Genomic DNA, 72,089 nt, shown 5'->3' on the forward strand with positions numbered 1-72,089 from the left:
AATTACATTAGTTCATGCAGTTGATACTAGGGGTCGTTGTTATGAGGTTAAAAACGGTTGTCTAATTGAAAAAGAAAAGATGGTTCCTAAAAATGTGGAACAAGTAATATATTAAGAAGTTCAAGGGAGACGTACACAAGCTCCAGTGTATAGGTGGGTAGTATTTATAGTATACGACAGGAATCTATTTATTTATTGCAAAATTCTGTACGAGATTATGGTTAAAAAAAGTGTTAAACAAAAGAATTTGCAAGGACTACATCCTTGTGAAGTGAGAAAATATAAAATAATAACTTGCAGAGTCATTCTTTGGCTTGTCTTTCTAGAGAAGTGTGTAGAAGTGCTTTTCATCATTTGAGAATGTTATCAGTAAATCACTCAGAAATGCGTAAGTGAGTTAGAAGATTGTACTATGTAAAAAGTCCTTCATTATCTTTAAGTGAAATAAACACTGCTCTTTAGCATTGTTCAGTATTAAATGTAAAAAAAGGTTTCAGATGATATTGAGTTTTGTTTCTTTGGTCCTCAAGAGGAGTGTAGAGAAAGTGAGAGTTTGATAAGTGTAGGTGTTGAAGAAGAGGTGGAAGATAGTACTACTGAGAAGTTTGCAGAAGAAATAACAAAGTTGTGAGAAACCAAACTATGTTTGTATTTGTTGTTGACGTACTCACTATAGAAGTCAAACTAGGATTGTTGATGTGTATTTTAAAAGTGAAAACAAAAACAATGATAAGTGGGAGCAATTTGGTGCTTATTTGTTGGTGGAAGGTTGTTTTGATTTGGATTGTGATCAAAGTATTTGTAAATATTGTTACAACAAATTAGAAGAGAATACAATGCCAGCTAGAGCTGTACATAACAACCTAATGTTGGTAGCTTTAATACTTTGGAGTTCATTTTTGTTCAATCTGTGCATCCGTTTCAGGCTATAGTTCGTATGGAGCCTAAAACAGGCAAGCTGCCTCAAACAGATTTACAAAGAGCTTAAAAAGGGATAGTTGTCTATTTACCTATAGATTTTAAGAAAAATATTGAAACTGTTGGTACAGAGAGAGAGGAAACTGAACCTGCAGTTATTTTAGTTAATGGTGTACCAACAAAGAGTCGGAAAATATGGCAAGAGTTAGTAGATGTCACAAAACATCAAAGGGCTACTTTATAACTTGTACAAAGTAATATTTAATATAAAAATGTATATGTGGAAGAAGAAGAATTATTTATAGAAAATGAAAGAGAAATTTCTACTGGCCAAATAGAAAAAGTGGACAACTCAAGGATGGAAGAAATTTATGAACATTACAGTTTACATCCTATACATTCAAAAGAAGTGATAGGAAACACTATTGAACTATTCCAAATGAAGAAAGCAAAGGGTACTCCCATGAGTGTATGTGAAAAAAGTTTAGAAGCTTGTTGTTTTTCACAGCTCTTCCCCATAGGAAAAGGTGGACGATATGATGAACAACCAGTACAGATTCCAGCTTCAGAATATCGTACAACAAGATTGTATTCAGAAGATCCCAGATTTCTGTTTGAGGGTGACTTGTCTAGACTTTCGTATGCAGTGAACCACATAATAAAAACAGGAGTTCAGCTTACACATTTTTCTGCAAAGGAATTTTTGGAAAAAGTTCAACAAAGAGACCGTCATTTAGAATCTCAGTTAATTAATTTGATGGCGTGTCAACCTGGTACTAATGAGTATTGGTATCATCGTCACGGAGAACTTAAATGACTGTTAAGGAACTTAGGAATCCCTACGTGGTTTGTTACGCTTAGCTGTGCTGAATACACATGGCACAATTTACTTGAATTTATACGAGAAGCAAATTCAAATGTCCAAAACATTGAATTGAAGACAGCTGGAGAACACTGTTCTTTGGATCCTGTAAGTGTGTGCAGGTATTTTAATCATAGGTTTCCAGCTATGATGTCTTTTATCTGCAATAAAAATAATCCACCTCTTGGAGAAATTATGGATTTATTTTGGAGAAAGGAGTACCAAGCCAGAGATGCTCCTCATATACACATGCTTTTATGGATAAAAAATGCACCTAAATTTGGAACCGATTCTGATGAAACTGTTTTGTCTTTCATTGAAGACTATGTTACCTGTGCCATTCCAAAAAAAGGAGTAGAAAACAGCTTAAGACAACAAGTTTAACGGTTTGAAAGTAATCGATGTGGAAAATATTGTTGATGAAAATACACATCAAAGGGAACATTTTATACAAAATGTCGTTTTAGATTCCCACGTCCAGTAATTTCAAAAGGAAGAGTCAACATTTTCATGTCAGCAGTAAGACATGCTATAATGCAAAAATCTCAAAAGAATACTTACAACATAAAAAGAATGTAAAGATTCAAAGTATATTAATGACTACAATCCAGTGATTTTGTCAATGTGGAATGCACACATGGATATCCAATATGTTGCAGATAATTTGATTGCTGTTGCTCGGTATGTTACATCATATGTAACCAAATCTGAAAAGACAGAGTTGAAAGAAAAACTGTGGGAAGAAATTTCACAAGAGAAGACTCTTGGTAACAAATTGTACAGCTTCAGTTTGAAGATGCGTTCCCATCAAGAGATTGGATTCTCCGAATGTTCGGATCGGTTGACCTCTGCAAGTTTATATTCAAAGTCAAGACGAATCATTTGGGTAGGTCTAGGTCTTGCTGCAACACGAAACGAGTTTTGAAATCTGAACAAGAAATTGAATACTTAACATTGAGTGAACTAGAGAGTACAGATATTGTTAAAACAAATAAGTTGGATATGTACCATCCCAAAAGAAGTGCACATCTGGAAAACGTATATCTCTATGAAGAACTACAAAATTATAGTTGTAAGAGAAAATATTAATGACGAAAAATATGCAGCAATTGGATGTGATGGATGTTTGGTAAAACATGCCAAAGGAAATCTTATTAATCACAGAAAATTCAGTTGCGAAACTCCAGATAAAATAGAATTTTTCTATTTAGCACTTCTGCAACTCTTCAAGCGTTGGCGTACTGAAATTGAATTACTTGGAGATTTTGACTGCTATGAAGATTCTTTTAATGCATGTAATGACAGTATTCATTGCACAATTTTTCCAAATTATCTACAAATGTTAAATGAAGAGATTGAATAAGAAACTATTATTGCAGCTGAAATAGCTAAAGACTGTTCTCAAGATAGTCAAAGTTCTGCTCCACTAAGTCAAGATCCATTAGGACAACCAATTCTTGAAAATGAAGCATCAATAGCCATGAATGAAGTAGAAACGGCAATGCAGGAAGCACAACAGGATATAATTGAGCTGGGAAACTTGGAAGACCAACTAAATTTTGAACAAAAAGAAATTTATCAGCAAGTGACACGACAGATACAGCATGGTTTACTGCATGAAAAAGAAGAGTGCAACTGCATATCATTTAAACCTATACAAATGTATATCAGTGGTCAAGCTGTAACAGGTAAACGTTTCTTAACCTCTTCGACGCCGATGACGGAACGGTTCCGTCATGCACGTCGGTTGGGCTGTGCTTATGACGGAACCGTTCCGTCATGGCCCCGCCCGCGCTCAGAACTTTCAGCACCGCGCGGGAATCCGCGCAGCGCTGAAGAGGTTAATTCAAGTTTTTACCAGTTATCTACAGAAAACTACTGAATCTCATGTATCTTGTGTTGTTACAGCTCCAACTGGGTTAGCAGCACACATCATTAAAGGGATTACATTATATAGTTTACTCATGCTACCAGTAGAACATTAAAATAGGTTGGAATATCATAAACTATATGGAGAAGCTTGTTATGAAGTCTCAAGAGTACTTAAGAAAATGAAACTTCTAATCATTGATGAGGTGATCATGGTCTCAAACTTAATGCATAAGAATGCAACATATTTTAAAAACAGATTATGATGTTTTATTTGGAGGAAAACATGCAATTGTATTTGGTCATCTGCTACAACAGACTCCTGTGAAAGGAGAACCAGTTTGTAAAACCCTTGTCCATGAATATACTAGGAAATTCTTGGAAGTATTGGAAATGGCAACATTTGGTCTCATTTTGCACATAAAGAACCCATTAAGAATATGTGACAAGCAAGTGATGAACACTATGGAAACATTCTTCAAGATATAAGAATTGGAGTTTTGACACAACATAGGAAATAAGTTTTACAAAGTCGGCTACTAACGAATTTGTTTTCAAATGAAAACATTTCACCTGAAATAATGTACAAAAAATTGGAGAAAAAAAGTCTATAGTTTGTCTAATGCCAATACTACAAGAGTGTTCTATATTCAATCTTGAACTGGAACAACAACCAATAGTGAAAATGGAAGCCATTGATAAAATGGAACACAAAGAAGATACTATTCTTCTCTGGGAGAAATTACAGACAAAATTGGATTCTTTGGAAAAGTCACTGTCTAAGACTGCTGGTTTAGAAAATAATTTATAGTTATGTAAAAATAATTGTCGGGTAAATTTATAACATCATTTGGATGTAGAAAAAGGTTTAGTAAATAGAGCAATGGAAAAGTTATTGATTTTGGTAATTATCAGAACAGAGATGGAATTGAATTTTTGAAGATTAAATGTGATCAGATTGAAGAGGTACAACAGATTGGACGTGCTGTTTTTTTTTACTTTTAAAAGACCTGTATGTTCATAGAAAAACAGTTTCCTCTTTCTTTAGCAAATGCAGTAACCATTCATACATCTCAAGGTTTAAGTGTAGACAGTGCTTTGGTAAATATTGTAAGTACTGTGTTCAAAGAAGGCATGGCATACGTTGCATTGTCTCCAGTAAGAACATTATCTGGTTTTGATTTAATTGATTTTGATGAAAAAAGGGTTAGTGCAGATGCAAATTGTGTAAGTGAGTATAATCGGTTAAGAAGACTGCATGCTCCTAACTTAGGTGAATATCCTGTATATGAAAAGCGCGTAGTGTATGCAGAATGATAATATGACAAACATTCTAGTGAGGTTGAAAAAAAGTAAACAATTCAAATGAACGATGATGCTACAAAGAAAGTGAAAATGGACACTGTTGACGATATTGTAGGATACCAGTTAGGAAATAGTTCAAGTATCAACTGCTATGCTAATGTAATTGTGAATGTTGTGTTTTATCTGGAAGATCTTCATCTTCAAATTATGGAAAATCAAGAAACAAGATTCTGTTCTTTACTACATAATGTTTTTCAAAAGTTGGTAACTGATAAAGTATAATCTGTACTGCTTTTGGCATTCTGCATCTTTTGGATATATGTATTGGTTCTTCACAATTTACACTCAATATACAACAAGATGCACAAGAATTCCTTATGTTTATGTTTGGTGTATTGGAAGATGAAGGAATAGAAATTGAACATTTATCTGGACTAAGGTACAGATGGGATCATAAATGTGAAGAGTGTTAATTTTCTCCCACCACTGGAATAGACACTGAACGATTCATATACTTAACAATACCAGATTGCAAATCAGTATCTTTAAAACAATTTGTAAAAACAGCAAATCAAACTATGAAATGCACTCATTGTAAATCAGAAATGTTGTCAACGTTATAAATAGGAAGATTTGGAAAATATGTCATCTTAATGCTTCAGCGTTGTAGAGAAAATGGAAGAAAATTGGAGACAAAAATTTGAAATTTTGTGGCAAGTCAAGTGTCAATTTCAGGAAGAACTTTTAAAGCTGTGGCTAATATATTCCATGATGGACCTTCTACAACATCTGGACACTAAACTCTCTATTTAAAGTGCCAAAAAAGATGGACACATTGCAATGATGCCCATTTGCAATTTAAATGTAGGTTGCCTTTTGAATTACCAGATTCATATCGGATATTTTTAATGCCAAAGTTTTGAAAACCTCATTCAGCCTACTGGGAAGATGTAAACACAAACAAATGAGTTTATTTTGATTATTTTCAATGGAAATTGATTTGGAAACATTATTCGGCCTATTGGGACAATGTGAAAGTTACTGTTTGGATTATTGGTTTTTGCTAATTGTTATTGCATTTGCAAAATTGTGTTTGAAAGAAATAGTTTATATATTTGATCTTTATATTATATGTGATATAAATGAAAATGTATATTTCAGAAATGTACTTCAGAGAATACATGATTTATTGTAGTGGAAAAATATAATTTAAAAATTGTAGATAGGTGAACAGATAGTTGAACGTGTTGTAAATTTTTTCAATGCAGATTTGTTTTGTTTTTACAATTTCATTGATGGTATTTTTTCCCCGCTGTTATATAATGATCTCCATTGAATTCACCGTGAATGGTGAAATTCAATAGAATTTGAGAACAGCAAAAAAGGGAAACTGTATTTGTTATGTAATTCTAGAAATTATGTTGTGTTCTTCAAACTATATTATTTTAATAACAGTTCTTTACAGAAAGTAATGCTAAATCTTGAAAAGATTTTTCATTCATTTTACAAAAAAACTACTGTAAAAGAGTTTCAATGAGTTTGGCATCTATTTTAATAAAGAACTTAAGATGAAATAATGTAATAAACATAATAATATAAGGTAATATTTAAAGTCACTTTTATTGCAGTCATCCATTTTTTCAAACCCTACCCATGCACTGATTTATACCATTAGGCACTATTCCCACACTCCTGCCATCACTCATGCACTATCCATGTATTTCTCCAATCACCCAGCCTGTATTCATACAGTTATAAGATCACCCTGACACTACCTATGTACTTTTCAAATCCCTCAAGTACGTTCTGTATACTCATGCAATCAGCAACACATTATCTGTACACTCTTCCATTCACCCAGGGAGTACCTATACACTACAATCACCTAGACACTACCCTTTTACTCTTTCAATCATCCAGGCAGTATCTATACAATGCTCTATTCATTCAGGCAGTACAGATACACGTTTTAAATCACACAAGCTCTATTTATATAGTCCTCCAATCACCCAGGTACTACTCCTGTACTCTTCCATTCACCCAACCAGAACGCTTCAAGTTTTAAAATCACTCAGGTACTACCTATGTACTCCTCCAATCACCCAGGATCTACCTCTATACTCTTGCAATCAGCAAGACATGACCACTAAACTCGTGCAATTAATAAGGTATTAACTATGCATTCCTCTAATCCCCCAGACATTATACTTGCACTCATGCAATCACTTAGGTATAAACCATGCACTCCTGCAATGCCACAGAAACTCATGCAATCACTTAGGCATTACATATGCACTTTTCCAATAACCCTGATATTACCCCTGCACTCATACAATCACCCAAGGCAGTACCTGTGCAGTTTTAAAATCATCCACCTATGCACTCAAACAATCATACAGGCATTGCCATGCTCTGCTCCAATCAACCAGACATTACCTCTACACTCATACAATCACTCAGGCATTACCAATGCACTCCTCCAATCACTGAGGCAGTACCCATGCAGTTACAAAAAAAACAATCCAGGCATTACCAACCCACATGTTTAATCACTCAGGCAGTACCCATGCACTCCAGCAAACACCCAGACATTGCTCTTACACTCTTGCAATCACCCAGGTATTACCCATGCACTCGATCAATCATCCAGACATTATTCCTACACTTATTGAATCACCCAGGTATTAGCCATACAGTTCTGCAATCTGTCATCACTACCTATGCATACTTGCAATCACCCAGATATTACTTATGCACTCCTTCAATCACTTAGACAGTACCCATGCACTCCTGCAGTCACCCAGATATTGCCCTTGCCCTCATGCAATCATCCAGGCACTACTGATGCACTCATGCAATCACTCAGGCATAACCCATGCATTTCTGCAATCACTCAGGCAGTACTCATATGCTCTTCCAATCACCCAGACATTACCTCTGCACTCACACAGTCAGTCTGGCATTACCCATACACTTAACAAATCACCACACACTACCCTTGCACTACTACAAACACCCAGGCACTACTCTTGTACTCATGCAATCGCATAGGCAGTACCCATTTATTCATCCAGTCACCCAGACATTAGCCTCACCATCATGCAATCACCCACACACTACCCATGTTCTCATGCAATCACTCAGGCATCACCCTTGCATTTCTCCAATTACTCAGGCAGTACCCATGCACTATCCCAATCACCCAGGCACTACCCATGCATTCATGCAATCACCCATGCTTTACCCATACACTCATGCAATCACTCACATATTACCTCCACACTCATACAGTCAGCCTGGCATTACCCACGCAATCACCAAGGCAGTACCCATGTACTATATAATCATCCAGGCATTACCTATGGACTCCTTCTATCACCCAGACATTACCCCTGCATTCATACAATCACCCAGGCATTACCCATGCACTCTTTCAATCACTCAGGCAGTGCCCATGCACTCTTCCAATCACTTAAATATTACCCCTGCACTCATACAATCACACAGGCATTACCCATGCACTCCTTCAATCACTCAAGCACTACCCCTGCTGTCATGCAATCATCCAGGCACTACTTATTCACCCATGCAATAACCCAGGCCCTACCCTTGCACTCCTTCACTCATCCAGGCACTATCCATATACTCCTCCAATTACCCAGACACTACCCATGCATTCATAAAATCATCATGACATTACCCATACACTCTTCTATTCACTCAGGCACTGCCCATTCAATCCTCCATTCACCTAGGCATTACCCTTGCATTCATGCAATCACACAGGCATTACCCATGCACAACTGTAATCATTCAGGCAATGCCCATGCACTCCTCCAATCATCCAGACATTACCCCTGCACTATGTTATTGCCCAGACATTCCGTATGCACTCCTTCAATCACCTAGGCAGTTCCCATGCACTCCTCCATTCACCAAGACATTAGTGTTGCATTCATGCAATCACCTAGGCATTACCCATGCACTTCTTCAATCACTTAGGTACTGCACATGCACTCCTCCAATCACCCAGACATTACACGTGCACTTATGCAATCACCCAGGTACTACCCATGAACTCATGCATGCACTCAGGCACTTCTGCAGCTCTTATGCAATCACCCAAGCACTACTCATGCACTCCTCCAATCACCTGAGAACTACAGCCCATTTAGTCCTACATGCACCCAGGCACCACTCATGCACTCTTCCATGCACCCAAGCATTACCCATGCACTCCTTCAATCACCCAGTCATTACCCCTGTTGTCATGCAATCACCCAGGCACTGCTTATTATACACTCATGCAAAAACCCAGGCCCTACCTTTGCACTCCTTCACTCATCCAGGACTATCCATATACTCCTCCAATTACCCAGCCACTACCCATGCACTCATAAAATCATCAATACATTACCTATACACTCTTCTATTCACTCAGGCACTACCCATTCAATCCTCCATTCACCCAGGCATTACCCTTGCATTCATGCAATCACCCAGGCATTACGCATGCACTCCTTCAATCATTCAGGCAGTGCCCATACACTCCTCCAATCATCCAGACATTAACCCTGCGTTTATGCAATTACCCATACATTACGTATGCACTCCTTCAATCACCTGGGCAGTTCCCATGCACTCCTTCATTCACCAAGACATTAGTGTTGCATTCATGCAATCACCTAGGTGTTAGAAATGGCGATTTCTGGTTGGCTAGGGCTTGCGCCAAAGCCAGGCAGAAACCACCACCCTAGTCAGGGCAAGGAAGTTACACGCCAAAGATAACCCCTGCTCACCCCCTTGGTAGCTTGGCACGAGCAGTCAGGCTTATCCCGAAGGCAATGTGTAAAGCGTTTGCGCGCGCACCCAGCAACAACACCCAAGGCCCACCACAAAAGAAACTCCGCACAAGGTATAATATAAAAATAACCTTTGTATTATACCAAAACACATTAGATAAAAACACACACTTTACAATGTGCCAACAGGCACGGGCAGAATTTACAAGGGATTATGTACAAGACAGGGCCACCTGGACCACTGTCAGGAATAAGCACTTTTAGAACTTAGGGTATAAAATTACTGTAGCACAAAATAGAACATGTAGCGCACAACCAGTACCTCACTAGCACCACCTGTACTAGGAGAAAAACAACCACCTAAGTATCACAATACCTGTAGGGGTATAAGCACATTACACATGATGCATCACAACACATTCAGAGGTGTAGGGAAGGAAAACACATGATGCATAACATACATTCAGCGGTGTAAAAACAAGGCACATGACGCATAAAAACACATTCAGAGGTGCAGGTTAGGAACAATAGCGCAAAACTCACATTAGCCACCACCTGTGGCAGTCCCTAGGCCAACTGGCCTTGTCGGGGCTAGGACGCCCTGTGTCCCAATGTCAGGGAGGCCTAAACGTGGCAGCTGCCCACTAAGTGCTGGGCAGCTGGAGAAATACTGGGGGACCACTGTGCCTTTAAATCCAATATGCAGGCCGGGAGCCACCTAGGCTCTAAATATCAGGATTGGCCGGCATTGGAGTCCCCTCTGGGACTCAGAACAACAATAATTGCCCCTTCGTTGGAGCGTACTCGTGCTCTGCGCAAACCAGGCTGGCCCCGTCGTTGGAGCCGGTCAGGGCTCTATTAGGATATTGCCCCCGACGTTGGAGCGACCTCGCGCTCTGCAATGGCGAATACTGGCCCTACGGAGCCTTGGGGGCTCAAGACACCAGGAATAATGCCCCCGTTAATGTTGGAGTCCCGCTCGGGGGACTCAGCAAGCTAGGGAGGCCCCCTTCGTTGGAGCCTCACTCGGGCTCAGGAAGTGGGCCGCAAGGAACTCTGTGCGCTGCAGGGGAGAAACCCACGGGGACGCCCGCACTCACCTTTGCCTGAGAGGTGGCGTCTCCTCGCTCGGGTATCTCCTCCTGCTCCTGGGACCCGGGACTTGGGAGCGGAGCCTGCCGGGCTCCGAACTTCCTGATTCCCCTTTTTCTTTCGGCCAGTGCAGGAGCGCGGGGTAGGCTCCCGTCGCTTCCTGCTTCGAAGTCCAGTCAACGTCCCAGTCAGCGTTGCCTGACGTCCTGGGCTTCCCCCGGACCGGGCTGCAGCAGTGATCTCAAACTTCGGCAATACGAGGGGTAGGCTCCCTCGTGATCCACACGAATAAGCGGGGTGGGCACCCACCAACCAAATAGTTAAACAAGTGGGGTAGGCACCCGCGTAGTACACGGCATAAACAGCCGGGTGGGCTCCCGCTCGATCTCGGCCAAAAACGGGGGAATCCCTACATCTGGGTACCCCCCCCCCCTGAATTATCGTAGCGCTGCTGGGGCCTCAAATAGAGCGCTCCTAGCGCTATAAGTAAAAAGCGCTTCCAGGCTCTTAGGGGAGAAAGCAAGTCCAGCAAAAGTCTTCAGAAGCAGGGGGGCAAAGACTGGGCCCAGGGGCCAGATCACAGGGCCCTCCAGCAGGGAGGCAGTCCCCAGTGGTGGTCTCTCCTGGTGCCCAGCAGCAGCAGGCCCCCCTCAAGTTGGATCAGCAAGAGAACAAATTGTAAGGGGATACAGCCCCTTTTTATACAGTGAAACCCTTTGTCTCAAGGTGCAGGGAAGGGGCGAACCAGTTACAACTGGTTCCTGAGCACTTTGTTTTGCTCAGCCCCTCTCCCTATTCAGAGAACAGGCCAGGGTCATCAGTCGCACCACAGGGGGCGGAGCCAGCATTGTGTGGGGAAAACCCAGCCCTATTCAGGACCCAGGTGTACTCCTCGCACCCATCTAGCTGCTGATCTCCCCATTCACCACTGGGTGACTCATCCTGACTCGGGGGATTCCCTAGCCCGTCACATGACCTCAACCAGCCAATCGCCAGACAAGGCACACATTTCATACTACGCACAGAAGTGCCCACTTCTAGAAGTGGCACTTCCACACTAGGTACATGCACGCCGCACACATCATCGCGCAGCATTTCATCACACGAGTCCGTACATACCAAACTCGCACCTGCACTCCCCACGCATCAGGAACTACCAGGGACACATACATTCCCCCATGCATTCCTATGGGAGGGCAGGCCTATCTCACTACACGCATGCACTTTACCCTGGGACACAGCGGTAAAGTGCGCAGAAACCAAAAATCACTACCACCAGGTCACCAATAAAAGCGAAAAGTTCAGGGGTGAACCTGCCAGAAGGGCCAGGTCCAACACTAGGCATTACCCATGCACTTCTTCAATCACTCAGGTACTGCACATGCACTCCTCCAATCACCCAGACATTACACGTGCAGTTATGCAATCACCCAGGCACTACTCATGCACTCATACATGCACTCTTGCACATCTGCAGCTCTTATGCAATCACCCAAGCACTACTCATGCACTCCTCCAATCACCCAAAGAACTGCCCATTTAGTCCTACATGCACCCAGGCACCAGCCATGCACTCTTCCATGCACCCATGCACCCATTGCCCTTGAATTCATGCAATCACCCAGGCATTACCCATGCACTCCTTCAATCACTCATGCAGTTCCCATGCACTCCTCCATTCATTCACACATTACTGCTGCATTCATGCAATCACCTAGGCATTACCCATGCACTTCTTCACTCAGGTAGTGCACATGCACTCCTCCAATCAGCCAGACATTACGCCTGCACTTATGCAGATACACAAGTATTACCCATGCACTTATACATGCACTCAGCCACTTCTGCAACTCTTATACAATCACCTAAGCACTTCTCATGCACTCCTACATGCACCCAGGCACCATCCATGAACTCTTCCAAGCACCCAGTAATTGCCCATGCAGTCCTCCAATCACCCAGATATTACCCCTGCACTCTTACAATCATCCTAACATTAAATATGCTCTCCTCCATGCACCCAGGCATTACCCATGTAGTCCTTCAATCAGCCAGACATTAGCATTGCACACATGCAATCACACAGGCACTACCCTTGCACTCCTTCAGTCATCCAGGCAGTACCCATGCACTCCTCCAATCACTCTGCCACTACCCATGCACTTATAAAAATTATCCAGGCACTACTTATCCACTCCTCTAATCACTCAGGCACTATCTCCGCACTCCTTCAATCACCCAGGCATGACCCTTACATTCATGAATCACCCAAGCATTACTCATGCATTCCTTCAATCATTTAGGCAGTACCCATGCACCCCTCCAATCACCTAGACATTACCCCTGCACTTATGCAATTACCCAGACATTACCTATGCAGTCCTACAATCACTCAGGCAGTTCCCATGCACTGCTCCATTCACCCAGGCATTACTGCTGCATTCATGCAATCACTTAGGCATTACCCATGCACTCATGCAATAAGCCAGGCACTACCCATGCAGTTATGCAATTACTAATACACTACTGCTGCACTCCTTCATTCCCTCAAACACTATTTATTCACTGATACAATTAATTAGACATTACCCTTGCACTGAGTCATACAACACATACAAGATTGTCAATTTTTAACCAATTAGGCGGTTCTAAAAAGAACCATTTTTTTGTTTTAATTTTTTTTGTGTTTTTTTGAACTCTTTTAATAATTTTGTGGGTGTTTTTTTAAACAAAAGATTGAAAAAAAAACAAGGCAATAAACTACAAAAACTTTTCAAAATGTTTTGCAATTAGAAACTCGTTGGAATTTTTTTTAACAATGATGACTCCTCGCAGCAACAACAACAGCTGCAACAGATAGTTCACATGCACAAAGCATTTCTTACACTTTATGCAGGGCTGTTCCAGTACTGCAAACTCTGGAATAATTTCTCAGGATGCAGTGGATCCCGCAGAAGTACTAGGTCCTGTGACCTCATCATCTTGTTGGGACTCTTGTATTTGGCGCTGATGTTGTTCCCTGTTTGGGTGCATGGTTTGAAGTTGTTTCGCCTTCAGGAAACAACTCAAGACCTGGCTGTTCGAGCAGTAGCGACCCCCCCCTCCCCCAGCGCCTTGAGACCCTTACGGGTGAGTAGCGCGCTATACAAATTCCTTGATTGATTGATTGATTGACTATGTCCCACACAAATACTTATTTTCAGATCCCCAAGATAATATTTTGTGGCACACAATGCAGGTCACTTTATGAGCATTTACTTTCTTCTCACCTCCTGGGATAGAGAAGAAAGCCCATACAATACTCTCCTTCCTTTACTTAATGGGATCTTCCAGCTCCTCTTCATCTGCAGGAATATCCATTGGTGCATTTTGAGATGCCAGTGATGTGATGTCATCAGTGATGTCACTGACCATGTCATGAATGATGTAATATGTGATGTCATAAGCAGTGCATTGCGGGGGCGCAAGTTATAGTTGTCTCAACTAACTATAACGGCCAAATTTCTCTGGTTTTGTACAAGTGAAATGTCCAACTAACTATAACGTCCCTGAAACCGGTGGTTTTTTCAGTGAATTCTAAGGTTTTTTAAATGCTAATTTCTAACAATAACGTCCCTGAAACCTGTGGTTTTTTCAGTGATTTTGTAAGGTTTTTAAATGCTAAATTCTAACCATAACGTCCCTGAAACCTATGTTTTTTCAGTGAATTTCTATGTTTTTTTAAATGCTAATTTCGAAGTATAACATACCCGAAACCTATGGTTTTTCTGTGAATATATATATATGTATATGTATATATACATATATATAGATATACATATATATATATATATATATATATATATATATATATATATATATATATTCACTTAAAAAAACATAGGTTTCACACACGTTATAGTTAAAATTAGCATTTAAAAAACATTGCAAATTCACTTAAAAAACCATAGGTATCACACATGTTATAGTTAGGTGGACATTTCACTCGTAAAAAAACAATGAAATTCCACCGTTATAGTTAGTTCAGATAACTATAACTCGCGCGCCCGCAATCCAGTGCTCATGACGTCACATATTTCATCACTCATGACATGGTCAGTGGCATCACTCATGACATCACTGATGACATCATCCTTTTGATAGAGTGGCGGTCGCGCGAGTTATAGTTATCTGAACTAACTATAACGGTGGAATTTCATTGGTTTTTTACGAGTGAAATGTCCACCTAATTATAACATGTGTGAAACGCTATTGCCCTATGGCGCGTTTTAAGTTGGGGAAATAATTCCCCTTCAATCCTGAGGGACCCTGGGGGCCAACTAGCCCACCAGGTACTTCCAGTAAGCGCCACTGCGCTGCGTTGCAGAGAGGTGGTCTAGGCCGTGCCCATTTTTACATCTCTCTGCAACGCAGCTCTGTGGCGCTTACTGGAGGTACCTAGTGGTCTAGTTGGACAATAGGGACCCTCAGGATTCAAGGGGACTTAATCTCCCAACTTAAAAAACGGCCACAGGGCGTGTTTATACAGTGGGGAAGGGAGGGGACGGGGCTTGAGGTGACGTGTGCAAACACGCCCTATGGCACGTTTTAAGTTGAGGAAATAATTCCCCTTCAATCCTGAGGGCCCCTGGGGGCTAACTAGCCCACCAGGTGCTTCCAGTAAGCGCCACTGAGCTGCGTTGCAGAGAGGTGGTCCAGGTCGTGCCACTTTTTACACCTTTCTGCAACGCAGCTCTGTGGCCCTTACTGGAGGTAGCTAGTGGACTAGTTGGACCCTGGGGACCCTCAGGATTCAAATGAACTTAATCTCCCAACTAAAAACGGCCACAGGGCGTGTTTACAGAGTGGTGAAGGGAGGGGACGGGGCCTGAGTTAATGTGCGCAATCACGCCCTGTGGCATGTTTTAAGTTGGGGCAATAATTCCCCTTCAATCCTGAGGGACCCTGGGGGCCAACTTGGCCACCAGGTGCTTCCAGTAAGTGCCACTGCTCTGCGTTGCAGGCCTTGCCCCTTTTTACACCTCTCTGCAATGGCGCTTACTGGACGTACCTAGTGGGCTATTTTGCCCTTAGGGACCCTCAGGGTTCAAGGGGACTTATTCTCCCAACTTAAAAAATGGCCACAGGGCGTGTTTATACAGTGGGGAAGGCAGGAGACGGGGCCTGAGGTGACGTGTGCAAACACTCCCTATGGCGCGTTTTAAGTTGGGGAAATAATTCCCCTTCAATCCTGAGGGACCCTGGGGGCCAACTAGCCCACCAGGTGCTTCCAGTAAGCGCCACTGCGCTGCGTTGCAGAGAGGTGGTCTAGGCCGTGCCCCTTTTTACATCTCTCTGCAACGCAGCTCTGTGGCGCTTACTGGAGGTACCTAGTGATCTAGTTGGTCCCTAGAGACCCTCAGGATTCAAGGGGACTTAATCTCCCAACTTAAAAAATGGCCACAGGGCGTGTTTATACAGTGGGGAAGGGAGGGGACGGGGCTTGAGGTGACGCATGCAAACATGCCCTATGGCGCATTTTAAGTTGGGGAAATAATTCCCCTTCAATCCTGAGGGCCCCTGGGGGCTAACTAGCCCACCAGGTGCTCCCAGTAAGTGCCACTGAGCTGCGTTGCAGAGAGGTGTAAAAAGTGGCACGGCCTGGACCACCTCTCTGCAACGCAGCTCAGTGGCCCTTGGACCCTCAGGATTCAAATGAACTTAATCTCCCAACTAAAAACGGCCACAGGGCGTGTTTACACAGTGGTGAAGGGAGGGGACAGGGCCTGAATTAACGTGTGCAATCACACCCTGTGGCATGTTTTAAGTTGGGAAAATAATTCCCATTCAATCCTGAGGGACCCTGGGGGCCAACTAGTCCACCAGGTGCTTCCAGTAAGCGCCACTGAGCTGCGTTGCAGAGAGGTGGTCCAGGCCGTGCCACTTTTTGCACCTCTCTGCAACACAGCTCTGTGGCGCTTACTGGAGGTACCTAGTGGGCTAGTTGGACCCTAGGGACCCTCAGGATTCAAATGAACCTAATCTCCCAACTAAAAATGGCCACAGGGCGTGTTTACAGAGTGGTGAAGGGAGGGGACGGGGCCTGAGTTAATGTGCGCAATCACGCCCTGTGGCGCGTTTTAAGTTGGGGAAATAATTCCCCTTCAATCCTGAGGGACCCTGGGGGCCAACTTGGCCACCAGGTGCTTTCAGTAAGTGCCACTGCTCTGCGTTGCAGAGAGGTGGTGCAGGCCTTGCCCCTTTTTACACCTCTATGCAATGGCGATTACTGGACATACCTAGTGGGCTATTTTGCCCCTAGGGACCCTCAGGGTTCAAATGAACTTAATCTCCCAACTAAAAACGGCCACAGGGCGTGTTTACACAGTGGTGAAGGGAGGGGACGGGGCCTGAGTTAACGTGTGCAATCACGCCCTGTGGCGCGTTTTAAGTTGGGAAAATAATTCCCATTCAATCCTGAGGGACCCTGGGGGCCAAGTAGTCCACCAGGTGCTTCTAGTAAGCGCCACTGAGCTGTGTTGCAGAGAGGTGGTCCAGGCCATGCCACTTTTTGCACCTCTCTGCAACGCAGCTCTGTGGCGCTTACTGGAGGTACCTAGTGGGCTAATTGGACCCTAGGGACCCTCAGGATTCAAATGAACTTAATCTCCCAACTAAAAACGGCCACAGGGCGTGTTTACAGAGTGGTGAAGGGAGGGGACGGGCCTGAGTTAACGTGTGCATTCACGCACTGTGGCGCGTTTTAAGTTGGGGAAATAATTCCTCTTCAATCCTGAGGGACCCTGGGGGCCAACTAGCCCACCAGGTGCTTCCAGTAAGCGCCACTGCGCTGCGTTGCAGGGAGGTGGTCGAGGCCGTGCCACTTTTTACACCTCTCTGCAACGCAGCTCTGTGGCGCTTACTGGAGGTACTTAGTGGACTAGTTGGACCCTAGGGACCCTAGGGACCCTCACGATTCAAATGAACTTAATCTCCCAACTAAAAACGGCCACAGGGCGTGTTTACACAGTGGTGAAGGGAGGGGACGGGGCCTGAGGTGACGTGTGCAAAAACGCCCTGTGGAGCGTTTTAAGTAGGGGAAATAATTCCCTTTCAATCCTGAGGGACCCTGGGGGCCAACTTGACCACCAGGTGCTTCCAGTAAGCGCCACTGCTCTGCGTTGCAGAGAGGTGGTGCAGGCCGTGCCCCTTTTTACACCTCTCTGCAATGGCGCTTACTGGACGTGCCTAGTGGGCTATTTTGCCCCTAGGGACCCTCAGGATTCAAGGGGACTTAATCTCCCTACTTAAAAACGGCCACAGGGCGTGTTTATACAGTGGGGAAGGAAGGGGACGGGGCCTGAGGTGACGTGTGCAATCACGCCCCATGGCGCGTTTTAAGTTGGGGAAATAATTCCCCTTCAATCCTGAGGGACCCTGGGGGCCAACTAGCCCACCAGGTGCTTCCAGTAAGCGCCACTGCGCTGCGTTGCAGAGAGGTGGTCTAGGCCGTGCCCCTTTTTACATCTCTCTGCAATGCAGCTCTGTGGCGCTTACTGGAGGTACCTAGTGGTCTAGTTGTACCCTAGGGACCCTCAGGATTCAAGGGGTCTTAATCTCCCAACTTAAAATGGCCACAGGGCGTGTTTACACATTGGGGATAGGGAGGGGATGGGGCATGAGGTGATGTGTGCAAAAACGCCCTGTGGCGCATTTTAAGAGGTAGTTTTAACCCCCTGCCCTATTATAAACCAGGGGCTTACAGAGGAGGTCATGCTAATCACAGGGGGACCCCAACGCATAGTGTTACCTAGTGTATGTAGGTGTTTTCACTGTATTCTGAGTGTCTTTTAACATAGCACTGGCTCTAGGACTGGTTAGTCACACTCACTTACCACAAGTATCCATCTGAAAAAGTTGAGGGTACAGGATGATTTTGCAACAAGGCTTCTTTCTGCTCTTCTGTTTGTTCTTTCTGCACGTTATCCTTCTTCCTGCACTTTTCTTCGTCTTTGAGGACTTCTGTTGCTTCTTTCTGCATTTCTTTTTTTTCTATTTGTACATTTTTTCTTCTTTCTTCATATGTCCTATCTCTGTAGGCATAGTTAGAAATTAGCATTTAAAAAACCTTTGAAATTCACTGAAAAAACTATAGGTTTCAGGCACGTTATAGTTAGGAATTAGCATTTAAAAAACCTTAGAAATTAACTGAAAAACCATAGGTTTCAGGGGTGTAATAGTTAGCTGGACTTTTCACTCGTAGAAAACCATTGAAATTGCCCCGTTATAATTAGTTCAGCTAACTATAACTCGCGCGCCCGTTATGCACTGCTGATGACGTCACATATTACATCACTCATGACATGGTCAGTGACATCACTCAGGACATCACTCATGACATCTCAAATGACATCACTCATGACATCACTGATGACATCATCCTTGTGATAGAGTGGCAGACCTCCTCTCACCCTAATATAACCTTTGATACACACATTCAAAAATAGAAACTAACATTTTCAAAACAATGGACATACCAATACCAGTTACAACAACCTATTCAGTAATTCTAAGTTCCACATACACATCCACTCATTCACCAACAGTCCTATACACTCACTCATCATATTTACTCATACACCTATACATCCTGTTACACAACGCCACTCATCCATAGAGTTACTCACACACATAGTCCCTCATGCTAATAAAGAATCAAACATCCATTTACTTGCATATACAGTTATATACACACCACCACACTTACTTCTACAGAAACTTACACATACTTAGTCTTTTAAACAATCACTTATAGAAACACATACTTATTCATACAGGAACTCTTTCAATCTCTCACTCTCACATATACTCATTTATATACACCAATAGTCACATATACTAGTTTAAAACCTATGTAGTTACTCATAAAGATACTATTGAGACAGTCATTCACTCACTAACACACCCATGCACACACTCATCTACCCATACAGTCCTGCACACATGCTGTCTTCAACACATACAAACAGCGAGTCACTCATTCATGCACCTATGCACTACGTAATACCCCCCACCGAACCATACAGACACTCAGACACGCATACTGATACTCAAAAAACCAACTAATAACCTATATAGACACTCATGTAGCTACTCACCAACCCATACAGCCACTTATAAACAAAGTGAGAGACTGATACAGATATTTACATATTTAAACGTTACTCACTGGGGCGTGGCCAAGATGGCGGCGAGATAAGAAGCGAGTCTCTATCCCTTCGGCCCCATCGTTATTTTGCTTTGATCTTATCTCCCCATTTGGTGCCCATCCGCGCTTACCGGTGGGTCCCTTGCAGTCCGGTGGCGGTTCCGGTCCTGGTGGCGGTGATTTACCTGTGCAGCGGTGCTGGAAGCGGCTCCTGTGTGGCAACTCTCTCCCGGCCCCGGCATTGCTGCGGCACATGTGGGAAGCCAGCGGTGGGCTGCACAATCACCGGAGGTGACATTGGAACACGCCGCTAACTGTTGAAGTGGTACGCGGAGTGGAGGCAGTGCCGGGCAGCGTTTGATGAGCTGCCGCCTGGAGTGAGGGGCGGATGGAGCTTCCCTGGATGCCGTTTGCTGAGCGGCGGTCCGGGAGCTCCCGAGGCGGCAAGATGGCGGTTTAAGGCTGAGTGGCAAGACGGGCCTTGCAGCTTTTCACGGCGCTGCGACCTGTCTCGCGGGATCTGCGTACTGTGAGGAGGTGCGGGCCTTGGCAGACATCGGTCTGCGCGTCAGCAGATGGGGCTGCGCTGCATGAGAGGGCCAGCGGTGGTGCAGCGCCGAGTGGGGCCTAGTGGTGAGGCCTGCTGTGTGTGCCTGACGATTTTGGCACGAAGCCCCGTGGCTGCAGAGCTACGAGCAGAGGCCCGGCCTGTTAGCAGTCTGTAGGGCGTCCTGGCCAGGAAATTGGCGGCCTGTTCTGTAGAGGCCTGCTGATACCGCCCTGCTCGTTGCGGTTATAGTAACGGTGAGCCCCCCTGGTGCTGGTGCTGACAGGGGGTAGAGTGTTGGACCCCTGTGGTGGACGGCGGCCCTGCAGAGCAGACACGGTGAGGAGGGCCTGGTGCTGGCGCTTGAGGGCATCGGTCTGCGCACCGGCGGACGGTGTCAGGCTTGATCTGAGGGCCCGTGGCAGTGAGGGACGGCGCGAGATCTAACGGCGGAGTCTGGCGGGTGACGGTGGAGGAGTGGCTGTTGTGTTGCTGGGCCCTGTGACAGTGTGGAGGCAAGCATCGGACTATTTTGTGGACTGAACTCTGGACCTCCCAGACAAGGCCGGTAGGATTTGCTTGGTGGGCGCTGGGTTCTGGGCCCTGTATGCTGCAGTGGGAGGGTCGTCCCCCCGCAGACGTCGCCACTCCTCTGGGTGGCAGCGTATAGGAGCGTCAAAAGCGAACCCTGCTCCTGACATGGTGGCTCGCAGGCTGGAGCGGGAGGCTGTCCTCTCCTCGGTGTCACAGGCTACAGACAAACCGGTGACTCCTTGAGATGTGTGCTGTGGCGACCACGGGGGTGTCTTGGCAGGGGCCGGAGGGCAGAGATGCTTACCAATGAGTGCTTCTCTCCGCGACTGAGTGGTCGAGTTGGTAACTGTGGATGACCAGTGGCGGTGGGGGCTTGTGCCATGTTTCCCTGTGCATTGAACTTTCTGACGGACTTTTGTCATGTTTTCTGATTTGCTGCATGTTGGGTATTTTGCAGGGGTTTTGTTTGCTGGTTTTGTAGGGGGGTTTGGGTTTTATTTTGGGGCTCCGCATCAGTTCACGGGTTGCTATGGCAGATCGCTTGGTTGCAGCAGTTGGTCCGTGTGATCTCTGAGAGGGTGGATCTGGAGTGGGTACTTAGCCTGATGTCTCCCGTTTGTTATGTTGGGTAAGGATCTGAAAGTTGTCAGTCTAAATGTCAGGGGGCTGAATAATCTTGTCAAGCGTGCCGCTATCCTCTCCCTATTAGAGAGCGCTGAGGGGGATGTATGTTTGCTTCAGGAGATCCACCTGCTGGGCCTGGATACTAAGCGCATGCGAGATAGACGGTTTCCACAGCAGTTTTGGTCCTCAGGGCCGTCTAAGAAAAACGAGGTGGCGATTCTTCGTGCCTGGTCGCATTTTAGGGTGGTGTCCACGGTGGCAGACATACGGGGACGGCTGTTGGCGATCAGGCTGCAATGGGGGGACGCCGGTCTGACAGTTGGGTCGATTTACACCCCCGAATGAGCATCAGGAACCATTTTTGCATCGTGCACTGTCAGAGGTGCTGGTCTCCCCTAATTCGGCAATCTTGATTGGAGGGGATCTCACTGTGGTAATGGACCCTGTCATCGATCGGTCAAAGCAGCGATCGACTCAGGCGGGTGTGCTGTCGCAGGCTGGGAAGCAGTGGCTGCTTGATTGCGGGCTGTATGATGTGTGGCGAGCTCAGCACCCGAAGGCGCAGGACTACACTTACTTTTCAGTGGCGCATAAAACATATGTGTGTCTTGACCACTTTTTAGCTTCTTCGTCCCTTCTGCCTTTGTTTCACGCGGCAGATATCACGGCCCGCTCCCTTTCGGATCATGCTCTTATCTCGGTGCTCCTCCGTGCGGTCTACCCCGCCAGGTTGGTGGCTTCGCGACTCCCTTCTTCACACGGAGGCTGCCACGAAGTGTGTTCGAGATGTGATTGTGCACTACATCGCGGAGAATGAGCGGGATGGTGCGGCATTGGCGTCAGTGTGGGAAGCGTTGAAGCTAGTGGTGCGAGGGGAGTTTATAGGGCTTGCTGTGTCTTACGCATAGATCCGCAGGGAGAAGCGTGCGGAGCTCGAGAGGGAGGTGGGAGAATTGGAGTCTGTCCATAAGCGGACTGGTGCGCCGCAGGTATGGAGAGAGCTGGAGAAGCGTTGGCGTATGCTAAAACATTTAGATTTAGATAGGGCAGAGCACGCTCTTCTGCGTCTAAGGCATAAATTCTACCTCAGTGGGGATCGGTGTGGGAGGATGCTCACTCATCGGCTACGAGCGCAAACGCAGGCGTCTGCCATCCACTCTATTCGAGATCAGCATGCGGTTGAACACACTTCATATGCCCTCATTGTCGAGACCTTTCGCCAGTTCTATCAGCGCCTCTACGCGAAGGAGGACGCTCCCCTGCAGGCTGCGCAGGACTATTTGCGGACTTGTGTTCTTACTCCCTTAGTTGCATCTTCGGTGGAGATGCTTGACTCTGCCATATGGGTTGAGGAGGTGGTCGCGGCGATCTCGCGCCTCAAACTGGCGAAGTCCCCCGGCCCGGATGGCTTTACGGTCTTGTTCTATAAGACGTTCTGTAGGGAGCTGGCTCCTCTGTTGGCGAGGCTTTTTAACTCTTTTCTCACTTCGGGTGCGGCGACGCCTTTCATGCCTGAGGCGGCTGGCTCAGTGGTTCTCAAGCCTGGCAAGGACCCCACGGAATGTGGATCGTACAGGCCGATCTCCCTCCTTAATATCGACGCGAAACTCTTTGCGGGGATTTTGGCTGCTCAGCTTAGCCCTCTTATGGACGATATTATAGACCCAGACCAATCTGGTTTCATTCCGACGCGTCGGGGGGGATAATTCGAAGCGCATTATGCATCTTATGGATCTTGTCCACCGGTCACGCATGCAGGCCTTCCTATTATCGGTTGATGCGGAGAAGGCCTTTGACCGTGTGGACTGGGAGTACCTTTTCGCTGTTCTGGGCAGCTTCGGGTTCGGTGATAACTTTGTTCGGTGGGTCCGTTGCCTCTATGCCTCCCCCACAGTGGCGGTGAGAGTGAATGGGTGTAAGTCAGCGCTGTTTCCCATTTCCCGGGGCACGAGGCAAGGCTGTCCCTTATCCCCACTCTTGTTAGCGTTCTGCATGGAGCCTTTTGCCCAGCGCATTCGATCCAACCCTGACATTGTAGGTCTTAAATTTGGAGCTGACTCGCACAAAATCACCATGTACGCCGATGATGTCATTCTTTCACTTACACAGCCCCGGACCACGCTTCAGTACTTGACCGCGGAGTTAACTGCCTTTGGGGCGGTAGCGGGGTTCAAAGTCAACTTTACGAAGTCGCATATTCTGAAGCTTTCTGTACCAGAGGCTGAGGTTTTGGACCTGCAGCAGGATTTTCCTTTTCGGTGGTCACACTCGGATATTCTGTACCTGGGTGTTCGACTGGCAGCGTCTACAACTAAAACGGCCGCTCTCAACTATTCCTTGCTAATGGAGCAGACAGACAAGGCGTTGAGGGCGTGGACGCGGCTCAAGTTGTCGTGGTATGGACGGCTGGCGGTGGTTAAGATGACGGTGCTTCCTCGCATTTTATATATCTTTCAGCTGCTCCCCTTGAGTCCCCCGCCGGGTGTGCTCCGTAGGCTGCAGGGTCTTCTGAATAGGTTTGTGTGGGACAATAAGAAGCCGCGGCTTGGCTTAGCGCTCGTATCTTCACCTAAGGCGCAGGGCGGGCTGGGCTTCCCATTAGTGAGTGCGTACTACCAGGCGGCGCGCCCCCGCTACATTGTTGAGTGGAACCGTCCTCTTTCCAGTAAGCACTGGAATTTTATGGACCAAGCAGTAGCCGGATGCAATATATGGCATGAGTTGTGGCTCCCACGCAGGCATAGGGCGTGGGGGCTGTACTGCTCGCGGATTACCTCCCCAACCCTCCGAGTTTGAGATCGCCTTGCGGACCCGAGGGGCTGGACCACCTTTCCCTACCCGATGTCCCCCATCGTGGATAATCCTGATTTTCGGCCGGGGTGTGCATCCCCGATTTTTCAGCGTTGGAGAGAGGAGGGCTGTAAACGCGTGGTTTCCCTTTTTGACTTGGAGGGCATGATTCCCTTTCCTCAGCTGCGTGAATGTTTTGGTCTGCCAGCGTCCGACGCCTTCCATTACACGCAGGTTGCGCATTGGGTTACGCGTGCGGAGAACGTGGCTCTTATGTCTCGGCCCCTTACGGCCTTTGAGAAGTGGTTGGTGTGTAAGAAAGAGGACCGTAAGCTTATATCTGAACTCTATTCCATGATTATCTTGCAATCGCCGGCGCGTCACATGAGGGCACACATCAGGTGGGAATTGGAGCTGGGGAGGCCCTTAAAACAGAAGGAGTGGGAGCACATTTTTGATCGAGCGCACCATACAACTGCTAAAGTGGCAGGAGCGGAATATGCGTACAAAGTGGTTACCTATTGGTATCATACCCCGGCGCGCATTCAGGCTTGGGATAGCTCCAGGTCGGACCACTGGTGGCGAGGGTGCGGCTTGCCTGGCACACTGGTTCATTTACTTTGGCACTGCCCGAAGCTTGTGCGTTATTGGACAGCCATCCTCGATGATATAGATACGGCCTTTCGGATTAACTTACCGCACGCTCCGGAATACACGCTGTTAGGTCTTCCCCATCCTAGGTTTTTCCCGCTGAGGTCACTGAGAGGTAAACAGATTGCCATGGCATTATTGGCAGCGCCAAGACGAAGATGTCCTGAAGCACACCCTGTTGCTTCTTAAGTTATTCGTGTCTCTTATCATTTGATTCCCAATTAGCGTGCAAAACCTGAAATGGTGCGCCGTTCCTACGCACCAGAGCATAATACATTTGAAAGTAGTGGGCAACGTTTTAGTGGGTCACAATCCGGTTGCACAGCTGTATACGCATTAGTACCTCAAAGTAGTACACATCCATCAAAGTAATCAGTTGTTTATCCATTTTATTTTCTCCTTCTTTTTCATCATATTATCCTTGTTTTTCATCACGTCAAAGGATGTAAAAATTTGTTAATATTACTTTTTAGCGTATTAATGTTCTTAGTATTGCCCAAAGGAAGCTCACCTCGCTTGGATTACGGAAAAGTCACCAACAATGGATTTTCAATCCCTAATTATATTTATTTGACACATATATACATGTCTATGTTGATTATATTTTCATTTACATAACAAAGGGTGTTTGATTTTAAGGATGTGTACTACTTTGAGGTACTAATGCATATACAGCTGTGCAACCGGATTGTGACCCACTAAAACGGTGGCCACTACTTTCAAATGTATTATTGGCAGCGCGACAGGAGCTTCTTGCTCATTGGGGTCTTTGGTAGTTCCTGACCTCCATGATTGGATTCTGCGCCTATGGCAGCAGCTGGCTATGGAGCGCTTGTCACTGGGAACCGAGGGGAAAGGTGGGGAATTTGCCAAACTGTGGGCTCCGTTTTTGCAGATTATCACCAGAGACATGCGGGAGGTTACTTGCCCGAAATATCTGCAGATCCTGCAGCTTATTCCTTTAGAGACACCTGGAATAGCTACTGTGGGTATGGTTCGTTGAGGGTCCATTGCCTGGGAGCTGTAGAGGGTCAGAGGTGGTCGTGCTTGAACTGATGCGGATAGGGGATGGGTAGGGGGGAAGGGGATTGGAGTTCTTTTTCCCTTTTCGTTTTTCCCTTTTATTGTTACTGAGTTTTCTCTTTTACAACCAAAAGTGGTTCTTTGCTAGAGGCCGCTGTGACTCACATTAGCTTACATGAAACGCGGGGTCGTCCTCCGGGATGTAGAACTTTACGCTGTGTCACCTCCATGACTTTGTGCTCTGCCGGCGGTCTGATGTAGGTAGATAAGCTGTGTTCATGTGACTTTGCAACCACACAATAAAAACTTGTATTCTAAACGTTACTCACTAAGCAATGTATTCATTAAGATACACTTAATCAGTCAGTTATAAAATCAATTTTTCAAAAACAAATCATCCATTTAGACATTTATATACCCATTTATTCTTCCATCGACCTTGAGATATACATATATAAAACATATGTAATTTTCTGAAAACACACACATTCACTGGATGATGTCATCAGTGATGTCATCAGTGATGTCATTTGAGATGTCATCAGTGATGTCATGAGTGATGTCACTGACCATGTCATGAGTGATGTAATATGTGACGTCATCAGCAGTGCATTGCGGGTGCGCGAATTATAGTTAGCTGAACTAACTATAACGGGGGAATTTCAATGGTTTTGTACGAGTGAAAAGTCCAGCTAACTATAACGCCCCTGAAACCTATGGTTTTTTCAGTGAATATATATATATTTATATATATATATATATTAAAGCTCCGTTTAACCCCCTGGCAGAGATGCACTCGAGAGAGGATTTGTGGCATGTGGCATTTATTCAGGTAAAGAAAGCTCAGCTCCCCCATCGTGAACACAGCCGATTGCAGCCTGACGCGTTTCAGAGCTTAAAGCTCCTTCCTCAAAGGCTCTGCATGACCAAGTGCTTGCTGACACACCCACTTTTATAATCCATCCAATGGGCTGCTCCAATGAGCCAAACGCATAGTCTTATGGACTTTGTGGTTTGTGCCTTTGCTAAAATCCTGAATGGATGCACATTAAATTTTGCTGTGTCCCAGTTGGAAGTCCAGAATGGACCCCGGTTCGCTGAACAGTCATTAATCCTTAAGTCCTCTTCCAACATAGTGCGCTTGCCTATATGCCAAGCGTGTGGCCCCCAGTGATATCGAGGTGATGCAACTCCTGCGGCGGGACTGCCGCATAAAATTAAAGCTCCGTTTTGCTCCCACACAGATATGCACTCGAGGGAAGACTTGTGGCGTGTGGCATTTATTCAGGTAAAGAAAGCTCAGCTCCCCCATCGTGAACACAGCCAGGAAGCCGATTGTAGCCTGACGCGTTTCAGAGCTTAGAGCTCCTTCCTCAAAGGCTCAGAATGACCAAGTGCTTGCTGACACACCCACTTTTATACGCCCTCCAATGGGCTGCTCCAATGAGCCAAAAGCATAGTCTTATGGACTTTGTGGTTTGTGCCTTCGCTAAAATCCTGAATGGATGCACATTAAATTGTGTTGTGTCCCAGTTGTAAGTCCAGAATGCAACCCGGTTCACTAAACACTTATTAATCATTAACTCCTCTTCTCATGTAGTGCTCTTGTCTGTATGCCAAGCGCGTGGCCCCCAGGGATATCGAGGTGGTGCAACTCCCGCAGCGGGACTGCCGCATAAAATTATAGCTCCGTTTTTCCCCAAGGCAGAGATGCACTCGAGAGAAGACTTGTGGTGTGTGGCATTTATTCAGGTAAAGAAAGCTCACCTCCCCCATCGTGAACACAGTCCGGAAGCCGATTGTAGCCTGATGCGTTTCAGAGCTTAAAGCTCCTTCCTCAAAGGCTCAGCAGGACCAAGTGCTTGCTGACACACCCACTTTTATACGCCTTCCAATGGGCTGCTCCAATGAGCCAAATGCATAGTCTTATGGACTTTGTGGTTTGTGCCTTCACCAAAATCCGGAATGGATGCACATTAAATGTTGCTGTGTCCCAGTTGGAAGTCCAGAATGGACCACGGTTCGCTGAACAGTCATTAATCCTTACATGGGCACAGCCTGGACCACCTCTCTGCAACGCAGCACTGTGGCGCTTACTGGAAGCACCTGGTGGACTTGTTGGCCCCCATGGGCCCTCAGGATTGAAGGGGGATTATTTCCCCAACTTAAAAAGCACCCTAGGATGTGTTTGCACACGTCGCCTCAGGCCCCGTTCCCTCCCTTCCCCACTGTGTAAACACGTCCTGTGGCCGTTTTAAGTTAGCAGATTAACTCCCCTTGAATACTGAGGGTCCCTATGGGGCAAATTAGCCCACTAGGTATGTCCAGTAAGCACCATTGCAGAGAGGTGTAATAAGGGGCACAGCCTACACCACCTCGCTGCAATGCAGCGCAGTGACGCTTACTGGAAGCACCTGGTGGGCTAGTTGGCCCCCAGGGTCCCTTAGGGTTGAAGGGGAATTATTTTCATAACTTAAAATGCGCCACAGGGAGTGTTTGCACATGTCACATCAGGCCCCGTCCCCTCCCTTTACCACTGTGTAAACGCGTCCTGTGGCACGGTTTAAGTTGGGGGATTAACTGCCCTTGAATACTGAGGGTCCCTGGGGTGCAACTAGCCCACCAGCTACCTCCATTAAGCGCCACAGAGCTGCGTTGCAGAGAGGTGTAAAAAGGGGCGTGGCCTCAGAACACCTCTCTGCAACGTAGTCCCCTGGTGCATACTGGAGGTTCCCGGTGAGCTAGTTGGCCCCCAGGGACCCCAGTATTCAAGGGGAATTTGTTCCCCACCTGCCAACGCGCCAAGGGGCACGTTTGCAGAGTGCTCAAAGGAGGGGGCGTGGCCTCCAGCGCGATGCCATTTTTTTTTAAGAAGGGGGGGGCTGTGTGGACCCCCTTTTTTTCCCAATATTCTTGGCTCTGGGGACCCCATCCCCCAGGACCTGCCGTCCAATTTAAAAAAAAAATAATTTTGGGAAGGGGGCTGCGTGGCGCCGCTCCCGTGGCCAAAATCTGCCCCAGGGACCCCATCCCCTGGGGCATGGCCATATTGTTTTTGATTCTTTTTTGGGAGGGGGGCTGCCTTGCCCCCCTCCTTAGGCCCCCATCCCCCAGGGCCGGCCTTTGTTCTTTTTTTACATTTGGTTAGAATTTTGAAAGACAAAGCAGGTTTTCCTGCTCTCTCTCTTTCAAAATTCAAACCAAGTTTGCTATGGCAGGGCGGGAGCTGCGAGGCTCCCGCCCTACCATAGCAAACTACAGTGTCACGGGGGTGGGCACCCCGGGACACTGCAGGAGCCGGCCCTGGGCGGTGGCAGTCCCCAGGGCCATGACAAGGCTCCAGGAGGGGGGCCACGTGGCCCCCATCCCACAATCTACAAAGCCCCGTGGGGTGGTTGTCCCCGGGGCTGGGGGGTCTGTCACAGACCCCCCAATTTAAATCTTGAGCCCGGGGAGGTGGCGGTCCCCTGGGCTGCGGGGGGGCATTGTGCCCCCCACAATCAAAATTAAGTAGAGCCCCAGGAGTGGCAGTCCCCGGGGCATGGGGGGCCTTAGAGGCCCCCCAACATTAAAGTAAGAAGCCCCAGGGGTGGTGGTCCCCGGGGCTGCGGGGGCAGTGTGCCCCCGCAATAAAAATTAGGTTATGCCCCGGGGGGTGATGGTCCCCCATTACATAAAACATATTGCCCCCGGGATTTGGCACCCCCGGGGGCTAATTAGCAATGAAGCGCGGGAGCCCGCGCTTCGTTTTTTTTCCATTGGCAGGATCCACGCACCCAGCGCGGATTTTGCCGATTTAAAAAATATATATATATATATTTTGGCCCTGAGGGTCCTTGTGGGACCCCCTAAGCAGGCCTAGGGGGTCAGGGTGTTTCTACCCTACCCCCTTTTTGCATTTTGTTAGTTTTTTTCTGTGCTTTCTTGTGCCTCGGTTCTACAGAGGCACAAGATGGCTGCCAACACTTCCTGATTTGGAGTGTTGACAGCCAATTAGCATACAGCTCATGATCGGGAGGGTGCATGGATCCAGCGCGGCCATAGATATATATATGATTTTACTTTTGATTTTCTCAGCAACTACTGAACAGATTTACACTATTTAAGTAAAAGGCACGACCAAGGGCTACCTCTTTGCCAAATTTCAAGTAATTCCGTTCAGCAGTTCGGGCTGTAGCTCCGACTAAAGATACCTTTGGAAAATTGCATTGGGAAAACGCATTTTGGGACCCCCCTTTTTTCTCGGCCCCCACTTGACGAGTCACCCCGAGACTTTCAGGATAAGAGCGGACAGTTTTAAAAGTTTTGCGAAGATTCTTCCACCGGCTCCAAAGTTATTGGGAATAGAATGTTGCAGATTTCCTATGGAAAATAGGTCCTAACTATAACTAGCGACTGCCAGTAGATAATATATATATATATATGTATATGTATGTATATATACACACATATACATACATATATTTACCTATACACACATATATGCTTAAATAGCGTTAAATTACAACATACGTCTTTAGTGTTGAGTGCTGTCTATATCTCACTAACAACCTGACATAATTGACTGCACCCAATGGAATAATGTGACCCTTCAAAAGGTAATATCTGCACTGTCTAACATTAAACTACCAATACAAAACCATTTTTGTTCTGCTAAAGTTGACTAGGTAAATAAATGTGTGATACCTCTAAACGTACGAAAGGCTGCACAAGTGGACTAACCAGCTACCTCCATTAAGCGCCACAGAGCTGCGTTGCAGAGAGGTGTAAAAAGGGGCGTGGCCTCAGAACACCTCTCTGCAACGTAGTCCCCTGGTGCATACTGGAGGTTCCCGGTGAGCTAGTTGGCCCCCAGGGACCCCAGTATTCAAGGGGAATTTGTTCCCCACCTGCCAACGCGCCAAGGGGCACGTTTGCAGAGTGCTCAAAGGAGGGGGCGTGGCCTCCAGCGCGATGCCATTTTTTTTTAAGAAGGGGGGGGCTGTGTGGACCCCCTTTTTTTCCCAATATTCTTGGCTCTGGGGACCCCATCCCCCAGGACCTGCCGTCCAATTTAAAAAAAAAATAATTTTGGGAAGGGGGCTGCGTGGCGCCGCTCCCGTGGCCAAAATCTGCCCCAGGGACCCCATCCCCTGGGGCATGGCCATATTGTTTTTGATTCTTTTTTGGGAGGGGGGCTGCCTTGCCCCCCTCCTTAGGCCCCCATCCCCCAGGGCCGGCCTTTGTTCTTTTTTTACATTTGGTTAGAATTTTGAAAGACAAAGCAGGTTTTCCTGCTCTCTCTCTTTCAAAATTCAAACCAAGTTTGCTATGGCAGGGCGGGAGCTGCGAGGCTCCCGCCCTACCATAGCAAACTACAGTGTCACGGGGGTGGGCACCCCGGGACACTGCAGGAGCCGGCCCTGGGCGGTGGCAGTCCCCAGGGCCATGACAAGGCTCCAGGAGGGGGGCCACGTGGCCCCCATCCCACAATCTACAAAGCCCCGTGGGGTGGTTGTCCCCGGGGCTGGGGGGTCTGTCACAGACCCCCCAATTTAAATCTTGAGCCCGGGGAGGTGGCGGTCCCCTGGGCTGCGGGGGGGCATTGTGCCCCCCACAATCAAAATTAAGTAGAGCCCCAGGAGTGGCAGTCCCCGGGGCATGGGGGGCCTTAGAGGCCCCCCAACATTAAAGTAAGAAGCCCCAGGGGTGGTGGTCCCCGGGGCTGCGGGGGCAGTGTGCCCCCGCAATAAAAATTAGGTTATGCCCCGGGGGGTGATGGTCCCCCATTACATAAAACATATTGCCCCCGGGATTTGGCACCCCCGGGGGCTAATTAGCAATGAAGCGCGGGAGCCCGCGCTTCGTTTTTTTTCCATTGGCAGGATCCACGCACCCAGCGCGGATTTTGCCGATTTAAAAAATATATATATATATATTTTGGCCCTGAGGGTCCTTGTGGGACCCCCTAAGCAGGCCTAGGGGGTCAGGGTGTTTCTACCCTACCCCCTTTTTGCATTTTGTTAGTTTTTTTCTGTGCTTTCTTGTGCCTCGGTTCTACAGAGGCACAAGATGGCTGCCAACACTTCCTGATTTGGAGTGTTGACAGCCAATTAGCATACAGCTCATGATCGGGAGGGTGCATGGATCCAGCGCGGCCATAGATATATATATGATTTTACTTTTGATTTTCTCAGCAACTACTGAACAGATTTACACTATTTAAGTAAAAGGCACGATCAAGGGCTTCCTCTTTGCCAAATTTCAAGTAATTCCGTTCAGCAGTTCGGGCTGTAGCTCCGACTAAAGATACCTTTGGAAAATTGCATTGGGAAAACGCATTTTGGGACCCCCCTTTTTTCTCGGCCCCCACTTGACGAGTCACCCCGAGACTTTCAGGATAAGAGCGGACAGTTTTAAAAGTTTTGCGAAGATTCTTCCACCGGCTCCAAAGTTATTGGGAATAGAATGTTGCAGATTTCCTATGGAAAATAGGTCCTAACTATAACTAGCGACTGCCAGTAGATAATATATATATATATATGTATATGTATGTATATATACACACATATACATACATATATTTACCTATACACACATATATGCTTAAATAGCGTTAAATTACAACATACGTCTTTAGTGTTGAGTGCTGTCTATATCTCACTAACAACCTGACATAATTGACTGCACCCAATGGAATAATGTGACCCTTCAAAAGGTAATATCTGCACTGTCTAACATTAAACTACCAATACAAAACCATTTTTGTTCTGCTAAAGTTGACTAGGTAAATAAATGTGTGATACCTCTAAACGTACGAAAGGCTGCACAAGTGGACTAAATAGTTCTGTAAGATTACACTTCTAGTGACTTGAAGTGTCTTGAAGTGGACATGTACAAATTATTTCTGCTTTCACTGATTTAGGTATCTAATCCATTTTGATTATATGTCTCACAGGATTTAGCCTCGTAATGATTTATCCAATAGGTGAAAAATAAGTGACATTTTTAACTAATTATGGCATCTCTAATGGAAGTTTCATATTTCAGGGATGCCACTGTAATCCCCTACATGATTTACCTAAATGCTTGCCGTGACGCGGTGATGGCAGGAGGAATCAAGTTGCTAAAGTGATCTTTAAAAGAAGGATAATGTGGGAAGCAATATGCCAGTTCACAAGATTCTGCTGTCAGGAGAATATAGGGGCATATTATCAAGACAAGCAATAAAATTATCACCACTTTAGCGGCAGATAACTGCTGCTAAAACGGTGATAATGGGCTTGATAATATGCTCTATGGAATTCCAATTGAAGCCCAAGTTAGACGTCCTTCACATCTAACATGGGCTTCAATTGGAATTCCATAGAGCATATTATCAAGCCCATTATCGCCGTTTTAGCAGCAGTTTTCTGCCGCTAAAGCGACGATAATTTTATCGCCTGTCTTGATAATATGCCCCATAGTAATTACCCAATGACTGATGTTTCTCAAGTGAAGGATTTACTGCAAGGGACTTTTTACAAAAAAATACACACTCAGAAGAAGCTTTAAGAAATGCAGGGCATAATTTACAGAGAATATTTTCATGCTTACAAAGAACTTACATGTGTTTATGAAAGCAACACACACAGAAAACTGTCATTAATCAGCCAAATCAAAGTGTCTAACATGCTCATCTCTTAAATGCTATTTGGGATATAAAAAAGTGGTTAGGAAAATGCCATTAAATTTGATGAATTAGTTGCAATGTTTTGGGTTATTTACAAGACTGTTAAAGTGAATGTGGCACTCTCATAGGCACTCTTCACTCTTATGTTGTAATTTAAAGGTGCAAACGTAACTGCTACAAAAAGAGAGGACAGATACTACAATGAGGGTTTGCAGACAGAATATTGAGTTGGAAATGTCAAACTACAGAAATATCGAGTTCTGAATATCGTGAGCTAGAAATATCAACAGCAAGAATAGCGTCGTCAAGAATATCGATTTAAAGGTAAGAAATATCGTTTTTAAAAATATAGAAGTCATTCTTTAATTATTGTTATGTATTTTAGTATATATTTTAAATGTATGTGATGTATTATTTATGTTTTTAAGATATGTGTTAAAAAATTAGTAGTTATAAATTTCATTTTAATTACGTTTTGGGTTTTTTAGTTCTGTAGTGGGCTGTGGTTTCATAGAGGAGTAGGGTGGGAAAAAATTGTATTATAAGAAATTAACACATTTTTAATTTAAATAATAGTTACATAATTGACATTTTATAATGTTAATTGTGGGACGGAATTTATTATCAATTAAATATTAATTGGTTGTTCATTAATAATAATATTTATTTGCTAATTGATTATGGTAATTGTGTAATTGTTTAGGAACGGCTTGTGGTGTTTATAGGGGTAAAGTGTGGAAACTAATTTATGTTTTAATAATTTATAATTAGTTGATCATTCAAATTAATTAGTTAATTGATATTTAATTATTCTAATTGTTTATATTTTTGTGTGAGGGTTTTACTTTTTTACTTTTTTAGGGGTAAAGGGTGGGGAGTAAATTCATTTTACTTACTTTATGATTAGTTGGTAACTACTGATAGTTTTTTTATTTGAAATAGGTTATAGTTCTGTAAGTAATTTATTTACAATTTAATTATGTTAATTATGTAAGTACATTCTTAACTTGTTTATCTAGATGTGGGTTTTGAATTGTGTGGTGTTTTAGGGTAGGAAATTAAACAAGTAATCTATGTGATAATGAATGGGGTTTTTTTCTAAATAATTTCTTAGTAAAAATATTTTTATGAAAATTATTTTTTAATTTATTTGATATAATATTTGTAGGTATTTGTCATATGCATTTAACATTATAATATGTTTTTTTAAATTTGCAATATTAAATATATTTGTATTTTAATTTTAAACATATTTATATTTTTTGTACTTGTTTTGTTTTTGGAATATTTTAGTTGTTAATATTTTGTTTGTTTTTAAATTTGGACTCTCTGGAGTGAAAATATTAATTGTTACCCCTCCGCAATCCAACAATTTCCCTACTGTTGCACTGATTAGTGTGGGAATAGCAAATTTTACTCCACCACTATCCAACACTGTGCCTACTATTGCACTCATTGGAAGGGGATTAGTACATTTTATCCCTCAGCTATTCAACACTTTCCCTACTGTTGCACTCCCTGGAGTTTGAATAGTAATTTTTACCCCTCTGTTATCCAAAACTTTCCCTATTGTTGCACTCACTGAAGTGGGAATAGTAAATTGTATTCCTCCACTATCCAACACTTTCCCTACTGTTGCAATCACTGGAGTGGGAATGACAGGTTTTACCCCTCTGCTATCCAACACTTTCCTTACTGTTAAACTCACTGGAGAAGGAATAATAATGTTTACCCCTCTGCTATCCAGCACTTTCCCTACTGTTGCAGTGACTGGAGTGGTAAATTTAAGTTTAATGATTTGTAAATAGTTAATATTTTAAATCTATAATAGAATGTTTTTTTAAATATATTATATGTCATTAGTATATGCATTCTCCACTGAAAACTGTACAAAAGTTACTTCTATTCACTAATCTTTTTTCTGGTTTTCTCTCCTCAAGCACAACACCATTTTATCAAGAGTCTATTTATAATCAAAATTATATCAAGACTGCTTTATGAAAGCTAAGAAATGTGAGCTTTAATGAATAAACTACAACGTACAAAACACTTCTCAACTCGAACCTTGGGGAGGAAGAACAAAAATGGAGTGCTGATTCGTCGCAATAAAAGGCTACCAAGCAGGTAAAATTGTGTAGTCTATACACAGGTGCTGAGATCTCAAATACTTGGCATTTCAGAGCGTTCAGTGTTTGATTTAAAGGTAAGTGTTAACCATTTATTTTTTCCCTTTATATGTTAAACGTATCCAAGACATGAATGGCCATTCTATCTCCCATAGACACACCCAACCCACGTTCACCTACAAACTCGTACAGATTTTTCCCACCATTTCAGTCTTTCTTGAGTTTAGTACTTCTTTTGCAGCTTAGCTACTTCTTTTACTCCCTGCAGGAGCATTGGCCGACATCAAGTGTTGCTGTTTTTAATATTTGCCAATGTCTAAGCATTCCAGTAAAAATCTATATGAATGTATAGCCACATGTTACCTCTAGTTGTGGACGCCCAGCAGCTTTTTGGCAAATGTTTTTTTTCTGAAAAGTCCCAAAGTCATACACCACATGAATGGAGATGCTTTGCCATCTGTGGAAAGGTCTTTATCTTTATCACCAGCAGCATCTCTTGCAGAGTAAATAGAAAACTTCTCTGGCCAGTAGCCTTCTTTCTTGAGGTATCGCACTTGGGGGGATATTCTCAAGAACGTGTGATAACCATCACAAAAGTTACTTAACGCAACCTACAACATTGCAGTCGATCGCGGGAATTTTACGCGGTGTTAACCAGGTATTCACAACACGGAGGTACCATGCGATAGTCACCAGATAACGCGTCAACTGACCACGATAAAATCAACGCCACGCCACAAAAATGTGAAACGCAAATAGAAAAAAGCTGCAATGAGGCCAATCGCGATACAAAAATCAGCGAAAACCAGCTACATGCCTGCAATTCACATGCATCAGGCGGGAACAATCACCATAAAAGTAGGAAAAAAACTGACAAACAAATGCCAAACAACAGCCAAGCACAATAGATGTTGCCGGAGCAAGTACAGAGGAGAACCAGAACCCCAGAAGCTCCCCGGAGGACCTGCCTGGGATCTCGGGCTCAGGGAAGGTCAAGGAGAAGAAGAGTAGGAAGAAGCGCTTCAGTTCGCAGGAAAACAGGATCCTGATAACAGAGGTGGTCGAACACCATCAACTACTGTTCGTCACCTCCACTGTGTCATTTCCAACAAAAAATGGACAGGCCATCGGGGACAAGGTGAATGCAGTGGGAGTGCTGAAGAGGAAAATGGATGAGGTCACGAGGCGCTGGAATGACCTCAAGCGCAACACAAAGCTGAAACTCGCAAACAACCGGAAGGCAGCAATGTAGACTGGAGGTGGGAGCCCAGCGCCACAGGAGGAGCTGCACGAGATGGAGGAAATGGTGTCCACAATCATCAGTGGGGAAATGGTGGCTGGAGTCGGGGGACCTGACACTGCTCAACAGGACCGGACACAACAGCACCAGGATGAGTATCGACCAGGGACTGGGGGGAGAGGGGGGAGATGGGCACAATGGCACACATGCACAAGTAAGCACAGCTCATCTACAGACAAACCATGCCCCAGACCCTAAGTCCCACCAAGAGAACAATGTACCCAAGTATGCTACATGTCAGCACTGTACAAGCACAGAAGTCAAGGGCGCACCGCATGAAAGGGATGAGGGGCAGCAAAACAGAGAAGCAGGGGCCACCCCCCAATGCAGCACACACACATAACATGCAGAGCACATCTACATTGAAAACATACTGGCACACACCCCAACACATCCACACCAGAACACAGGACACAACTGGTGCCAACTGGGTGTAGACACTGGCCAATCACAAGTGGCATTGCATGGAAATCTGAGTTTATATTGTACAAGTACAAACACACATCTGTGATGTTGTCGAAATGTCCACTGTCCCACAGCAAATGGGCAGCCCCTCCGAAACAGCCACGATGTACACAGTCATGCAGTCTGTATGTAAACATGTACAATGCGCCAACACACATGTGAACACATTGTTAAAATGCATCTCCCCTTCACATTGCAGAGGGACAATCAACACATCCTGCAGAGCAACCCGAACCTCTCTTCTCTGATGACCAGGAGGACCACTACAGCTTCGACTCCGACATCCTCCAACAGTTCATTACCAGGCTCCACAGCCCACCTCCAGGAGCAGGGCAGCCCAGCTGCAACGGGGACACCCCACCCCCTGCACAGACCACACAGCAGGCAGCACCCACCAACACGTCTGCCTCCCAGGACCCTAACAAAGAACACATGGCCTTCCAATGCCGTGTATCGGGATGCCAGGAGCAGCTGGCTGAACAGGTGCGGGTAAGCTTTGACCACATGGCAGACAAACTAGATGCCATACGTGGGTGTATAAGTCCCATCAAGGACCACTCACAGTCCCTAACGGACACCAACAGTCTGCTTCATGCCTTCCAATGAACCATGGCTGACATCGCCAGAGTCCTGACTGTGTGACAAAAACGACAGTCTAGTCAAGGTGGCTCCTGCGAGCTCGCCCGGGAGTTGGGACACATGGAGGCTCATGGAGACCATGGAGCAGGCCAGTGTGGAAAGAGCAGCTGCCACAGCTGCACACCAGCGAGAGGTACCTGGGTTCCACATTGAACTCAAAACCATCCTCATGGCATTGCTGCCGCAAGGCCTGGCGCCGATGCATGCTGCTGTTACCACTACATCCACATCTCCGCCCCCTGAAGTGTCAGTGCCACACAGTGCGAGAGACATTCCACCTCAGGCCCCTGAGGTGTCACTGTAACACAGTGCTGGAGAAAGGCCAGCACCGCCTACACGTGAGGCACATGAAACAGCAGAGGACAAAGATGCGAATGAAACCGCCTTACTGGTACAGAGAAAAATGTAGCATACATCTCTGCCATATGGCCGGTTTCAGCTTGGTTCTGCCTTCTGCATCATCACCTTCCACTGTCCCCCGATACACTCTGCGACACTCACCTTGGACCTTGCAAAGGACTGATATATTCTGTTTGATCACCAATGACACAGCTAACAGACTGCGGACTGAACTCTTCCACTTCCCTTGGACTTGTCATTCCCTGAATGACTCTGGCTGGCCCTCCAAGGGCCAACATTTGAAAGTAGACTTTGCATGGCCCTGTACTGCTCCAGATGCAACACTCCACTGAATGTGCATTAAGCATTCCGAATCACACAGATGTGTTCCTCTATGGTCTTTCAAGTGTGGTAGTATGGATGAATGTAGGGTCAGTGAATTCCTCTTACGTCCATGTGGCTCACGTCGTTGGACTTGAATTGCAGGGTGACACATTGCCGATTGTTGTCCGGGTGGCACCAACTCAACAAAAGCTACACACACATTTGATACTTCGTTGTCCAGCCCCGTACGGAACCACGCCCAGAGCCATGAGGACTTTGTTCAAAGCCTTCCGCTGGACTGGCATACACCAGGTCAGCCCACTACGCTTACGCTCCAGGGACAACAACAACGCCACATGTGCCAGGACTCCCCTGTAGTGATCTGCTGCTCACAGGTCTAGTGTTCAGCATGCCACTGTCACTCCCACATGGCTGGTGTACACCCACACCACACCCATTCAGCACACACGTCACAGCACATGTGACGCTGCCAATAAATAGGCCAGGCGCACGTGCACGTTGCCATTTCCAGCCTCTTTCGGGGTGTATCCGTGTGGTGTGCATGTAGACATGGAGGCCCAGGGGCCTGATATATCACATTCCGCAGGCCCGGAGGTGACATGATGGCCTCCGCACCACAATACCCATTCATAGAGGGTCCATGACTAGCGGAGCACAGACTTGGTGGCACATGATACACTGCAGCCGGCACAGGTACACTTTCACAGGACGGTAACTTTTGGTGCACTGAGGTAGGGGCTCCTTAAGTGCTGAGCGGGTGTGCAGCCTGCGATGATGCCCCATCCCGGCGGTATGGACGGCTCAGGTTTTGTGTGCCCTGCTGGACTGCAGTGTAGGCCTGAGCCAGCGGGCAGGGAGGGCCTACTGTTACATGGTGTTGCCTCCTGGATCACAGAGTTAGTGGCACCTATGAGGCTGAGCCGGTGTGCAGCCTGCGATGATGCTGGGTGTCCTCTGCCATGGAAAACTCAAGGCCCAGCATCAAATGTGAGACCTGGTGGCCTGCAGAGTGGGGCTGCATGATGTGGAGGATGCCATGTCTGCGGGCTCCAGGCTTGTGGCTTGCAGCGGCAGGTGGTGTGCCCTCATTGCTACATGCCAAGGGCGGAAGGTGAGCAGTGAGGCCTGGGTGTGGAGGGGCGGGCATGCACCACTGAATGGCAGGAGGGGCTGGGGTGCAGCTGCCTGGATGTGCAGGGGCGGACAGGCGATGATGTTGTGTGCAATTGTATATACTTTGCCATGCAGGTATCTGGACTCTGTTTCAGATGACGGGTCTGTCTCAGATGTGGGACCTGGTGAACTGCACTACATACCAGCACGTGGTTGGATACATTCCGGTGGCAGCAGGTGAGCAGTGTGGCCGGAGTGCGCAGTGTCAGAACTCTTCTTTTCTCTATCTCTTTCTCCCCCCTCTCTGTCCGTCTGTCTCTCTCTCTCCCCTCTCTCTGTCGGTCTATCTCTCTCTCTCTCCCTCTCTGTCGGTCTATCTCTCTCACCCCCTCTCTGTCCGTCTGTCTCTTTCTCCCCCTCTCTGTCCATCTATGTTTCTCTCCTCCTCTGTCCGTCTATCTCTCTCTTTCCTTCTTTCTCTCTCTCTCCTTTGCTCTCTCTCTCTGTCCCTTGATGTGCGCAGAACAGACCTTCTCATCATGATTTTTGTCTTGCAGGCTGTGACCTACGGAATGTCCCGAGGGGAGCCACCATGTTTCTTCATTTCTGTTCTGTGTTAATTTTAATAAATTATCATTTGTTGCTTCGAAGGTGAATGTGTGATGCTCAATTTTGTGACGACACATGCATGTCACCAGATGTGATTGTGTAAAATCATAAGGGTTATTTTGTACATGATTCAGTGTAGTTGATGAGGTATGTGTTCGGCTCGGGGGTGCTGGAGAGGGGGGTCCTGAGTGTGGTGGCTGTGGATGTTGAGGCCCTCTTGGGTGTCCAGCACACATGTTCAGTGGCTCCATGGCATCTGTTGTTATTCAGGTATGGCTCTGGGCTGGGCTCTCTTTAGTGGTGCAGGTTGTAGTCCGACTTTGCACCAGGTCGGAGGAGGTGTTAATTTCCTGGTGCTAATGCACCTTATCGCCTGTATTGTGATCTTATTGCAGATCATGTTGTGGAGTGGTGTTGTCATGGCTTTTTGCACGGGAACGCCTACTCTGCATCTCAATAACGATAGTTGCCGGGGTCATTTGTGGCGATGTTTTTTGCGGCTGCTATCACTGGAAAAATGGTGATATGGGCTGTTAGCACCAGCTTGTGAATGGGGCGGAAAATTTATTGTGACTTTGGCTGCGTTACAGTGCCGTTAACTCGGCGATGGCTCCTTGAGAATATGGCCCTAGATCTTTAAACATGATCCCAACCTTCACTTTCTCCTCTTCCTCAATTGGATCCATAATCAGAAAGTCCCTCTTTTAATCCAAATGTTTTTCCGGAATTTTGTCAGCATGCTCACAAGGAACTTCTTCCCGTCCCACATTTCCACCTCATGAAGCCTATTTCCAGGAGTTCCAAGCACCCGAACGATCTGTTACCATTCAGTACGAATAACAGAACAACTAAGACTTCCATCACCTCCTTTGCAACATGTTTCTGTTTGGTAGCTTGTGAAAAGCTGCTGAATCATCTTCACTGAGGAGTTGTTTGTAGATCTTATTAAGACGCCAGCACCCCAGTGGAGAAAGCAAAGTACCTAGAGCCTGAACCTCTGGACGGAATTACACCAAATTTGGCTGAAAGGTAGATGTTGTTAAGCAGATTGTAGTTTTTGTTATTTGGTGCAAATCTGTTCAGTAGGTTTTGGGAACTTTAAGAAGAAAAAGGTAGTGATATCAGTGGTCATGAAGCCTTTGAGAAAAAAGACAAGCTCGTGCAGGGAAAGGTACAGCTCTGATTGGCTGCCAACACTTCAGCCAAGAAGTGCAGGCAGCTATCTTGGGACTCAGCTTCACCGAGTCCACCCAAAAAAGTGAAAATAAAGAAAAAGGGTCAGGTTATGAATACCCTGAGTCCCAAGTCATGGTCCCTCTGGGTCCCCAACACAAGAAAAGCATTTTTTATTGTTTTTTATTTTTATTGCACGGTCGCGACGAATCGGCAAAATTGAAATTCAGCAGTTATGGTTACCTGAGTTAACTATAACTCTCGCCCCCACAATTCACTGCCTATGACCTCACATATTACATCAGTCATGACATCTCAAATGATATCACTGATGACATCATCCACAAAGTTACTAATGCACCCACTCATCCCCCATTGAACCATTCATACATTCACTCCCACTCCCGCACAACCATTCACAAATTCATTCACAGGCCCATACCAGTAATTAAACACCCACTCACTGATTCATAGATCTATATAGGTATCCACTCACTAATCCATAATGCCACTCATGGACCCGTTCTCTCACTAATACAGTTACAGACAAATCCACACAGACACTCATATAGCCACTCACACACTAACAGAGTCATCTATACAGCTACTCATACATCTACTCACCCATTCAGTCAATCACACAGCCACTTACTCACCCATTCAGTAAGACACACACCCACTTACTGAAACAGATACTAAGATGTACTCACTGATCCATACCGTCACTGACACAGGCACACACTCTCCCATACATCCACTCACATTCACTCACTCACCCAGTCACTCATATACCCCATCACTCACCTATACTGCCTTTCACATACCGAGTTGCTTACCCACATAGCACTGACACATCCACTCACTCACCCATACAGCCATACAGACACTCACTCACCCATATAGCCCCTAACACATACTCATTAGTCCATACAGCCACTGACTAACACACTGACTCATCCATACAGGCAATCACACACACCCTCATCCACCCACACAGACACACAAACAGGTACTCAGACAACCAATCACTGACCCATTGCAGCCACTCATGTATGCTCTCATAAACCAATACCATCACTTAGGCACCAACTGACAGACTGATACACACATTCAAACAACCTGTCATTCACCTATACATTCACTGAGACACCTAATCACTCACTTATACAGTGAGTCATGCACCCACTTACTTGTTCATGTATGAACTCATACACCCACTTATTCACCAATACACCTTGGAATATATATGTAACACTCATAAGCTTTTTAAAAATACTCACAGTCACTACTTTAAAAAAAAGAACCTACCTAAACACTTTTTGAGGCAGGTTTTTGGAGATAGGTCAAATGACGCCAAAGTTATGGGGAAGTAAAAAAAAGCTTTTCCTATGGAAATTAGATCCCAACAATAACTACCTTTTGGTGACCGCCATTAGGTATATAGATACCAAAAATTATACAGGGACGTGATAGTTAGGCTCAGATTTCATTCATACACAACCAGTTAAATTCTGCAGTAATAGTTACCTGTGCTAAGTAGAACTTAGGCCCCCATAATTCACTACTTGGAACCTCACATATTACACCACTCATGATGACATGGTCAGTAACATCACTCATGACATCCCAAATGACATCACTAATCTAGGTCTGGTGGCTGAGTGGACTAATGTGTCCACTGTAGGGAGCTTTGTTTCACCTCATAGTTAAAGATTCAATCCCAGTGGTCCACTCAACCATTTACAGCTTTTTAAATGTTATTTACTAACTATAAAGTCTATGTAACCTGGGTGTGTGAGTAGCTGTATAGGTCAGTGAGTGGGCGTGTGAGTGATTGTATAGGTCTGTGAGTGGGTGTGTGAGTGGTTGTATGGTTCGTTGAATAGCTATGTGACTGGTTTTGAGGATATGTGAGTGGGTGTGTGGGTGGCAGTATGTGTCAGTGAGTGAGTGTGTGAGTCAGTTTGGAGAGCATGTTACACAATAATACTACAAGCAGTGACCAGATTTGAGGTTTTTCCAAAAGCAGGGGCCCAAAAAACCAATAGTTACAACAGAGACAGAACAGCATTTTATATGGCGCAGCGATGGCCGTGAGGTGGAGAATGCCGATGTATGTAATGTATTGGTAAATAAACAGTACTGGCTCAGCATCATCATGAGATAATATATAAAAAGTGGAGCAATAAGCTAGTCAAACTGATCCTAATCTTGGAGAGCAGCAGAAAGCGTATATGATACATTTCAGCATTGGCATGTTTGCCAGTCACCGGCATTGGGTCTGCTGTACCATTGGCCCCAGGACACTCAAAGGACATTTTCTGAGATGTATTTGAACCTCGGAATGTGCGTAGGTTTGCGGGTGTCAGCAGTACTGGACTTTAATGAGGGCCCCTGGACAGGGAGAGGCTTCTACCCACTTCAGTAATCTGCCCCCTGAGATTACTGTCCTCAAGAGGTTGTGGTTCCAAGGGTGACAGAAGGTGTTGACAAGACCACCACAAGGAGTTTCAGGGTACAATGAAAGACCCATGAGTGTGTGGGATAGAAGCTGCCACCAACCACGCTACAGCTCTTGTTTCTAATCATCCTTATGTGATCTCGGCCCACAAAGCTCTCCTGGGCAGGATGCGTCCCCACCCAGAAGCAGATGTAAGTTAATCAATATCATTCTGCCATATGAATGAGGTGGACAACCTCCACCCCCAGCAGGAGAGTGCCACAGGAGCCTCACTTTCACACATCTTGTCACTAGCCATCAAGGTTTATCACATCCACCTGGGAGCTTGCCCAGGACCGGTTTGCCGGGGAGGCTTCTTTTGCAAATGTCCTAGAAGAGGCTCTCTGCTGGAGCTTTCTGGGGTTAATTTCAAGAGGCCCGAGCAGTAGCATCTCGACAATGACCAACTGCACAACGCTAGTGTGAGTGGGCGAATAAAGAACAACACAATGCAGCTGTACCATTACATGTCGCTCACAACCAGAAAAATGCAAAGTAACACGTTTTCTGTCATGCAACATGGCCAAAGATGCATCCACAGCTTTATTTAAAATTTTTATTCTACTTTCACATGTGTTGTACAGATGTAATAACAATAATTAAAAAAAAAAGCTTAGCACATAATTCATGCGTCTGTGCTGGTAAACACAAACAGTTTTTTTGGCAGGTGTACTAGTTTGGAAAATAAAAGCAAGGGACAATGAGGCAACATGCACCAAGAGGAAAGTGTGCACCAAAATACATCTGGCATTCCATTAATCTTGACCAATATTCAATATGTTTGCATCAAAACTGCCCTTCATTCATAAAACAAAGAATGGCACGAACAGATTTAGAAAATAAAAACAATATAAGTCTTGTGGTGTATAGCAAAACACATAAAGAAACAGCACCAGCAGCCTACCACTAATCCACAGAACATCAATTTGCATTTATTTTTTCCACCCACTGCAAGGATAAGCATATAGAAAAGAGTGGATTGGCATTGTTTTTACTGTAGACACATAAGTAAGTGGGGATTGGATATAGGGATTGGAAACTCTGACTGCTCGAACAAAACACACAGATATGTTCAAGCAACCACGTTCAAATTGGTGAAACTTTTTACTTTGGATCCATCAAATAAGGAAAGGATGGACCAAAAAGCAAACTATGGGCAAGCAGTGAGAGACAGATAATGAATCCTTTATCCGGGAGTCACACAGCGGAGAACCGAGCTGGGAGAAGCACAATCCAGGAAGCGGAAGCCAATGTGCTATAATGTGAAATAAACATGGGGTGTTCACTCATGGGGGAGCACTCACAATAATGATTGTGAAGTTCATGTTCATTGGTATTTGGGGCCCTCCTCAATGCCCCTCTCACCAACCATGTTGGGTTGAAAAAGCATTTTTGAATGGGCAGTGACTAACTTGGCTAAAAGGACATAGATGGGTTGCAGAGTGCATGTAGCCAACATAGGACAGCAGGCTGCCCTGACCAAGCCAGCTCAGCATTAGGAGGGTGTGCAGGAAATGGCAAGCGGTGGATCTGGCATAGCATCCTCCACGGGTCTTCAGGACAGACAACAATGCGATGCATCATGTTCCCCTCTCTGCTGCAATCCATGAAACCTGCAGTGCAGGCCCTTGCTGCCATTGTTCCTGTGACAGGAAATTCTTCTCCCGGGCCTAACACAGCATTTCCAAGCCCTGGGGAGGTGGTGGTCCCTGGGGCTCAAAAAACCCTTAGGACGGGGGCCCAGTGCAACCCTCTCCTTTTTCAAAATACCCACATGCTACATGGAATTGGCCCACCCCGGGGCTTTATTGCAAGCAAGCATGGGACATCACACTTGTTTTTTTCTTAAATTTTCACAGCAAATTTGCGAATATGTCATAATTTTAAGTGAAAATGTTTAAAAAAATGCTTTTTTCTCCTGAAGGAGTCCCATGGGGACCCCAGCACCAAGGCTAAGGTGTCAGGGTATTCCTACCCTGCCCCATTTTTGTTTTTACCTCAGCTGAGATCAAGTCCAAAGATGGCTTCAAACAATTCCTGGTTGAAGTGTTGGCAGCCAATCAGATCTCAGCATGAGATTTGGAGGGCTGTCAGAGCCTTCATGTCCCTGGATACGCAAATTCGTTTTTTCTTAAATATCTCCAAAACTACTGAACATATTTACCCCAAATGACAACAAGCATTTGCAATGCAATAGGTCTCGCATTCACAGGAGTTTGAGCTATTGGCATTGTAAATGACAATGTCTTTAATTTATGTTTTGTGTTTTAAATAATAAATAATAGGCATTATCATTTACAAAACTAATAGCTTAAACTCTCGCAAATGCGTGACCGATTGCATTGCTATAAAGGGCCTTCTCAACCGCTTGTTAGATTGTATATATCAGAGGAAGAGACCAGCCTGCGACGTCTTCAAAGTAGTGATAAATAGTGCAGTGAAGAAGATGTGCAAGTGTTGTAAATTACACAGATACAAAGTGTGAAGTGAGAGTTACATATGATCTGATCTACTAACACTAAAAAAAGTGCACCAGCACCTTTCGCTCTGTGATTACACTGTCGCCGGTCAGGAGGAGGAGCCGGAGGGGATGCTATTGCCTGCTCTCCCCGTGATTTGAGTGTGCAGTATGGCATTACGTAATGTCATTGCTATTTTTGGTCTAATAAAAAACACTCTAGCTGTAGTAGGGCCCTGACTTCACCTTCTGGTACAGGATGGGCTGTACTTTATGGCAGGCAAGGAGGGAGGGGTGGTCTCAGCCTCTTAGAGTGCACCTGCTATTACTAGTGAGCAAGAAGCACTGAGGTGGTGGTATTGGTATTGGTGATGGTAGCATTGGTATTGGTGGTGGAGGTATTGGTTGTACTGGTGATGGTGGATGTATTGGTATTGGTGGTGGCACTGGTGTTGGTGGTGGTGGTACTGCTATTGGTGGTGGTGGTATTGGTGGTTGTGGTATTAGTATTAGTGGTGGGGGTATTGGTATTGGTGGTGGTATTGGTATTGGTGGTGGTATTGGTATTGGTGGTGGTGGTACTGGTATTGGTGGTGGTATTGGTATTTGTGGAGGTAGTATTGGTGGTATTGGTGATGGTATTGGTGGTGGTGGTATTTGTGGTGGAATTGGTGGCGGGTATTGGTGGTGGTATTGTTGGTGGTGGTATTGGTGGTGGTGGTGGTATTGGTGGTGGGGTATTGGTGGTGGTGGTGTATTGGAGGTGGTGGTATTTGTGGTGGTGGTTGTATTGGTGGTGTTGGTATTGGTATTGGTGGTGGTGGTATTGGGTATTGGTGGTATTGGTGGTGGTATTAGTGATGGTGGAATTGGTGGTGGTGCATTGGTGTTGGTGGCATTGGTGTTGGAATTGGTGGTGGTGGTTTTGGTGGTGGTGGTGGTATTGGTGTTATTGGTAGTGGTGATATTGGTAGTGGTGGTATTGTTGGTGGTACTGGTGGTATTGTTGGTGATACTGGTGGTATTGGTTGTGGTATTGGTTGTAGTGGTGGTGGTGGTATTGGTGGTATTGGTGGAGGTGGTATTCGTGGTGGTGATATTGGTGGTGGCGGTGGTATTGGTGGTGCTATTGGTGATAGTTGTGGAATTAGTGGTGGTATTGGTGGTGGTGGTAGTATTGGTATTGGTGGGTGTAGTGGTGGTATTTCTGGTGGTGGTATTGGTGGTGGTGGTGGTATTGGTGGTGGTGGTATAGGTGGTGGTATTGGTGGTGGTGGTAATGGTGGTGGAAGTATTGGTATTGGCGGTGGTATTGGTGGTGGTATTGGTGGTGGTGGTATTGGTGATGGTGGTGACAGTGGTGGTACAGGTGTGGTATTGGATTGGTGGCGGTGGTAGTGGTGGTGGTATTGGTGGGGGTGGGGGTGGTATTGGTAGTGGTGGTATTGGTGGTGTTCGTATTGGTAGTGGTGGTATTAGTGGAGGTGGTATTGGTGGTGGTGGTATTGGTGGTGGTGGTATTGGTAGTGGTGGTATTGGTGGTGGTGTAGGTATTGGTGGTGGTAGTGGGGGTAATGGTATTGGTGGTGGTGGTATTGATGGTGGTGGTATTGGTGGAAGTGTATTGGTGGTGATATTGGTGGTGGTGGTATTGGTGGTGGTGGTATTCATGGTGGTGGTGGTATTGCTAGTGGTGGTATTGGTGGTGTGGTATTGGTGGTGATGGTGGTATTGGTGGTGGTGGTGTTGGTGGTATTGGTGATGGTATTGCTGGTGGTAGTGGTATTGGTGGTGGTGGTGATATTGGTGGTTGTGGTGTTATTGGTGGGGATTTTGGTGGTGGTGGCATTGGTGATATTGGTGGTAGTATTGGTATTGGTGGTGGTATTGGTATTGGTGGTGGTGGTGATATTGGTGGTTGTTAGAAATGGGATGGTGGTGGTATTGGTGGTGGTACTATTTTTGGTGGTGGTATTGGTGGTGGTAGAGCTGGTAGTATTGGTGGTGGTATTGGTGTTGGTGGTATTGGTAGTGATTGTATTGGTGGTGGTATTGGTTGTGGTGGTAGTGGTATTGGTGTTGTTGATGTTGGTGGTGTTTGTGGTGGTGGTATTGGTGGTGGTGGTATTGGTGGTGGTGGTATTGATGGTGATGATGGTATTGGCGGTGGTGTTGGTGGTAGTGGTGGTGGTAGTATTGGTGGAGGTGGTGGTATTGATGGTGGTGGTATTGGTGGTGGTGGTATTGGTGGTAGTGGTTGTATTGGTGGCAGTGTTGTTGTTAATAAAACATGCTTTTGAAAACAACCCGTCAGGTGGCTTTACGTGTAACACAGATGTGCTGATGTCAGCTTCAGCCCATTTGCAAAGGATTATGTTCTACCTGGAATTTACATGACTTAATTCGCTAATCATCTCTAAATCCATTTTACTTGGGGGGTTGAAATAGACACGAGATAATGCTGGGTTAAAGTCATTGAAAGCAGGCACCCATGTTAAGGGGGTGGCCGTGCTGCTTAAAACACCACAAGCGGTTTCAGCTGAAGCAGGGTATGTCCGGCCTGCAGTAAGAGAAACTCAATAAAGTAAATAGTGCTTGCAGACTAAATAACAGGTCGGTGTAACAACTGAAGTAAAAGGGCCAGTCACCATGTGAGGGTACAAATGAAGACAAGACTGTATCAAGGAGGAACTAACAAACCTACTAATGAATCCGAAGGCAGCATTTACGAAAGACAATGACCAAAGCCAATGAAAAATATGGGAGGAGAGTGAGCGCAGCTTCTCACCCATACTCTACTACTGCAGGCTCGCAGAGCGAGCAGCGCATGTGCGCTGTCGATAGGCTTGACCTAAAAATGGCTCTTTTTGAAACTAGACCTACCTTTCTGCCAAATTTGGTGCAATTCTGTTCAGCGGTTAGGGCTGTAGTCATGTCTAAAATCCCTATGGGAATTAACATTGGAAACGCACCTTTCTTGCTCCCCCTTTTACTCAGCCTACGCTTGACGGATTACCTAGAAAATTTCCATGTACAACTAGAATCACCAGTGCACTTTTTTGGGAAAACGTTTTTGAATATTCACCAAACAGCGCCAAAAATAGAGGCAACTCCCAAAATTATTTTCCTATGGACATATGGGTCTAACTGTAACTACCTACTGGGGACCACATAGGATATGTTGGGTGGTTGGGGTCGGACAAAATGTTGCCTTTGCACCTAGTAACTAGTTTGGTTCTTTTTCCCTCAACATTGAGTGAGTCTCCTCATCAAGTCCTTTTTCGGTTCGACAACAGCGCCATTACAATGCCTCGTTAATTCCTACAGATCTTGTTTTTTGTCGTTGACGGCAAAGAGCTCCAGAGGTTTCGGCGGGAAGTCTAAGTTCGATATCACCTGCTTGACTCTTGTTGTCAGAGACGGTAAACTTATGGAGCTTTTTGTCCGTATATTCACTGAAATAAACAAAGGTTACAGGGCCGATATGGTTAAGAAATAGAATTAAAAAAACTTACCAATTCATTGAAAAAAGCACATATCACTGATGACATCACTCATGACATCACTCATGACATCTCAAGTGACATCACTCATGCGGCAATCAGTGATTGTGAGTATTTTCTGAGTGTTTTCTTAGAGTAACTGAGTGTTAAACATATATACTAAGCTAAATGGATGTGGGACTGCCTTTATGGGTGAGTGTGTGGGTGTGTAAGTGGTGTATAGAACAGTGCATGGGTATGTGAGAGACTGTATACATGAGAGAGTGGCTGTGTGAATTTTTGAATGGGTGAGCGAGTGGGTTTGTCCATGGCTGTAAATGGTGAATGAGAGGGTACATGAGTAGCTGAATGGGTGACTGAGCAGATAAATATGTGTCTTTTTGGGTCAGTAACAGGGTATATGAGTGACTGTAGTGGTGCATGAAAGGATGTCTAAGTGGCTGTATGGGTGAGTGAGTGGGTGTGTGAGTGGCTTAATGGGTTAGAGAATGAGTATGTGATAGACTGTATGGGTGAGTAAATGAGCGTTAGAGAGGTTGTATGGGAGAGTATGTGCTTTTCTCAGTGCCGGTATAGGTAAGTGAGTATATGTTTCAGTATATCAATAGGTAAGTGAGCAGATGAGTGAGTAACTGTATGAGTGAGTGAGTGGACATGTGAGCAACTGTATGGGTGAGTGAGTAGGTATGTGAGTATCTGTATGGGTGACTGATTCAGTATGAGAATGGCTGTATGGGTGTATGAGTGGGTATGTAAATGTCTGTATGACTGGATGTGTTAGTAGCTGTAATGGTCAGTGGGTAGCTGCATGAGTGACTGTATATGTGAGTTAGTGGTTGTAATAGTGGATGTAAAGTTGATGTGTTAGTGGCTCTATTGATCAGTGAGTAGGTGTGTCACTGTATGGGTCTGCAAAAGGGAATGTCAGTGTTTGTGTGGGAGTGGGTGTATGAGATGTTGTATAGGGTGTAACTGGGTGGTTGACTGGTCCCGTGGATGATGTCATCAATGATGACATAAGTGATGTCATTTGAGATGTTATCAGTGATGGCATTTCAGATGTCATGAGGGATGTCATGAGTGATGTCATGAGTGATATCACTGACCATGTCATGAGTGATGTATTATGTGAGGTAATAAGCAGTGCATTAAGTTATAGTTAGCTCAGCTAACTATAACTGCTGAATTTAAATGGTAATGTATGAGTGAAATGTTTGCTTACTATAACATTCCTGTAACCTATTTTTAAGTGATTTTCTAAGGTTTTTCAAATTCTATTTCCTAACTATAACATCCCTGAAACCTTTGTTTTCTTTTGTGAATCTCAAAGTTTTTTTTCATTTCATTTTCTAACTAGTAGAGAAAGGGGGCTGGCCTCCAATAAGCTCTCAGCAGTCCCACAGGGTGAGACTTACTGGAGGTAATAGGAGGGGTTCTGGGCCCCCAAGGATCCTCAGCATCCAAGGGGACTTCATTCCTCAACAAGTAGTGCACTGGGAAGTGCGTTTTCAGAGCGGTGGAGAAAGGGGCGGGCCTCTGGCAAACTCTGAGCATACCGTTATATGAGACTTACTGGAAGTAACAGGAGGGGTTCTGGGCCCCCAAGGATCTTCATCATCTAAGGGGACTTCATTCCCCAATTAGTAGTGCACCAGGAGGTGCGTTTGCACAGTGGTGGAGATGGGGGTGGGGCCTTGGATGAGCTCTCAGCTATCCCCCTGTGTGGGACTTACTGGAGGTAACAGGAGGTGGTGTTGTCCCCCAAGGACCCTCAGCAGCCAAGGGGACATCATCCCCAACCATCAGTGTACCAGGAGGCACATTTGCAGAGTGGTGGAGATAGTTGGGGGGTCTCCAATGAACTTTCCGCAATCCAGTTATGTGGCCTTTACAGGAGTTAACAGGAGGGGCTATGGCCCCCAAGGACCCTCAGCATCTAAAGAAACATCATCCCACAGCCAGTAGTGCACCAGGAGGTTAGTTTGCAGAGTAGTGGAGAAAGGTCTCAGCAATCCTGCTGTGTGGGACTTACCAGAGGTAATAGAAGGGTTTTTGTGTGACACCCTCTTTGCAAAGTATTTGAGGAAGGGGGCAGAGCCTACAGAAACTTCCTTGTTAAGGCTGATTTTCACTAGGGGACCAAAATCCCGGGGTCCAGCCTCCCTTTTCTGGGTGCCCACAGGACCGTGGAGAAAACCTCATGGCCCCCACAGTCACTGCCTGCTTCCTGTGGGAGCCAGCATTGCTGTGACAGGCAGGGGGCTGCTGAAAGGCAGCACCCTGTCTATCAAAGCAGAGTTTTCATGTGTTTTTCTGCACACATATTTCGTGCAGAGAAACAGATGAAAACTCCACCTTCTGCAAGCCAGAGCTGTTTGACAGCTCTGGCTTGCAGAATGCGGAGTTATGTTTTCTTTTGCTCAGTGGGACCTGCCAGCTACCACCAAGAAAAAGCGAACAGCCATGCACCGGGGATTGGCACCCTGGGACATAGCAGAAGCAGGACCTTGGTCATCCATGGCTCCATGAGGGGGACGCACCCTTCCTCTAACATACAAGTTAGAAACAGGGAGGTGGTGGTCCCTGGGGTCTGATATGGGCCCCCTACATTAATGTATGTTAACCCCAGGGAGGTAGAAAACCCTGGGGCTTTGGGGGAGCTATGTGGGCCCTCTGCATTCATTTTTATAAATATCCCGGGGAAGGTGGCTGCAGGGGAGGCCACGTGGCATACCTGCATTTCTTATTAAACAGTTACCCAGGGGATGTGGTGGTCCCTTGGGCGTGTGTGAGGGGCTACTTGGGGCCCCCTGCATTTATTTTAAACATTTGTCATGGACAGGTGGCAGTCTCGGAGGCATAGTGGCACCCCATAAAGATAATTACCAGTGCCCCGAGGAGGTGGTGGTCACCGGGGCTTTAATAAGCTTTAGAAGGTGGGGCACCATGTTCCCTCTCCTATTTTTATGGTATGCCCCCAGGACTTGGCCCACCCTGGAGTTAATTAAAAACAAGCACGGGAGCCCGCACTTTTTTTTTAAAAAAAAGCTTTTACAGTGAATTTGTGAATACCACAAATTTTTGGCAATTGTTTTTTTAAAATACTTTTTTGCCCTTCTGGGGTCCCTCTGGGACCCCAGGAACAACTTTAGCGGGTCAGGGTATTCTTACCCTGTCCCCTTTTTTTATGAACTTTTTTGGTGGGTTTCGGCTGAAACTGAGTCCCAAGATGGCTGCCAACAGTATTGGCAGCCAATTAAAGCTTTGCCTTTCCCTGCACGAGTACATAATTTTTGGCAAAGTGATCACGGCCACATATATATATTTTTTTAATTCTCAACAATTACTGAATGGATTTATATCAAATAACTGAAAGCCTAATATGTGTTACCAAATATACCTTTCTGCCAAATTTGGTGTAATTCTGTCCAGTGCTTCGGGCTCCAGCTTCAACTAAGGTCTCAAGGGAATTAACATGGGAAATGCACCTTTTTTGACCCTTTTTTTCTCAGCCCCAGCTTGACCAAATACCCAAAAACTTTCCATGCACAACAAAAACCAATAGCACACTTTATTGGGAAAATTTTCTGAAGTTTCATCAAACCGAGCCAAAGATATAACCAAGACAAAAAATGCTGTTCCTATATCTTTGGCACCGTTTGATGAAACTTTAGAAAATGTTCCCAAAACATTTTGTGCCGGTCATTGTAGTTGGGCAATGGAAATTTTCGGGGTGATCTGTTAAGTGGGGGCTGAGAAACAGGGGGGAGGGAAAAAGTGTATTTCCAATGTCAATTCTCGTAGAGATTTTAGACACGACTACATCACATATCACTTCCTGGAATTACACAAAATTTGGCAGAAAGCTAGATTTAGGTACAGAAAGAAAGCTTTTTGTGATTTGGTGTAAATCTGTTCAGTAGATTTTGAAATGTGTGTAAATATAGGGTTGTGACTCACTTGCGACTACTTCACGACGAATCGTGAATTCGCACTCCAACAGGAATGCTGTGATAAGCTGGCTGCAACCTGAGAAGAAAGTTGCAGCTGCCATTTTAAGTAGCAGGACATGCTCCTGGGGGCTGAAACTGATCATCAAAAGTACCATAAGGGTTCAGGGTACAGGTACCCTGATCCCATTGGTAGTGTACAGGGGTGTTTGAGAGATTCTCATGTGTAAAATGCATCGAGAAACTGATTTTTTTTTGCATGTGTGATATTCATGAATTTGTTGCCGACGCTCAGAGCATCCCAGTGTAACCAAGATACTCACACACTCACTCACAAGCTTACTCAGACAGTCACATACCCTCTCACAGACCCACTCAGACCGTAATGCATCCAGTGATATACCTACTTAGACACTAACATACTAGGCCTGGGTGGAGCTCGTGGTGTTTCACTCCATGGAATTCTGCGGATTTGCCAAAAAACTCTGAGCTGGCAAAGTATTGCTCAGCCACCCCTACTGAAGTCACCTTGGCTGCTGAGGGTCATTGGGGGCCAAGAACCCCTATTGTTACCACAAGTAAGTCCCCTACAGTGGGATTGCTGAGATGTCATCAGAGGCTACCCCCTTTCCCAGCCACTCTGCAAAGGGGACTCCTGGTGCACTATTGTTTGGGGAATTAAGTTCTCTTGGCTGTTGAGGGTCGTTGAGGGCAAAGAACCCCTATTGGGCATGGTATGGCCATTAAGGCATGGTCTGGCCACAAATGATGATTGCCACTTGACTCTGGAGCTCTGTGTCCAAGGGGGCCCTGGATTGCCGCAGGGGCTTCGCAGGTGTTGTGCATGATCCATGAATGCTCGACGACTGCATATTAGGGGGCTCGGTTCTAATGAATGGGATCATCTGAGGTGGGGGCACTTGACAGTGAAGCCCCCACCTCCTGACTTATGACCTGGAAGGGCCCCTGTGACGCTACCCTGCAACGCTGTGGTAGCAAACTGAGTGTGAGGCCTGTGGTGGGAGCTGCAGCCCTTAATACAAGGTGATAGCCAGCTTTTGAAGCAATCACAGGGTGAGTGTTCTTTCCTGCTTCAAGCCACTGCCTCAGAGGGATCTTTGAACTGGCCACCCCCCCCCTTGAGGCACAGAGATCACAGTCCATAGAGTGGAGGCCTATAACTATACCGTGGAGAAGTCCCTGTGCAGGCGGGCCTGCAAACGTTCACCCCAGAGGGCCCTGCACTGGACCAGCATTACGGCCGGTAGCCAGGATGGACTGACCACCGCTGAGATGGGTTTTACTACCTGCCTAATCCCTCCTCCACAGATACTGCATAACTATAGGCTATTATAATAATTACTACTGCCCTCCCACATATCTGATGCGTGGGGTGCCCCTTGTCTTCTGCCTTCAACTGCTGCTGGCAATCCGACCCACCAACTCCGGACCTGCACCGCAGAGGAGTCTGCCTCCTCGTAACCCAGCACGCACCAGAATGGCACAGAGAACTATCAATTGCCATCCTTGGCAATAGCACCAGCCACCTATAGTAATCCTTTCTAAGACAGTCCCCGCCTCCAAACAGCAGAACGAATGGACACTGCCACAGACATTACTCACATGGGCCACTGAATACCTGAGACCCTAGGATTGATACCTTTAAATAATCCTCTCATACCCACTCTTTAGACCGGAACACCAACTCTGGAGTCTGGACACCCAATGCCCCTTGTGGCACGTCTGCCAGTCCCCTCCTCATAGTCAGACCTATACTGGGAGCATCACTCACAAGAACTTGAAGGGCCTCTGCACCTACCCTACCCAAGATCGTATTTAAAAAAATAAAAAATGTTTTATTGCATTTTTCACAAAAATAGCTGCCATAATCCACAAAATTTGAGTCATGAGAGACAAGTAATGGTAAAGATCAAAGAAGCAGCATCTACCTAAGAAAAAATAGAATAACAATGCAAGGATGTACATCAATGAAGAGAATCATAATTGGGTAGCAGTCACAGCGTCTTCAGGAACTGAAACAGCACATTAGCATATTAGCATTTCAAACAGTGAAGTGTCAAGCTGAAAAGCAAAAAGAGCAAGGTTGGGCAATTGGAGTCCATAGCGGGAGAAAAAGCAGTATGGCATCATTACATCATAAAATATAGTTGCAACATGCCTCTGCGTGACACGCCCCACAGTCCCAGTACTTCACTATCTATAAGGTTTTTGATCTGTTCATGAGTGCCCAGTTTCAATCAGTCTTCTCGGGGTAGAGCAACAAGTAGAAAGAAGGGGTGGCAAATATTTTTGGGCTTGGAGGATGGGGGGGAAAGCGTCACATATATATCCTAAGTAGTATAGCAGTACATTAAGGCCCATATGTAGGTAAAAGTGAAATACCGAATTTTACCGAATCGGTATTAAGAATTCGGTATTTCCGATGTAGGTAAAAAATCTGTATTTTTTACCAAATCGGTAACATTCGGAAAAACAATACCGAATCCTTAATACCGATCGATATTCCCGAATCTGTATTACCGATTCGGAATCGGTAAATACTGAATCGGTATTTCAAAATAGCAGCAATTGAGGAATCAGCCAATCCTGTGCATCCACATCACCTCCCAACCAGAAAGTGGCCACACCCATGCAGGTGCATTGAATAAGAACCTTCTGGAGAGACAGGGAGTGCAGAGGAGAACACAGGAGCAACAGTAAGAACTTTCCCTTCAAAACACTGCATAATGGCCAACAAGGAGACAGAAAATGGAGGTGCAGAAAGGAAAAGAAAGCTAAAATTTAGCGAAAGGGAGCTGCAGATCCGGATTGAGGAGGTGGTTAAACATAACACAAAGCTGTTTGGGAAAAGTCCTTGCAAGTGCCAGAATCAGAGAATCGGAAAATATGGCTTGGAATCCATGCACAGGTGAATGCGGTAGGAGTGACCCCCGGTGAAATTGACGAACTAAAAAAAGGTGGTACGATATCAGGAGTCTCACAAAGAAGAAGATGGCTGCGCGCAAAAAACAAGCCAGCCTGACAGGAGGAGGAAGAAACAGGGCACCTGCACTGACTGCACTGGAACAGCTGGTGGAGTCCACCATTGAGCCTGACAGCGTCAGCGGAATCGGGGATGCAAACAGCTCAGCCAGAGCTGCCAACAAACAAGGTAAGAAGCATGCACACCAAGCTGCACACCCCACTCCCTAACCCCATTCCCCAATGCGGCACCAGTACAGGTTTTACTAAACACCAGCAATGCATAATGGGAGATGTAGTCAGTGCAACACCTATCATGACAGTCATCCCACTGAACACAAAGGCATGTGACACACATCAGTGATAAGCAAGCAGAGGACAGAAAGATAGATTGTCAGAAATGAAAATGTATTCTTTGTACGTAGTCCTGCCAGACTAGTGAGCTAATGTACTATTTGTGTCCACAGGCGAGACATCGCGCAGGTCTGCACAAGATAAGGCAGGAAGGGCACCCCGGAGGGAGAGATCGGAGGAGGCCATTGCAACTGCATTTCACACCACACCACCACCACCGGCATCACCACCACTGCCAGCATCACCACCACTGCGAGCATTACCACCACTGCCAGCACCACCACCAATGCCAGCACCACCACCACTGCCAGCAGCAGCAGCGTCACCACCGGCAGTAACAAGACTCAGGAGGCATGCAATTGCCAGACTCCAAGAGATGGAGTTGTCCTTGGAAGACAGCAGAGGGGGCGAACAGTCAACAGTGCCAGTGGATGGCAATAATGCAGGATCGCAATCCCCCACAGAGCGATCACACACAGGTGCCAGACGCCACAGGGCTAGGGAACCCAGTCCACCTTTGCAGGGTGAGGAGCATGGTATGTTTGCAGGGCTGGAGGCGAGCATGGTAAAGGTTCAGCGGCTGCAAGGGAAAGCAATCATATCAGTACAGCGGCAGATGAGACAAGTGAATGCAAACATGCACAACATAGAGAAGGGCATCTGCTCAATGAACAAGACGCTGGCTGAGGGCATGAAGGAAATGGCAGAGGGCATGAGGGACATGTCCCAGTCAGTGATGCTGCTGTGCAGCAAGCTTGATGAGGACAGGATGGCACGGCGCAGGGAGAGGCAGAAGATGGAGAATCATACAAAGGCAGTGAACCGCCTCTCCACAGCCACTTCTCTGCTCTGCAGGTGCCCCGTGGCCATGCAGGAAGGGCTGGCACACTGCAGCTGTGATGTTTCAAGGGGTCTTGTTGAAGTTACAACTGCACTTGAAGTGCTCCTAACTACTCAGGCTGCCAAAACTGGTGCAGGTAATGTGGGGGACAGTGCAGGGACGACAAGTCGCAGCAGTATAACGCCCCCTGCAACTGAGACCAGTAAGGAGCAGCAGACGTCATGGGGCTGGCACTGGATCGATTCCCAGTGACGACAGTCTGCTAAGGGAATCCAGCAGAGATGTGCGTGGCCGCAGGCGTTAATGCAAGCCACACTTTGTCTACTTAACTGGGTGACTTAACCCATGACATCCTCGTAGGGTGGTTACAAATAGGACTGCCATGTTGAGCCCTTTGTGTAGTGGCATAGTGCCAATATATTAAACTACGTCATTCAAATGCAACAACTGGCTGTGTCTCCTTACTTACTCAGAAATAGTTGCGTTTGATCTCAACCCATCTTTGTCTCCCATCTGCTGCTGGCGCCACTCCTGCTGCGTTGGGCTCTGGCTGTGCAAAATCATCATCATCGTCCTCAGAGTCAGTTAATTCAACTTCTGTACCTTTCTTAGTGTCAAGGTTATGCAGCATAGCACAAGTTGCGATGATCTTGCAGCAGATGATGGGTGTGTACTGACGTGCACCTCTGCTTTTGTGAAGGCAGCGGAACCTGCTTTTCAATTGTCCAAACGTGCGCTCCACAACGTTGCGTGTTGATTTGTGCGCCACATTGTATCGTCTCTCACTTGGGGTCGATGGGTTTAGGTAAGGGGTGAGGATGAATGACCGCACAGCATAAGCACTATCACCTAGGTGGAGAAGACAGTGCCATTTAAAACAGCATCAACACATTAATCTGCAGTGTACATCAGGGTGTCACAGTGATTTACCTAGCAGTTATCCTTCTCCAAATTCTCCCGCAGCCAGGCGTGTGTAGATCCCACTGTTCTGGAAAATGTATGAGTCGTGGGTGCTCCCAGGAAATTTGTCCACAATGTCGGTGATTAAGTTGGCTGCATCGCAGATTACCTGCACATTAATGGAGTGGGTTGATTTTCTGTTTCGGTAGATGTACTCAGTGGCTGCAGGTGGGCAGATTGGAATGTGTGTCCCATCAATGCACCCTATCACATGCGGGAACTGTGCCTTTTGGTAAAAGTCTGTCTTGGTTTTCAGCAGTTCCGACTGTGTGGTTGGGAAGCTTATGTAGTGATGCATTCTCTGCATCATGGCATCCAGAAAATTGTTAAAGAAATGGGACAGGCAACTCTGTGACACCCCACCTACCGTAACTGCCAGATGCAAGTAGGTGTAGGCTACAGAGCACCTGCACATGTGGTGGTATAGCGTGCACCCTTGGTGTTGGATGCTTCAGGAGTGGGTGCAGGTCCCTTATCAGGTCCAGGATGGTTTGGGGGTGTAGCCTGTACCTTTCATGGATCTCTGCCTCAGTCAGTTAGAAGAGTGTGATGCGCTGTCTGTAAACACGCTCTTCCTGTCTCCAGATCCTCACTCCTGATGCCTGTAGCCGTAGCCGCCTTGCTATCACATAGAGGGCCGCCATAGTGATCACACTGTTGCATTTTGGGACAGTTTAAATACACTGCAGCTGATTACCACCTGCTGGCAGTCAGTGGTAATTACCGACTCTTAAATACTGAATTTCAGGAAAATTGGTATTACCGAATTTCTCTACATCTCTTTTATCGTTTTTACCGTTTCTTATTTACCGATTCGTTTTTTGGGTGTTCTGTAAATCCGAATCGGTAAATTAGAAATCGGTAATAAGGAATCAGTATTTACCATTTCCTTATTACCGATTCCTTTCCTACATTGGGGATTGCTATATACCGGTCGGTAAGGCAGAAATCTACCAATTTTCGGTATTACTGACCGGTATTTGGGCCACCTACATCGGGCCCCAACTCCCTCATCCAAGCTTTGACTGCTGGGACTGCGATGCTGCCCCAATGCCTGGAGATCTGTCTCTTTGTGAGCAGTAAGGTGATGGCAATGAAATGCCAAATTCCAGTACCCAATTTTTTTACGTATCCCAACAGTGCCATTAATGGGGTGGGGGTTGACTCTGAATCAATCATTAGTATGAGATATCGAAAGACTGTGTCCCAGTATACCAAGACCGATGGACAGTTCCACGCCAAATGAATGAAGTCGGCATACTCAGCTGCACGTCTAAGGAAACTTGCAAGCAGGTTTTGGTGTAATGTATGCTCTGTGCAAATAGTTGAAGTGGAGGAGTTTGTGTCTGTAATTATTAGATATGAAACGGGACTGTTCACAACAATATGCCCATATTTTATCCAATAAGGGTTGACCCAAATTTCTCTCCCACACTGCACGCGCCTTCCCACTACTCACAGTCAAAGCGTCTGAGCTAATTGATATAAACAGGAAACCAGATGAGCGCAATTGGCCGATGCAATGACAAGAGAGAGCGGGGGGAAATCCCTTGGTTCTACTACCATGAAACGTAGTGTAGCATATGTAGAAACCCATGTTCTATGTAGAAAAAATCTGTCCATCGAGGACACATTATGTTCTTTTGGAAGGTCCGACACAGATCGCAGTTGGGCATCTCAGAATGGATCCCCCCATAGTGTGAAGTCCACATCGGGACAAGGTCTGTCTAGTCACTGTTTCGGTGGTTGGGGAGAGCCATGGGTTGTTCATTAGCGGCAAGTGTGGGGAGTAAATGTGCTAGACATAAAAATATCGGCATATTTTCTCCCAGGCCTAGTATATGGTGTGCAGTATTTCTATCTCTGTGGTTGATCTCGTAGGTCCGAGGGGGATGATGGTAGAGAGAGAATAAGGGCGAGCCTGTGACCACTCAGGCTTCAGGTACTGCATCCTCGTGTCAGGATGATACCAAAAGTATGAATAGTGTGCCTGTGCTACCAAATAATATAAATAAATGTTCTGGACCCCAAATCCTCAACACTTAAAGGGCATTGTAAGAGTCTGCCAACTAATGCATGAATACCCGCCAGCCCGGATCAATCTTGTAAGCATGCTCCGAAGTGTCTCATAGAATTTAGACATGAGCGGAATGGGGATATTAAGAAAAAGATATAAAAGGCGGGGCAATATGGCCATCTTGATAATGGCAATCCTGCCGGCAATCGATAGTGGAAGCTTTATCCACCTATCTATTTGATACGATCAATAGAGTGACCATAATTTAGGCGGATGATCTTCGATGCAGCACGATGAAGAGTAATACCAAGGTAACGGGGGGTTGGTCACACCAGTGTAAGGATAAAGGCCAGAGTAAGGGGGAGGGTGGCATCTGTCAATGGAAATATTTCGGATTTGGAGCAATTTATAACCAAACTGGAAAAGACTCCAAACCGTACCACTTCCCGAAGGAGTGGAAGAAGGTTAGTGTCAGGCTCACAGACAAATATTTAAAACATCATCTGCAGAGAGCGAGCCAAATAGAGGGCCACGGTGAAAATTTGAGCCCTCATTGCAGATGTCGTTCTTGGTGATGGTGCACAAGGGGGTCCATGGCAATAATAAACAGTAGGGGTGAAAGTGGGCAACCCTGCCTGGTACCCAGCGATAAAGTGAAATGATCCGTGAGTTTGCCATTCACTCGAAGCCAGGCCACTGGGTTCATATATAATAGGCGGACGAGATCACAAAAACCAAGAGGAAACCCCAATTTGTGCAGTATAACATATAGAAAAGGCCACTCCAGCTAATCAAATGCCTTTTTGGCATCTAATAGTATCGCAGCAGTGGGGAGTTCTGGTTCAATTTGATTGATTACTACGAACACCCTATGGAGAATAACAGACGTTGATAGGTTCAGGACAAAACCTGTTTGGAAAGGAGTGAACTGCGAGTCACAAGATCTTTGGACAGAATCTTATAGTCCTGATTAGCAAAGATAAGGGCCTGGAAGAGGCGCATCAAATGAATGTCTTGGCCGGCTTAAGAAGTGAGGAGATGAAGGCCTTTCACATCGTAAGGGGCAACATCCCAGATTCAAGTGCTTCTGCATACACTTCATGAAGATGGGGAACTAATAACATTTTGTAGGTTTTATAAAATATGCCAGTGAGGCCATCCGTGCCGGGAGCACAAGATCCATCGAGGTCGTCTATGGCTTGCAAGATCTCATCTGCGGTTATAGGTGAGGCCAGGAATTGGCGCTGACTTTCTTCTATTCAGCATTGAGAGCAGCATCGGCTGGTAGAGAACAAATGGAATATAAGCAAGAATAATAGGAGAGAAAAGGAGATGAGATATCAGAGCTCTGGTTGATTGAAGTGCCGTCATCCAGTTCCAATTGCATAACAAAGGAGGACTGGTGTTGAGGCGAAGTAGTCTCCTTCCCTTTATATCCTTGCACATGCATATTTGCCCAGGTAATTGGCTTCACATGCTGAACCTCCTGGAACTCTGAAAGGAGTTTTGCCCTCTGATTTTGGGGAGAGAGGGGTCGTTCATCAAGACCGTGCATCAAGCTCCCTCAATGTCCTTTTGGTCACATCAAGCTCACGGCACTCCAGCCTGCTTGGTCATACATATGCCACATATATAGACTTTAAAGCCTTCCCATAGCATGGCGTACTGAGGCACCAAGCCCGAACTGAGCTGTGAATAGTCAGTTATGGTCTCTTTAACTTCGCTCATAAAAACATTGCCAAAAAGGGCTTCTGTTGGGAAATGGTGGTCCAATGCTGGGAACAGTAAAGACAGCAGCACTGGCAAGTGGTCTGATAGGGTACAGGCTAGTTAGTCAAAAGAGAGTGTGTGGATCAAAGATCAGGTCATTTGTGCCAATGTTCTATGCAAGACCATGTACTGTGCATCGATGATTAGAAAGAAAAGCCTCTGTCAGTGGAGTGTTGATGACGCCAATCGTCTGTCAGTTAATGAGCCTGCAAAAGAACCATGAGTGCTTTAGCGAAGTGTGGTTTGGTAACATGACCCAGTCCTGTAGTGTAAAGGGTGGGTTGCAACGGAAGATTGAAATTGTCCCCCATGGGAATGCTGGAGATATGTGTGGTGATATTAGAAAAGAAGTCAGGTGTGTCTGTGTTAGGGGCATACACATTGATCAGTAGTAGTTGCTTCCCACCAAGGCATCCAGCAACCAATACATGTCATCCCTCAGGGTCCTTAATCAATTTTTGTACCTGAAACAGAACTGTCTAATGAAACAAGATGCAAACCCCTCTAGAATAGGTGCTATACCTATCAGAAAAACAATTATCACCCCAGTTAGAGGTAAAGCGGATGTCTGTGGCATAGTGGGTCTCTTGTAAAAAGGCTACTTGCACACCATGTAGGGCAAGGTAAGCTAAAACCTGTCTCCCTTTGCGGGGGTTACACAGGCCCCTCACATTCCACAACATACATTTCGACTCCAGTGCCCCCGTACCCATACCTGACCATGTCATTGCAGCCATGCTTGAATTTATGGGGAAGCACCATTGTTTAGAAATGCGTAAGGCTGACCATTGATTTATTCAACATCCTGGATATAATAAACATATGTTTTGGATCATAAAATAAACCCCAACCCCCGCCCTCCACTGACATCAGATAACCACACAACCAGTATCCGGTGAATCCTATTATTCCCAACCAAAAATTAGGAGATCTCCTAGGGGGGAGGCAATGCCTAAAGGAAGCCGCCGTAGGATGTTCTTAATTGTTACGGAAAACATGTACAGCCAATAAGGGGAAAAAATGAGCAAACAAGAAGGATATTATCGACATATCTGACAGATAGCAGTGGGACCAAACCCAAAGGAGCAGTCCACTGAGCACCCTGCTTCATTAGTCCGTGAGAGATAAAAATTGGAAGGTGGCGGATCATTTCCCAGAAGAAGAGTTTGAGTCCAATTTATGATGCTTTCAAAAATCAGCAGCTTTGGTGGGTGATTCAAAGATATGGGTCTTTCCGTTGAGCTGAAAGCGATAAAGTTTGGTGTATCGGACATTCACCCCCTGCAGGGCCCGCTTTATATCCTGAAATTTGTGACGGGCCTCTTGAACTTGAAATCGGGAACAAAAGAAAGTGACATGTCCTGATACTGAATATCTCCTCTATCCCGGGCCATGGATAGAGGAGCATCTCAATAATTGTAGTTCAGGCGGCGAGATATGATCATTCGCGACGGCGTGCCAGGGTCCGATTTAGTGTCAAGCGCTCTCTGGGCCCGCTCAATTGCAAATGTTGAAGAGAAGGTTTACCTACCAAAGAGTTCTGACAATAGCTGCTCCACAAATGCTTCCATGGGGCCCGTGTTGGTGGATTCAGCCACCCCAGCAATACTAATATAATTTCAGTGTTATCTGGCCCCCAAATACTCTGCCTTGGCCGCTGTTGTCTTAAGGAGCCATTCAGTGGGTTCTAGTTGTTTGATCACAGCTCCAACTCAGAAATACGCTGCTCAGTGGTTCTGATGCGGGCCTCATCGAACCACAGAGCAATGGCCTTGAATCTAGCTTGCAGCTCTGCCTTAATAGTCATGGTGCCATCCGCGGAAGAGAAACCAGACTTAGGAGGGTCTGTGAAGCTCACAGGGTTTCTGCTTGGGGGGCCTTCGTTTTCTACGTGTCTGGGGGTCTTCGTTACATTGATGGAAAGCTGCTGGCATTGAGGGTCCCCATGACCCATAGTGTGCAGTAGGAGGAGAGCGGTGATATTGCCACTGGTGAGTGGAGGCGGTTATCTCAGTGCCTTTTAGGAGGAGAGGTTGCGGATGAGGGACAGTAATGCGGTTTCAAGTACGTTAGTAGAGCAACGCTGCCCCACAACCACTGAGGGCAGAAAAGACTCGAGCTTGGGGCCACCAAGTACAATCCAGGATGTCGAGTCCCATCCAATGCACACGTTTGCCCAAAGCATGAATGAAGGTAGGTAGCATTTTCTGTAACCTTACCCAATCACCCAACACTTTATGTAGCTCTTCACCAATCCTGAGAAGCAGTCATTAATGAAGTGCTGGGTGAGGGCTGCCATTTGTATGGTTCATTCCGCTACCCCCCCCCCGGTGCTGGGGCCTAGTAGCAGATGTTCTCTGTGTGCCTATTTCGGGCCCATTCCCCTGGAGACCACCATAGCCGGGGTGGGGGCACAACAAGGCAGAAATAGGGAGGGAAGAGACTAACTGCCGCAGTCTACTCAACAATGTTCATGCGCGGTGACAAAGTGTCTGCCATGCCTCCGCACATCAGAGTTTCCCCTTCGTTACAGCCTTGAATTCTGTGCAGCTTGCCCACAGCCCCGGCGTCAGGCTCGCCCATGACCCCTGTCGTTGCGGGGCCTCCGAGGGACGCTTCAGGCCACATTTGACGGGGGGCCACATGTTGCAGAGAAGTCAGTGAATTTCACTGCTGAGAGGCCCTGGCTGCTCCTTAGTTTAGCAGGTATACTCAGGTGTGGCCAGGCACTGCTAGGACACCGATGGAGTGGAGCATGGCTGGGTTTGTTGAGCTGCAGCTCCAGAGCTTCACGGTTGAGCAGCCATCTTGGTACTCGGCTTGGCCACGCCCCCCTGCCCAAGGTTGTATCATACTCAATATAAAAGCAGTGGCTGAGTTGATAATTGCGATGAGGTCAAGCGCGATACAAAAATCAGCAAAAACCAGCCACAGGCCCGCAATCCACACGCATCAGGTGGGAAAAATCACCATAAAAGTAGAAAAAAAACAGACAAACAAATGCCAAACTACAGCGAAGAACCATGGATGTTGCCGGAGCAAGTATGGAGGAGAACCAGAACCCAACAAGCCCCACGGAGGACCTACATGGGACCTCGGGGTCAGGGAAGGCCAAGGAGAAGAAGAGTAGGAAGAAGCACTTCAGTCCGCAGGAGAACAGAATCCTGATAACGGAGGTGGTCGAACACCATCAACAACTATTCGTCGCCTCCACTGTGTCATTGGCGACAATAAATGGATTATGGCAGGCCATCGTGGACAAGGTGAATGCCGTCGGAGTGCTGAAGAGGACAATGGACGAGGTCAAGAGGCGCTGGAATGACGTCAAGCGAAAAACCAAGCTGAAACTCACCAACAACTGGAAGGCAGCAATGGAGACTGGAGGTGGCAGTCCTGTGCCACAGGAGGAGCTCGACGACATGGAGGAAATGGTGTCCACAGTCATCAGTGGGGAGACGGTGGCTGGAGTTGGGGGACCGGACACTGCTCAACAGGACCGGACACAACAGCAAGAGGGTAAGTAAGGACCAGGGACTGGGGGGACGGTGGGAGATGAGCACAATGGCACACATGCACAATAAAGTAGAGCACATGCCCAGACCCCAAATCCCACCAAGACAACCATATTCCCAAGTGTGCAACATTTCAGAGCTGTATAAGCACAGAAGATCAGAGGCACACCGCATGCAAGGGATATGGGACAGGAAAATCAGAGCAGCAGGGGTGACTCCCCCAAAATGTGGCACACACACATCACGTGCACAGCACATCAACATTGACAACGAAGTGGCACAAACCGCAACACGCTCACCACAGAACGAAGGACACAACTGGTGCCGACTGGGTGTAGACTCTGGCCATTCACAAGAGACAATGCAGGGAAATGTGAGTTGATAATGTACAAGTACAAAGACACAGCCGTGATGTTGTCAAAATGTCCACTGTCCCACAGCAAATGGGTAGCCCTTCCAAAACAGCCACGATGTACACAGTCATTCAGTCTGTATGTAAACATGTACAATGCGACAACAGACATGTGAACACATTGTTAAACTGCATCTCCCCTTCACATTTCAGAGGGACAATCACCACCTCCTGCAGAGCAGTCCCAACCTCTTTTCTCTGATGATGAAGAGGACCACGACACCTTTGACTCTGACGCCCTACGAGAGTTCATTGACAGTCTCCGTAGCCCACCTCCAGGAGTAGGGCAGCCCAGCTGCAGCGAGGAGAACCCACCCCCTGCACAGACCACACTACAGGCAGCACCCACCACCACTGCTGCCTCCCAGGACCCCCGCAAAGAACACATGGCCTTCCAACGCCGTGTGTTGGGATGCCAGGAGCAGCTGGCTGAACAGGTGCCGGTGGGCTTCGACCGCATGCCAGACAAACTAGATGCCATACGTGACTGTCTAAGTCCCATCAGGGACCACTATCGGTCCCTAACGGACACCAGCAGTCCTCTTCATGTCCTCCAATGAACCATGGCTGACATCGCTAGAGTCCTGACTAGGAGACAAGAATGACTGTCCATTCAGAGTGGCTCCAGCGAGCTTGCCTGGGAATTGGGACTCATGCGGAGGCTCTTGGAGAACATGGAGAGGGCCAATGCGGAAAGAGCGGCTGCCACAGCTACACACCGGCAAGAGGTAGCTGGGTTCCACAATGACCTCAAAACCATTCTCATGGCATTGCTGCCACAAGGCATTGCCCAGATGCATGCTGCTGCTACCACTACATCCACATCTCCGCCCCCTGAAGTGTCAGTGCCACAGTGCCACTTTGTGGAACCTTTGTGAACTGACCTCGCCTGGCGGTTGTTTTTGCTGGACCCTTCTGCAGCTCTGCACGCCATCCCTCATTAAATTGCATTCCAGAATCAGGGAGGATGGACAGGGAGGGGAAACTGGCGCTCGGGTGATTCCCGCATCCCCACAGGCCACTCCAACTGCTTCTAATACGGCACGTACTGCAAATGTGATGGCAGTGGCAAATGCCCCTGCTGTCCATGTTGCGGTTCCCTTAGGCAGTGCTAGTCAAGCAGGGCTGGCTGCTCCAGTTGTCTTAGCACAACTGAATGTACCCAAGCCTCGTACTGCCCTGGTCAAGAAGCCTACTTGGGCTGAGTTACCCGGTAGGAAGGGTCCTGTTAAACCGAAGGGAACTGCGAATGCCAATGGCTCTGAACAGGCCCATCCGAGTAGAAATAGTATTAATCTTCCAAAAGATTCCCAGCTAGAAGCACCGCCCCCCCAAAGCGGCCCTAAAAATTCCACCTGTGAATTTGCCCCCAGAGTGCCACCCGTATGTCGTCATACTCACAAACGTACCCTGTCTGAAGGATGATCACTATGAATCCCATCAGGCACTAAAAAACAAAACCCTGCACTGGTTAAAGATTAACAGACCTCTACCTAGGGATCTAGATGGGCTGATCCTAGGAGTGAGAAGGGTAGGGTGGGTAGGTTATGGACATAAGCACCTAGATGGAGACAGTGTGGTGGTAAATTTCAAAGACAGTAGGGTCGCCCAAACGATCTGCAACCAGAAGCATGGTACTGGGGGAGCTGGCATCGGTGTAGTAGATTTAACCTATTTCTACCCAAGGCCTGTAGCAAACTATAATGGTACTCATTTAAGTGGGGGTTGGAGCAACAATTTTTTTTACTTTGAGAACCCTTTCTCCCCCCCATTCTACCAACCAGTAGCCTGGCCTGGATATCATGGGAGGTTGCCTGGATATTGAACCGATACCTGTCCTGGGGTGGCCACCGGGTTCCTAAGTCTAAGTTACGCCCCTGAGTCATACGAGTTGGGTAAAAGTAATACCATCCCTCCTTCACCACCAGATGAAGCCACCCACCTAGCGCAGGTTATTGACCTGCCTGTAGGGGGCCAATGTGGGGGCAGTGGACTAGGGCTAATAGATCAGACGGAGGGGACACCTAGCCCCGAGCCCCGCAGGGAGCTGGCTGTGGCGGATCCAGACCTTAGGATTTTGAGCTGGAACATTGCGGGTATCTCGAGGAAGCTGGGCCTACCTGACTGGAATGCCCTTGTGGAGGGTTACTCTATTTGCATTTTCCAAGAAACATGGTGTAGGGAGCCCTGCCACAAGGTAGGTTATTCATCTTATTTTGTTCCCACTGTAGCTCCCTCTTGAGGGAAGGGATGCCCCTCGGGAGGTCTTCTCATATGGGTTGCTGTCTCACTTGATTGTCAGGTGGTTCAGCATCGCATCAACTCACCCGATCTTCTTAACATCTCAATAAAGGGTGCACGGGGTAGCCTGATTTTGGACATCTCTAATATCTATGCTAGAGGCACGAAGGGAGGTTTACAATCTCCCATAATAGCTCTATTAGAAGGCTTGCTTAGGCAGCGTCCCAACAAATCTCGCGTCCTGGTGGCGGGAGACGTGAATTGTACGTTTGAGCCCTTGGGCCTGGATGATATATTGGGTATTGATGAGGAGGACACCAGGAGAGGGATTCCTGCCCTAGCCTTGCCCCCCATTAGGAGGTGGACCCAAGTGGCGGTACAGATTAATTCCCTAAACTTGGAACTTGACCTTAGGGCTGTCAATGGGAGGACAAAGTCTGACCCAGCAGGAGCCCATACCTATAACAGGCCGAACCACATGTCAAGAATAGATTATATTCTTCTTGACGCCAGTTCATGGAGTATCCTGAGGGATATGGAGGTTGTACCGACAACTGAGAGTGATCACAATCTCCTCTCACTTAGCCTCTCTTCCCAGTGGCTTAATGATTAGGGGGGAACTTTATCCCGCATAGCACCAAACACCCACGAAGTTTACCCATCTAACTGCGGCAGACGATTGAAGTGGGCTAAGCTCACTATGGCAGAAGAGAAAGTGGCAGCTATAGGGGTGCTCCTAGCTGCAGCATAGTGTAATCTGGACTCGCTGACCCATTTGCCTGAGGAAGTCACTATGACTATTTTCAACTTAACCAGGGCCCTGAGCAATCTCTTCATTGTCCCAAGCATGGCTCCCCGCGCTGGTAATAGGAAGAAGCCGCCTAAAGTGCAGGGATGGTTTACCAAAAAATGCAATAAAAAAGTATTTGTAGGTGCTGTTAAAGCTAAATCTCAAGCTGCAATTAGGCTCGCAAGGAAAGACTACTCCCAGACCATAAAAGTAGCAAAAAGAGAGTGGGAGGAAAAGTTCTGGGCGGATCTTTTGGAGGCAAGTTTGGGCAGGGATGCTAGGGGATTTTGGAGTCTGGAAAGATCTAGGGACAGGCCTGTCGGCACTTTGCTGACGTGCAACATCCCAGCCCATAACTGGTTCAACCATTTCCTGTCCCTCTATACTCCTCCTGAGGGGATTTTTATCGACTCCTTTCCTCTGGCCGACTACACAAGGGTCAGTGAGGGTGATGCTTTTACCGCCAGAGAAGCGGAGGTCGTAATCAAGTCCCTGGTACCCCTAAAAGCTGCTGGGCCTGATGGGATACCCAGTGATTTGCTACGTGCCAAGCCTAAGGAATCGGGGAAGCTGGTTTCCACCCTACTTAATGCTATTTTGGGGGGGGCCCTGTACCTGAATCATGGAAGGGGGCGGAGGTTGTCCCTATATTTAAGAAGGCATGTTGAGACAACCCCGCCAACTATCGGCCCATAAGCCTTATTGACTCATCCCAAAAGGTGGTAGGGAAGTTGATTCTGGGGAGGGTGCTCCAATGGCTGGATGACAACAACATTCTGTCAGATCTCCAGGCTGCATTCCGCTCTGGAACTGGGACCTCTGAGCAGGCCTTCAGATTGGCCCTCCTGTACTGGAAGGTGGTTGTGCTGGGCAAGGGCAGTCTTTACTTGGTCTTTATTGACCTTAAGACTGCCTTTGACCTGGTACCTAGGGAGGAACTGTGGAGGGTCTTGCAGGGCCTGGGGTTGCCCCCTTATATCCTATCGCTCCTGATGAAATTACACGCAGGCAAATATGCGCAGGTGCGATGGGGTATGAATGGGGAGAAAACTGACAGGATTCCAGTGAGGAGGGGTGTCCGCCAGGGATGTGTGCTAGCTCCCACCCTATTCTCCCTTTATGTGAATGGGGTGGTTGAGTATCTGCTAAAAGAACCCGCAGACGCACCTTCCCTGGCGGGCAAACGGATTCCAACACTGCTCTTTGCAGATGATACCCTCCTCATTTCAAAGACCCCCCAGGGCCTTCAAAAACTTTTAAACCGCTTCCAGGAGATTTGTTCCCTTAGGGGGTTGGTGATCAATGTCGACAAGACCAAATTCTTGATCATGAATCCTCCTAAGAAACTAGGGCGTCCCCCGGCCTTGAACTCTGTTCCTTTAGAAAGGGTATCAGAGTTTGACTACCTGGGAATCCGCCTTAGCGATTCACTGAACTGGACCCCGCACATCCATAAGATGCTCCTCAACCACAAAAGGGTGGGTGGTGTTTTGCTTAGGAAACAACGTTCTTCCACAATTAAACCTATCGCCCCAGTTGTGGAGATTTATAAAGCCAGAGCGGCTAGCGCTGCCTTGTACGGGGCGGAGTTGCGGGGTACATGTAACCTGGAAGTACTAGAAAAATCTGAGAGCAAATTTCTGAAAGACCTGATGGCTCTCCCTTTGAGCACGCCCACAGTTCCTGTGCTGTTGGATCTAGGCTGCAGATCGATTGCAGACCAAGCACGACTTCGTCCCTTGCTCCTGTGGGCCCGGTTGTGGAGGGTGCCCGAATTATCTTCTTATTCTGAGGCACTGTCCGAGGTTATGGCAATGGGGGGCTGGGATAGGATC

This window comes from Triturus cristatus, chromosome 5_2 (assembly GCF_964204655.1).
Source record: "Triturus cristatus chromosome 5_2, aTriCri1.1, whole genome shotgun sequence".
Lineage (NCBI taxonomy): Eukaryota > Metazoa > Chordata > Amphibia > Caudata > Salamandridae > Triturus > Triturus cristatus.